Source organism: Trichosurus vulpecula, chromosome 2 (genome assembly GCF_011100635.1).
Source record: "Trichosurus vulpecula isolate mTriVul1 chromosome 2, mTriVul1.pri, whole genome shotgun sequence".
NCBI lineage: Eukaryota > Metazoa > Chordata > Mammalia > Diprotodontia > Phalangeridae > Trichosurus > Trichosurus vulpecula.
This window is the reverse complement of record NC_050574.1, coordinates 300518458-300590546: the sequence shown is the minus strand read 5'-3', so window position 1 is coordinate 300590546 and position 72089 is coordinate 300518458. Positions and strand designations below refer to the sequence as shown.

General features: G+C 39.1%; 1 protein-coding gene across 1 annotated transcript; it reads right to left on the bottom strand.

The window, feature by feature from the left end:
• Positions 1–13453: 13453 nt before the first annotated feature.
• Positions 13454–71353, bottom strand: MARCO (macrophage receptor with collagenous structure). Its single transcript, XM_036746851.1, has 16 exons — positions 71186–71353; positions 62610–62711; positions 60582–60842; positions 57966–58001; positions 52476–52565; positions 52335–52379; positions 51216–51260; positions 50604–50711; positions 38126–38224; positions 38001–38036; positions 37258–37356; positions 36986–37048; positions 19220–19264; positions 17594–17674; positions 15375–15548; positions 13454–13799 (listed from the first exon to the last, which is right to left on the bottom strand). The coding sequence occupies exons 1-16, from the start codon at positions 71292–71294 to the stop codon at positions 13669–13671; spliced, it is 1524 nt and encodes a 507-aa protein (XP_036602746.1). The 5' UTR covers positions 71295–71353; the 3' UTR covers positions 13454–13668.
• Positions 71354–72089: the final 736 nt, after the last annotated feature.

The window sequence follows — 72089 nt, the reverse complement described above, 5'->3', positions numbered from 1 at the left end:
TATTTTTTTAGACTTCAAATTTATAGCCCATTAGAGCTAGGAGATAGCAAAGGTCATTTACCTCATTTCGTAAATGAAGGAATTGAAGCCTAGAGAGATGAGGTAGATCTCCAAAGTCTTTTCCATCTCTATATCCTATGATGTCCCAAAGATCATACCACTTATTACTGACATAGTGGGATTCTCCATCAGTCCAGAGGACCCACCATACCAAGGGAAAATTCATTCATACTGAAGTGTTGGTGACTTAAGGAATGGTGTCATTCCTTTCAGGTGGATTTACATTTTTGAAGACAAAATTGGAAAGGCCAATGCTTAAACCAAAGGAATGAGTCTCTAAGGCTATTGGGCCTGCGTGGAGGTGTTTAGAAGAGGGAGAAGGCTTCCAATTATATTATGAAATATACCATCTATGGATGGCCTTAAACCAAACTAACTGGCTTGTGTAGGGATTGTCATCTTAACTTCTTTTTTTAATCACCCCTAATTTCCAATCAGATGCCAAGTTCTGTTGATTATATCTCCATAACAGCTCTGTAATCTATCCCTTCCCCTTCAGTACAACTGTCAATAAAGCAATCTCAGCCTTTATTTTTGTTTTTCAGTCATTTTTAGCCACATTCAACTCTTCACCATCCCATTTAGTGTTTTCTTGGTGAAGATACTGGAGTGGTTTGCCATTTCCTTCTCCAGCTCATTTGACAGATGAGGAAACTGAGGCAAACAGGGTTCAGCAACTTGCCGAAGGTCACATAGCTAGTAAGTGTCTGAAGCCAGATTTGAACTCATGAGTCTTCCTGACTCTAGGCCTGATCCTCTATCCACTCCTAGCTGCCCAAGCCTTCACTACATTTTACATAGAACACATTTTTCTCCCATCTGTAGCCTTTTAATTTTTTTATTATTAGATTGTAAATTTTGTTTCTTTTTAAAAGTCTTATTGCTACCTTTTGCTTTTTTCTTTTCCCAATATACTCCCACAGTCACCTAGACTGATAAAGCAGTTTCTTAATCAGCTTCTCTGTCTCAAACCTATTTTTTATACACAATGGGGCACTAAGCCCAGTCCTTAGGAGAATTTGTAGGGAGCCATTAATATGGAAGAGTCGTGATGAATGATGTGTAATGGAAGTGTCCTGGAGAGTCTTTGGCACATGTACAGACATTCTTTCAACTGGTTCCAGTCTGCTTGCCACATGATGAAGAGGAACCTCTTTGATTGGCTATGGCTATGGCCAGAACTAAAGGTATATCCAAAAGGCACTATTCAACTTAGTCCTTGTCCTTTACTTTGTCCCTTCTTTTCATTTGACTTCTTCTGATTTGAGAGTATTCTCATGAGAGAAAATGCCATGAGAAGAATGGCCTTGGGCCCTCCCTATCTAAGAGCAACATGTGGCTCTGTGAATATGGGCTTTGATTCTTTGCTTTGATGGAGGTCTGTGAGCGGATTCCAGAATAGATTTTTTCAGCCAGCCAGTTTAGCATCAAAGCATAAGGAAAACCTGTCAGAACTTGTCTGTAGCTGAAATGGGGACTCACCAAATAATGATGTCACATTTGAACAGGTACTTTGTGGGACCAATACTAAGCAGAAATCACATAACTATTTTTCCCCAGGACCACAGTGGTAGAGGGAAGAATGTATCCTCAAGGTGCTGAGTGGAAATGTTTGTACTTTTGATCTTGCTATATCCTTGAGGTAAATATTCTTTATAAAAGCTAATTGATGTTAATTGGTTAAATGGAACTGGGGTGTTAGTTACTAGTAGTTAACAGTGAGGAGAATACACCCCAAATGTGGGTTTGAGTTAATGGCATTAGAAAAGAGAATACTCCAAGTCTTCAGGAGTGACCTATCCATAGAACCCTGTAATATCCATTGAGTTGGGACTTTCTTACTGTTTTAAAATGATTAATGAAATGTCTTTGAGTCTTACTAGGTGCTAAGCCCCAGGCCCAAACCCCAATTAGGTGCTAAACCTATGTGGGTGTGAATTGGTAACCAAGGTGGGGCTAACTAAAGGACGGCCTAGTTTACACATGAGTTTGAGGGACATGTTTGGGACATCAGAGGCTTTTAGACCACATGGGTTTAAGTTGCCTCTTTGTGATGATTTTAGGTCATGTGGGTGAGTTGCATGTGTGACTCACCCTTGACCTTGAAAAAGATGTAAAACCAGGGGTTGGCTTTCTGCTTTTCGGAGCTCTTACCCATAGCTGTGTTGGCATGCGTGACTCTGGCGTTGGCATGCGTGACTCATGCGTAACCCTTGTTATGAGAACCCGGGCTGAACTTAGATGTTGGTAACTATGAATTGTATTTGGTCCGTCTGTTGATGTTTGTAATTTGTTTGTATTTTGCTCTGAAGTTCAGGGTGCTGGCTTTTTCCCCTGAACCAAGTGAATGATGTCTGTATGCGGGATTACAGTAAACTTGTCAACACCTTAACGTTGCTTTCCTCAGTAAAGCAGATCAAAAGAACCTAGGCTTTTGCAGCATGCTGGTAGCGTGCTTCTTGTTGGGCATGTGTTGGCCTTTCAACCCCATAACAGCTGCTAGCTGGATTGTTGAAACAAACCCCAAGGAAAAATTACAAACATCCTTGCTCTGGGAGAGTGAAACCTGAGTTCTCACTATATACACCATGGTTAGAGAATCCTATAGAGTCACTAGTATCATACTTTAACACACAACCAGCCCCCAAAAAACTGCTTTTAGGAAACTTTCTCCAATTAGCAAGTCCTCTTAGTCCAAGGGTATTTTACTATTTCCTATCCTCTCAGGGCTGACCACAACTTTATGCTGTATTCATTTGTAATTGCATATGTCACTATTACAGAGAAAAGCTGAATACTATCTAATACTATCAAAGAAGAAAAACAATTAGCAAATGTATTCATTAAGATTTTGTTTACAATTCTTTGTCAAAGCTAATCATTGTTTTGCTTTTAATGAAAATAGTGTGTCTTGATTAAAACCCTGTGCTAATGAAAATGAATTTGAGGTTTAACAGATGTATAAATTTTCTACATCTCAATATCCTCTGCAGCAAGAATTCTTAGCTTGGGATCCATGAATTTGTTGCTTTTATTTAATACATTGATAATTATATTTCAATATTTTTTCCTTTATAATTTTATTAATTTTATTTTATAAATTTTAAGACATTCTGAAAAGAGTTTTCAATATACTGCCAGAGGGTTCCATGATACATAAACAGTTATGAACTTCTGCCTTATAGGGTCCCAGTTCAGCTTAAATAAAAAAAATTATTAAAAATCTATTATGTGCATAAAACTATGCTAGGCCTTGGGCCTGCCATTCACCTAGATTGTGGGATTATAAGTAGACATCTGGAACATGGCACTGATACGCCTAGAATTATTTTGTGAATTAATACTGCCCTTAATCTTCCACCATCCTCCTCCATAGCTTTGTAGAAATGATTTTCTATTCTAAATTGGTGTCATTCTTGGATGCTGTCTGTCTTTGGTGTGGCATGTTAAGAAACCTGAAAAAAGCCTCTGGTACATTGGAAAGCTCCTCTATGGAAGACATGGGAGTGTATGGACAAATATGAGGATACAAAAAGAGGCAAAAGACACTTCCTGCCCTCAAGGAACTTACAATCTAATGGAGGAGCAAACATGAAAACAAATATATACAAAGCTAGCAGGAAAAATAGGAAATAATTAACAAACAAATGACACCAGAATTAAGAGGAATTGCAAAACACTTCTGTAGAAGGTGGGATCTTATTTGAGATTTAAAGTAAGCCAGGAAAGTCAGTAGTCAGAACTGAGCAGGGAGAGTGTTCCAGGTAAGGGGCACAGCCAGAAAGGACGCTGTAAGCCAAGAGATGGAATATTTTATTTGTGCAATAGCCAGGAGGCCTGTGTCACTGAATTGAAGAGTACATGTTGGGAAATAAGGTGTAAGGAGACTGCAAAGGTAGGATGGGGCTACATTATGAAGGGCTCTGAAGGTCAAAGAGAGCATTTTGTATTTACTCCTGGAAGCGACAGGAAGCCACTGGACTTTATTGAATATGGGCAAAGGGTGACATGATAAGACCTGCTTTTTACGATGAGAACATGAATGAATTGCAATCTGTGTCATTGAAAGAATTCCCTTTGATGAAATTGCTGATTCATTCAAATTTTGAAATATAGAAAGATGGGTATAATCCCTGCTCTCAGGTAGCTCACAGACTAATGAAGGAAAACACATGCAAACAACTGTATAAATAAGATATATAGATGGTTTTTTATTTTACATACATATATGTGTGTATAAAATTGGAGATAATTTCAGAAGAAAAGATGACATTAACTACTGTTTGCAAGGAGGTATTTTTCAAAATGTTTTATATCCTTATTGTGGGTATTCCAAGTATCGTTGTTCAGTCATTTTTCAGTTGTGTCTGACTCTTTGTGAACCCATTTGGAGTTTTCTTGACAAAGATACTAGAGTGATTTTCCGTTTCTTTCTCCAGATCGTTTTTCAGATGAGGAAACTGAGGCACACCAGATTAAGTGACTTACTATGGTCACAGCTAGTAAAGTGTCTGAGGCCAGATTTGAACTCAGAAAGATGAGTCTTCCTGACTCAAGGCTTGGCACTCTATCCACTATACCACCTAGCTGTCCCCACCCATGACTACATGGGTTAAGTAAGTGGCTGAGCTTGAGCCTAAGTCTGTCTAACTGGAAATCCAATGTCCTTTTCACCATCCTAAGCACACTCATCTGCTTTCTTCACTCTTTGAGCTCAGTGTATCCTCCTAATGTCCTTCTATGGGAAGGGTGGGACAAGATAAAGAAATGAAGCTCTAGGGAAATAACTTACCCCAAAGTGAGAGAATAATAAAAATGAGATATGATCCTGACTCTCCATTGGGTGTTCTTTCCCATGGATTGAAGTGTTTAGCTAACAATAGTCTGTGTGGGCTACTATTATTTTTGAGGTTTTGTGACACCATCCTTAAGAAAATCAGTGTCAGAAATAAACCTAGATATCAGGATACATCAAGTTTTAAAATTAATTCTATCATATGACTTGGACCAGAATTGCAGAGGATGGGATGCAATCAATATCGTAGAAATGAATATTCTTCCATATCAATAACTTACTGGAGCATTGGAGTATCACATTAAATTGATATTTAATTAAGATGCATCTTTTGATAAAGGTTATTTAAATATTTTACTTCAGTATTCTTAAAATTTTTAACCTTTCAGGGATAAAAAATTTTATTATGTTCTGGCATTCCTCATAAAAGTGGGAAATAAGTATTTTGTATAAATTTAAATCTGATATTTTAGTATTTAGGATAGAAGACATTGGAGGTACTTTTCAATTGGCCTCTCTTTTAAAAAGTATTTTATTTTTCCTCAATTACACATAAAAGCAATTTTAGACTTTTTTTAAGTTTTGAGTTCCAAATTCTATCCCTCCCTCCTATCACCTCCTCCACCAGGCAGTAAGCAATCTGATATAGATTATATATGTACAATAATGTAAAACATCTTCATGTACCCATTTTGACCTTGTCTTGCTATACAGTGTGACATGTTGTCTATACCTAGTTTCTGCCATATTGTTTCCAGTGTTCCCATCAGTTTTTGTCAAATAATGAGGTTTTTGATTCTCGAGTTTATCAAAAGCTTAGATTTTGGGGTTTATCAAACACTAGATTACTATGGTCATTTACTACAATGCATTGTATACCTAATCAATTCCATTAATCCACACTCTATTTCCTAGCCAGTACCAGACTGTTTTGATAATTACTGCTTTATAAAACAGTTTGAGATCTGGCAGGGCTAGACTGTCTTCTTTTATATTTTTTTTCATTGATCCCCTTGATATTCTTGACCTTCTGTCCTTCCAGATGAATTTTGCTATTATTTTTCTAGCTCTGCAAAATATTTTTTAGTAGTTTGATTGGTGTGGAACTCAATAAATAAATTAATTTAGGTAGATTTGTTATTTTTATTATTTTGGTTTGGTGTACCTTTCAGCAATGAATATTTTTCCAATTATTTAAATCTAGCTTTATTTGTATAAAAAGTGTTTTGTAATTGTGTTCATATGATTCCTGGGTTTGTCTTGGCAGGTAGATTCCCAAGTATTTTATATTGTCTACTTTAAATGGAATTTCTCTTTCTGTTTCTTGTTGGTAGACTTTGTTGGTAATATATAGAAATGCTGATGATTTTTGTGAGTTTATTGGTATCTTGCAACTTTGCTAAAGTTGTTAATTATTTCAAGTAGTTTCGTTACTTGATTCTCTATCATCATATCATCTGCAAAGAGTGATAGTTTTGTTTCTTCATTGCCTGTTCTAATTCCTTCAATTTCTTTTTCGTCTCTTATTGCTATAGCTAGCATTTCAGTACAATGTTGCATGATAATGGTGATCTAGTGGGTATCCTTGCTTCACCCCTGATTGTATTAGGAAGGTTACTAGTTTATCTTTTACAGACAATGCTTGCTGATGGTTTTAGATGAATATTATTTATCATTTTAAGGTAAGAGAACATTTTTACATATAAGAAGCAAACAATTTGACCTGATGGAGTCCCTTATAGTTGGTCTTTAATGCTTACCTTATATTTCTCCTAGATCTTATACATGAAATTTTCCATTAAGTTCTGCTACTTTTGTCACAAACACCTAAAAGTCTTTCAGCTCATTAAGTGTCCTTTTTTTTTTAAAAAAAAAATTCAGGAGTATACTTTGCTGGGTAAGTTTCCCTTGGTCGTATTGCCAGCTCTTTTGCTCTATGAAATATAGAGTCCCATAGTCCTTCAGTATAGTAGCTACTAGGTCTTGTGTAATCCTTATTGTAGCTCCATGATATTTAAATGTTTTTCTAGTTGCTTCCAATATTTTCTCCTTAACCTGGGAGCTTTGAAACTTGGCTATGATATACATTCCTGTAAGTTTTCCTCCTAGGATCTCTTTCAGGTGGTGATCAGTGGATTTTTTCCATTTCTGCTAGAATTTCAGGGCATTTTTCCTTGATAATTTCTTGAAATATTTTATCAGTTCTTTTTTTTAAATCATAATTTTCAGGTAGTCCAACTATTCTTATATTATTTTTCCTCTGTTCTCCAGATCAGTCATTTTTTCTGATGAGATGTTTCACATTGTCTTCTATTTTTTCATTGTTTTGATTTTGTTTTATAATTTCTGGCCCCCACACTATCCCTGAGGTGAAAGTTCCTGAGGCAGAGGCTGCCTCCTAATTTAGCTGCCCCCTGGGCTTGTTGTTTATTGATTCTGGAGGTGTTTGCACTACATTCAGGACAAACCTCCACCCTCTGGTGTCAGGTCTTCTCTGCTGGCTTCTCAAATTGTCTTAGGAGGACTACTGCTTTACTCTCAACTTTTGTTTATTCTTGCTGCTCTACATTCCCTCTGAGGCAATATTCTATCTTTTTCTGTGGAGGAAATTTGGAGAGCAGAATATTTTCCATCATATTCTGCCACTTCCCAGAATCCTTCCTTGCTAGTATTTCATTTAAAATATTTGCATCAATATTCATTAGGGAAATTGGCCTATTGGTTTTCTTTTTCTGTTTTCACTCTTTTATGGGGTAAGCCTCATATTTGTAAAAGGAATTTGGAAGGACTCCTTCTTCACCTATTTTTCTGAATAGTTTATGTAGTATTGGAATGAACTGTTTTGTAAATGTTTGGTAGAATTCATTTGTGAATCCATTTGGCCCTGAGATTTTTTTCTTAGGGAGCTCATTGATTGTTTATTCAATTTCTTTTTCTAAGAGGGGGTTATTTAAGTTTTCTATTTCGTCTTCTGTAAATATTGGCAATTGATATTTTTGTAAATATTCATCCATTTAATTTAGGTTGTCAGATGTATTGGCACATAATTGGGCAAAATAGCTCCTGATAATTGTTTTAATTTCCTCTTTGTTGGTGAATTCACCTTTTCAATTTTGATACTGGCAATTTGGTTTTCTTCTTTCCTTTTTAAAATAAAATAAATGAATGGTTTATATATTTTATTGTTTTTCTCAAAAAATCAGCTTCTAGTTTTATTTATCAGTTTAATGGTTTTCTTACTTTTTGAATTTTATTTTTATTAACCTCTTCATTGATTTTCAGGATTTCTAATTTAGTGTTTAATTGGGGATTTTTAATTTGTTCTTTTCAATTTTTTTTTAAGTTATATGCCCAATTCATTGATCCACTCGTTCTCTACTTTACTGACGCAAATGTTTAGAGATATAAAATTTTCCCTAAGTACTGCTTTGGTTATATCCCATACATGTTGGTATGTTGTCTCATTGTTATCATTCTCTTTAATGAAATTATTGATTGTTTCTATGATTTATTCTTTAACCCACTCATTCTTTAGGATAGAATTATTTAGTTTCCAACTAATTTTTAATCTATCCACTACCCTTATTGAATGTAATTTTTGTTGCATTATGATCTGAAAAGCATGCATTTAATATTTCTGCTTTTCTGCATTTGGTTGTGAGGATTTTATGCCCTAATACATGGTCAGATTTTGTGTAGATGTCATGCACTGCTGAGAAAAAGATATATCCCTTTCCATTCTCATTCAATTTTCTCCAGAGATCTGTCATATCTAACCTTTCTAGAATTCTATTTGCCTCTTTAACTTCTTTCTTGTCTACTTTGTGGTTAGATTTGTCTAGTTCTGAGAGGGGAAAGTTGAGTTCCCCCACCAGTATTTATTGTCTATTACCTCCTATAACTCATTTAACTTCTCCTTTAAAAATGTAGATGCTATACCATTTCGTGCATATATGTTTAGTACTGATATTACTTCATTGTCTATGGTACTTTTTAAGCAAGATATAATTTCCTTCCTTATCTCTTTTAATTAGATCCATTTTTTTTGCATTTGCTTTGTCTGAGATCATGATTGCTACCCCTGTTTTTTTTTTAACTTCAGCTGAAGCATAATAGATTCTGCTCTAGACCCTTACCTTTTCTCTTTGTGTGTCTCTCTCCTTCAAATGTGCTTCTTGTAAACAGCATATTGTAGGCTTCTGGTTTTTAATCCATTCTGCTATCTACTTCCATTTTACGGATGAGATCACCATACTCACTTATGGTTATAAGTGTGTTTCCCTCCATCATATTTTCCCTTGTTTATCCAACTCTCTCTCTCTCTTACCTTTTACCCTATCCTTCCTCACAAATGTTTTACATCTGATCATCACCTCCCCCAACCCACTTTCTTGTCTATCAGTACCCCCCAATCCTTGTCCCTTTTTACTTCTGTGTAGGGTAAGATAGATTTCTATATTCAACTGAGTTTGCATGTTATTCCCTCTTTAAGTCAGTTCTGATGAGAGTAAGGGTCAAGCTTTGCCCACCATCTCCCATTGTCCCCTCCACTGTAATAGTTCTTTTACACCTCTGTTATGTGAGATAATTTACCCCATTCTATCTTCCCCTTCCCTCTTCTCCCAGTGCAATTTTCCTTCCCATTGCTTAATTTTGGTTTGTTTGGATATCATCCCATCATAGTCATCTCACATCTATACCCTCTGTATATGTATCCTCCTTCTAAATGCCCTTATAGTGATAAAGTTCTTAAGTTGCAAATATTATCTTACCCCATAGGAATATAAACAGTTTGACCTTATTGAATCTCTTGTGTTTTCTCTTTCTTGTTTCTTTTTTTTTTACCTTTTTCTGTTTCTCTTGAGTCTTGTCTTTGAAGATCAAATTTTTAGTTCAGTTCTGGTCTTTTAATTAGGAATACTTAAAAATCCTCTATTTCATAAAACATCCATCCCCTCCCTCCCACTCCCACCCGAAGGATTATACTCAGTTTTGCTGGGTAGAGGATTCTTGGTTGTAATTCTGAACTCCTTTGCCTTCCAGAATATCATGTTTCTAGTCCTCTGGTTCTTTTATGTAGAAGCTATTAAATCCTGTGTAATCCTGACTGTGACTCCATGATATTTGAATTGCTTCTTTCTGGCTACTTTCTCCTTGATGTGGGAGCTCTGGAATTTGGCTGTGATATACCTGGGAGTTTTCATTTTGGGAACTCTTTCAAATGGCTGTCAGTGGACTCTCTCAATTTCTATTTTGCCCTCTGGTTATAGGATATCAGGACAGTTTTCCTTGATAATTTCTTGAAAATGATGATCATGCTCTTTTTTTGATTGTGGTTTTCAGGAAGTCTAATAATTCTTTTTTTTCTTAGTCTAATAAGTTTGTTTTAAAAAATGGACACAAGGGGTGGCTAGGTGGTGCAGTGAGTAGAGCACCAGCCCTGGAGTCAGGAGGACCTGAGTTCAAATCTGGATTTAGACACTTGACACACTTACTAGCTGTGTGACCTTGGGCAAGTCACTTAACCCAAATTACTCTGCCTTCCCCCCTCCAAAAAAATGGGCACAAAAATCTCTCCTGGATCTATATTTTCTTCTATTTTTTCCCCATCCTTTTGACTTTGTTTTATTGTATCTTGATATCTCATGGAGTCATTAGATTCCACTTGCAAAATTCTAATTTTTAAGGAATTATATTCTCCAGTGAGCTTTTATACTTCCTTTTCCATTTGGCCAATTCTTTTTTTTAGAGTTAATTCTTTTGGTGAATTTTTGTATATGTTTTTCCATTTTTTGTGTTTCACCAAGCTTTTGACTTCCCCTACTCCCAATTCTTTTGCATTACCCTAATTTCTTTTCCCAATTTTTGTTTTACTTCTTTAATTTGCTTTTTAAAATTCTTTTAACACTCTTCTGGGAGTTCTTTTTGGGCCTGAACCAATTTACATTTTTTTTCAGGGGGTGAGGCTTTACATGTAGCCATTTTGACACTGTTGTCCTTTTCTAAGTTTGTGCCTTGATCCTTCCTATTACCACAGTAACTTTCCGTAGTCAAGGTCTTTCTTTGGCTTTTGCTTATTTTTCTGCCTGCTTTGTGACTGTACTTTTATATGAGAGTTGGGCTCTTCTCCTGCACTGATCCAAGCTTCTTGTTCCAGGACTCAGAGCCTTGCTGTTGGCTTTCACTGGGCCTCAAGCCCCAGCTGCTGGCTTGCACTGGAGGTGGGGGGCTCCCTGCTGGCTTGTACTGGAGGCAGGACCTCCCTGGTGGCTTGCCCCAGGGGTGGAACTTCACTTCAGGTTTGCTATGGAGCAGGGCCTCAGTGGTGGCCTGCACAGGGGATAAGGCCTTGCTATGCAGCTCATCTGGGACTGCTGGCTTGCCTCTGGGGCTGCTGGCTTATACAGGGTGTCCCTCCCCGCTCCACTTGGATTGCCCCAGGGCTTAGAGCCTTACTACTGTGTGATCTGTTGCTGCTGCTTGTTTATCAGGTTTACATGCCACCCCAGGCAGACTGAGTTGGTAATATGCTTCCACACTCCTAAATTGGTTCTGAGGTGGTTTTCATGGTTGTTTGGAGGAGAATTTGGACAGGCTCCAGGGAATTTTTGTTTCACTCCACCATCTTAGTACTAGAAGTCAACTAGCCTGTCTTATAAAAAAAGGGAGTCACCTCTATCTTATACCAGGCTAGCTCTCAGGACAGGTCCTACACCTCCTTTTAGCAAGGTTATATAGTCTTCCAGCTGCCCATTTTAGAAATGATCTTTTCCAGTTCTGTCTATCCTGTATCCTATTTTCATCAGATAATTCTAGATCATGTATTTATTGTAGAGTTTAAAGGAACTTTGGACAACTAGTTCAATCCCTAAACTTTGCAGATGAGGAAATGAGAACAGAGAGGAAACACTGAAGCAAAGTGATGATTATAGCCAGCTTTACTATACATCAAACCCATTTCTTCTTGCTCAGTCCTCAGTTGATAAAGAAGATGAAAAAAAGCTGGAGCAGCTGCCATCTATAAATACTATGATCCTGTGACTTCCCTTGGCTTTTGTTTCCTCATCTATAAAATGTGGTTTGTTTTAGATCTAGACCTACAATCCTATGTTCATTTTACAACAGAAAGTTCTATTGGAAACTGGATAGAAATGAGCTTTTATTGGTTGAGTACTCTACTTAAAATACCTATTTGCTATTTTATTAAGTCACCTCTCCCCATTCCAGCTGAAGTAGATGGAATGCTAGATTTGGAGTCATGAAGGTCTTTGTTCAAATCCTACTTTTGATATAAAGTAACTGTGAGACTCTGGAAAAATCATTTCACCTTTTTTGAGCCTCAGTTTCCTCATCTGTAGAATGGGGATAAAGTAGCATTTACCTGGTTTTGTGGCTCAGATGGGATAATACATGAAACTTTCTATAGAACTTTGAAATTCTCTGTAAATATGAATTATTATTATTAATTATATTCAATCCAATGAATATTTACTGTACTTAACATTACCCTGGTACAATTCTTGCCCTGCATAAAGATACTTTTTTTTCAATAAAATGTGAGCTTCTTAAGGGCAGGGACTCTATTGTTTTTTCCTTGAATCCTTGTGGGCTGGTATAGTGTCTTGTAGCTGGCACTTAACAGTAGGCACTTTATAAATGCTTGTTGAATTGAGTAGACTAAAATTACCTCAGCCAGGTGATCTCACTGTTTGGTATGACCCAAAGCCCCTTCTGTTTTCTCTTTTGCTACAGATTCTTTATCTTGGCCACTATTTACAATACTATGGTCATTCCAGGGATCCATAGTATTCCTTCTTGAACCAGCCCTTGGGGCAGTGCAGCAGCACTCTGGGAATGTGTCAGTCCCCTGACTAAGCAAGCATTCTAAGGACAGAGCAACTCTGGGGAGTGGATGTGTTCTCATTTCTTTTTGGGGGTGGAGGAGGAAAAGTCCTGACATGCTTTATAACCCATTTTTTTCCTGCCTATTTATCCTCTAAAGCAAGTGTTCTTAACCTAGTGTCCATAGACCCATTTGTCTGTGGATAAATTTCAGGGGGTCCAAGAACTTGCATGGGAAAGAAAACTGCATCTTTATTTTCACTAACTTTTGATTTCATTTGAAAATGTTATTCTGACTGGAGGTCTATGGACTCCATGACACATATATGTAAAGATCCCTGTCCTAAAGGAAAGTAAGGTCTCAAGGCTGATATCCAAGTCTCCTGTTTCTTCAAGAAAGCACAGATAGACCTTTCAGATTTTGTCCATATATGTCTCCAATTTACCTCAAAGATTCCCATCAATTTCACTTTGACTACCATACCACTTTGATGGAATTTCTGGGCATACAGAACATTGGTGAGATGATTTTGAGACAGAGAGCTTCATAGTGCCCTTCATATCATGACACACAACCTGCCACCTAATCTCCTATGCATGGGCTTTGCCCTGCTTTGCAAATAACCATGCAAAAGGAAAGGAAGCAACTGGCAGCTGGGACACGTCAAGGGGCTTCAAGGGGCTTGCATCAGAACATTTTCTGGGATTCACTTCTGGTCCAGGAGTGAAGAATTAGCTTGATTTTTCAGTAGTGGCTCCAGTCAAAGAAAATACAACCAATTTTCTTAAGGATTTTTCCATAGGCAGCATAGGAATGATACAGAGTGAAATCACCCACACATAGACAAGCATGTATATTTAACATAGGACACCTTGTGAGTGAAGCTAGTCACCAGACTAAGGATTGGTGATCAGTTTACAGTGTGGGCTTCAAGGAAGTTGGGGAAAATATGGGATGTTCTCTGTGGGAATCAGCTGCATGTTACCCCAGCATCTTCACCATGGTGACAGTCGTGAGAGCCCCAGGAATTTTTCTCGCAATCCCAGATGCTACTTTCAGTCCCTTTGCACGTAACCTCATCCAACCAAATTTGTCCAGCACCTTTCAAATGACAACAATGAAAAGGATAATGAAGTCCAAGGCTTCCAACTCAGGACAAAACAACCTATCCACAATGGCAGCACTATTCAAGAAAGCTAAAATTTGGGGGCCTCTTAAAAGGTTTGGTAGAGGTCTTGGAGTTTGCATCATATTCAGTAAACTGCTAAGTCCTATGGACTTTCATTTCAGATTGTCTCCCAGTTTCCTTTCTCTCCCTTACCTCTGCCACAGCCTTTTCTCAGGACCTCGACATTACACACTGACGACTACAGTAGGTTTTCATCTGGTCTTCTTGCCTCTAGTTTTTCCCACTGCCACCACCTCTGGCTTGTTCCATATCCCCAAATTTCATACGCTTTACTAGGACTATGTTGCTATACTCTGCTCTCTCCCCAGTACCTCCTTGCCACTTCTGGAAATGACACCTGTACTTTGAGGCTCAGCTTGAGTTCTTTGTTGTTCAGTCATTTTTCAGTCATGTCTTTGTGACCCCATTTGGAGCTTTCTTGGAAAACATACCAGAGTGGTTTGCCATTTCCTTCTCCAGGTGAGGAAACTGAGGCAAACAAGATTAAGTGACTTGCCCAGGCTCACACAGCTAGTAAGTGTCTGAGGCCAGATTTGAACTCAGGAAGATGAGTCTTCCTGACTCCAGGCCCAGAGCTCTGTGCACTATAGCGTCACCTAGATGCTATTTAGGCTCTACCTCCTCCATAAAATCTTCCCAGAGCGCGCTAGGCCATAGTGATATCTCCCTTCAGGAGCCCTTCCTGGCTCTTATCCAAGTGTCCAGAACCTGGCTGTATTCTGGCTGTTCAAAGATACCTCCTACATCAGCTCACCCAACTCTGGTTTCCTTTCAAGGCCCCCACCACACACGCACACATACTACAAATCTGGACACACAGGCAAAAATGCATATTTTTGAAATATTTGGAATATTAACAAACCTCAGCCCACTTGACTTCTTTTTCTGGGGTATGCTAAAGGAGAAGGTGTACTCCATGAAAATCACAGATGCAACATACTTGATTCAATGCATAAAGAGTGAATGTGCTAAAACTGACGTCCATGTGGAGTTATTGCATTGAGTTCACGTGAATCTTGCGAAGCATATCAACCTTTGCATAATAAATTATGGAAATCATATTGAAGATGTTATTTATTAATATTCCAATTAAATAAAATGTTGAAATTTTCATTCATTCATTTCATTTCTTGAAAATATACATTTTTGCCTATGTGTCCAGACTTTAGGAACACTCTGTACAATTCCAGTTCACTACAAGTGGCTAGGGGTTCAGAAAAAAGTCATCTGGTTAGCTGATTAAAGTAATTCAAACTGGAGTATGAATAGCTATTGGTCTTATCTCTGGGGATATTGGGTTTGAGAAGAACTTATAACCCAAATGAAAATTTTACCTAATGGGATACTGGGGGAGATCCTTTTGAGTCAAAGATTTCTAAGTCTTCGGTTTCTAATATATGAAAGCTGTATTGGAATTGGTAATGAATCCCTCAAATAAGGATCTGAGGAATACTGGTTTATTTGTTTGCTCCCAGTTTGTGACTTACCTCCTCCTTCATTGGAGACTGCTGTTCCTGTCCTGTACCCCAGCATGCGACAAAAGACAGTGGCATCCCGATAATCCCAGGAATCATCACATATAGTGCCCCATTCACCATTGTAGAAAATTTCAGCACGGCCTTTGGACCTTCCCCCAGCAATTCTAACCTTGACTAGTTGTTCTACAGGGAAGGTAGAAAAGATTTGCAAGGAAGATGTGAGGAAACCACTGTTTTATCCCACAGCAACAATAATGGGGCCCAGGGACAGAAATCCAGTTGCTTTGTACCATGATATTGCTACAATTTCACTGACACCCATTGTTCCTTACACATTGGTTCTGAGATGTTGTGTTGATTCCTCAATTTTGCAACTCTTGCTAGTAAGATCCTCTTCACCACTTTCCTGCCTTTTGGATTTGGCATCCTTGTGACTTCTGGCTTGACCCAGAGTACTTTCTGCTTTACTTTGTCTGATCATGGCTAGGACCTCTTTCCCTTGGAGAGTCCTCACCTTCTGGCTCTATGTATTGCTCTTAATTACCAACATATTTTTTACTCTGTCCACTTGAATTTCACAATCACATTATATAACCTGCCAAAGGATAGTACTTCTTTAAAATAAAGAGTATTTTTAAGTAAATAACTATTTTAATGGAAATTAGCTAGATCATGTACTCTTCATGCTTCTTTCATGCCTAGAATCAGGTAGCCTTCCTCCTGTCCTCTCTCCTTCTCTCCTTTCCCTCCCTCCTTCCCTCCCTTCCTCCATCCCTCTCTTCTTCCTTCCTTCCTTCCTTCTTTCCTCATTTGTTTATTTATCTGTCCAAATCTGTGACTGCATTGGTTTAGAGATATAGTTCCTCATGAGGAAGCTTCCTTTGTCAGTGCAGATCAGGAACCTGTCCTACAACTTACCGACTTACCGACTAGTTGATTGGAGAATCAAGAGGTTAACTGACTTGCCCAGGGACACTTAGCTAGTATGTTTCAGAGGTAGGACTTACACATCAGTCTTCCTGACCCTACTACCTGGCACTCCCTCTGCAAATATACCTGAAGTACTACCATTCACTGGATGGTAGTTCTTACAATTTCAGGGAGCAAGTATTCCAAAGGGCAGCTACCAGACTGAATAGTTGTTGGTCTTACAAATCCAGTCTGATTAGTTTTGACAAATGTCATAGAAGAAAAAGAAAAAAAAAAGAAATTTGAGAATTGGAACTAGAGACCATAGACCAGTTCTCTAGTATGTGCTGAGTGTTTGCCTGGTATGCACTTGATTCCTCAAAGCAAAGAATAAGACTGTCCTGTGAGGGAAAAAATCAAAATCATCTTTTGGTATCTAGTTCCCTTTTACCCTTGCCTTTTCTAGCAGTGTCAACACTGAAAGAGGCAATGTTTCAATATTTCGAGGAGTCTGTGGTTTTATCAGTATGAGCACTTCCTCCACCAACATGAACCTCCAGGCCTCTATGCCTTGTTTCTTTAATCCAACCCACAAGATGATGAACAAATTTCTTCGGGTGAACCACTGAGGCACACTGAGCTAGAATCAGTTGATGGTTCATGGCTGGGTCTACCAGTTGACATGGCTTTTGGGACCCCAGGACCATCTCTAGGCCATGTTAAAACATCAGAAGATTTTAGTGTTCTCCTCCCCTGAAGGATAAATTAAAAGTGGGCAATACCTATTTGTCTTTCAATCCCTGGCAGTCCTTTAATGAAAGAAAATGAGTCATTATGAAGGCAGGCAAGCCTGAATCTTCTTTCTTTCCTTTGGGGGCAATTGGTAGGGGTAAGGGGAAGCTGAGGGAGGAAGAGGAGATCAAGTTCTCCCTTGTTTGTGCAGTGACCCATCAGTAGAACTGAATTAAATTGAAATGAGTCACAAGAATTTATTCAATTTGCTTTGGAGAGGCTTTCCAGTTTATACTATTGTCCACCTCTACTCATGAGCAAAAAGAAATGGGTACAGGCAAAAAAGTTTAAGTTTGATCTGAGAAAGAATTTTCAGGTAGTGGGCCATTATAGGAAGGGACTGTAGAATCTTCACTAGAGGGCATTGATTGATATTAAGATGGGATCCATCTGGTAAGGACAGATTTACTGACATCCTCCCTACAGGGAGGGGGAGGGATGTGACAACTGCTAGTCCTATGTGAAAATCCATTGCCCCAAAAACTTAAAATCAGGCTCCACAAAAACCAAACCAAACCCAGCCTTACCCTGCTCTCCTTTTTGTCCTTTGGCGCCAGGTTCACCTTTGTTCCCCACATTTCCTTGTGCTCCTTTCTGACCTTGAGGACCTACAGCAGAGAAAAGAGGTAGTATGTGCTTCCTATCCCAGTATTTTTAAAAGGGGAAACTAATGGAGCGGGATATTGAAAGGGACAACGAGAAGGGGGGGGGGGTGCTGAGAACTAGCAGGGACTGGATGTTCAATTGCAAGAGATTTCTAGCTCTTTCTGTGAGGGTGCCAACTGTCCTCAGACTCCACTGGGGTCAAAAGATAGTAGGAAAAATACAGATTTGAAATCAGAAGACCTAGTTTGAACCTCAGCTGTGTCACTTACTAATTGTGTGACCATGGACAAGTTATTTAACTCCTTTGGCTTTACCTCATATGCAAAATAAGGAGGTTAAACTGGAGGATATTTGTCAGAAGTTGTCCCCACTCAGTAATTTATGTATAATTCAGCCACTAAAATTGGTACTGCCTTCCTGCCCAAATCTATGATTAATAGAAATCAGGAAGCAGACCTACAAAAAATCAGCCAGTCCAAAAGAAATTATATACTCTCTTCTCCTTCTTTTTAAAATATTTTTAGTTCAATATTCATAAAACCCTGAAGGCTATAACAATCTGTCAATTAAATTAGTTTAGCTGAAGAGCGTCAGTTAAACTGGTTATTTGGCCTGATACAGCTCAAGCTGGTCTGTTTGACTTGACTGATTGAAGTACTCCATCATCCAGTTTGTTGATTTTCCAGTTGGTGAGGCTATACAAACCCAAACACCAGGACAAATTCTGGAAATCATCTGGTTGCTTTGTCTCCTGGTCTATATCTAGCTGTTTTTGGCATCTAGATGTTTGACTTTGGATGAAAGCCCCGGTCTGAGTATGTTGTCTTGAGGCAGATGGGGGACAGAGTGCTAGGCCTGAAGTCAAGAAGACTCAGGCTCAAATCTTGTCTGAGATATGAGTTGTGTGCCCCTGACAATATCATTTTAACCTCTCTGGACCTCAGTTTCCTCATCTTTAAAATTAAGCAGATAAACTGGAGGACCCTTCTGGTTCTAAATGTATGATTCTATGACCTTAGCCTGATGAGAGCAGGATGAGATGGTGCAAATTGTTTGGAGTGTAAAGAGATATGTGGGCTTCAACAGCAAAGATTGGGTGATTTGAACCAAACCTTTCAGATCCGTGATTTTACAAAGTCTCTTGCACAATTGGTGAACAGAGTTACTTTATTTTATCCAAATGTAATGTATTTGTACGTATGCTAAACATTCTGACTGTTCCCCCTGACAGCACCCCCCACCTCTATTCCCACCCGAATTTGAAATTTGTGAGTTTGCATTATTCTCCTCTGTTTTTTACAAGAGGAATCTGGGACCCCGAAAGATCTGTTGACTTCGCTCAGGTCACACCACACCCAGGCTGGTGTAAGAACCAGAAGCCCTGGATTTCCTTATAGTCCCTTCAAGCCCATTACAACTTCGGGGACCAGAGGAGAAAGGAGAGAAGGAAGTTGCTGGTGTACATTTCAAAGTCACAGAGACCTGCCATTTGAATGCACAGACTCTAGTCATCTCTTTGAGAAATTAAAATCAAGCAAGTACTCTACCTGGAACTCCTGTTTCTCCTTTTGTCCCTTTCTGTCCTTGATGCCCTAAGAGAAAAACAAAAATAAAGAAGAAAAGAAAAAAGGGAGAAGATAATAAAATTTAGATATTAGACACTTTTAATCTTAAGACACTTTCTACTTATTGTCTGATTAATGCAGGAGGGAAGATACATTGGTTCTCTAGGATTTTTCAAAGGTCCCTTCACTTAGCATAAATGGAGACAGAATTGCAGATGAATACTAGCCTGTGTCTTCATGTCCAACAGAACCAAATGGGACTATAAACTTTGGCTCTCCAGGCCTCAGACTGTCTGCCTGAGCCTATCTGTTATGCAGTAATTCAACAAAACTATTCACTGATTCCTGTGTATAGAACATTCCTGTTGCTAGACACATGAGGAGGCACAAAGCTTAGAAATATATGCATGGTTCCTGCCCTCAGAGAGTTTACAGTGTAGTAAATGCATGTAACTATAAGAATATAAGCTCTTTGATAACAGGAACTGTTTCATTTTTGGCTTTATATTGTCAACACCCAGCAGAGTCTTCCACATAGGGGGAGCTGAACAAGTACTTATTAAGTGTGCAATAGCCATAAACACAATAATACATGAATGCGAGAAAAGAGAGTGATACAAGAAAACCATGAAAAACAAGTCAACAATTTGCTAAAGGAGATCCAAAAAATACTGAAGAAAATAACACCTTAAAGAATAGACTAACCCAAATGGCAAAAGAGCTCCTAAAAGCCAGTGAGGAGAAGAATGCCTTGAAAGGCAGAATTAGTCAAATGGAAAAGGAGGTCCAAAGACCACTGAAGAAAATACCACCTTAAAAATCAGATTGGAGCAAGTGGAAGCTAGTGACTTTATGAGAAATCAAGATATTATAAAACAGAACCAAAGGAATGAAAAAATTAGAAGACAGTGTGAAATATCTCATTGGAAAAACCACTGACCTAGAGAATAGATCCAGGAGAGAGAATTTAAAAATTATTGGACTACCTGAAAGCCATGATCAAAAAAAGAGCCTAGACATCATCCTTCAAAAAATTAGCAAGGAAAACTGCCCTGATATTCTAGAGCCAGAGGGTAAAATAGAAATTGAAAGAATCTACCAATTGCCTCCTGAAAAGATCCACAAAAGAAAACTCCTAGGAATATTGTTGCCAAATTACAGAGTTTCCACATCAAGGAGAAAATACTGCAAGCAGCCAGAAAGAAACAATTTGAATATTGTGGAAACACAATCAGAATAACACAAGATCTAGCGGCTTCTACATTAAGGGATTGAAGGATGGGCTTGGAATATGATATTCCGGAGGTCAAAGGAGTTAGGATTACAACCAAGAATCACCTACCCAGCGAAACTGAGTATAATGCTCCAAGGCAAAATATGGATTTTCAATAAAATAGAGGACTTTCAAGCTTTCTCAATGAAAAGACCAGAGCTGAATAGAAAACTTGACTTTCAAACACAAGAATCAAGAGAAGCATGAAAAAGTAAACAAGAAAGAGAATTTATAAGTCCCTTATGAAGGTTGAACTGAAGTTGAACTGTTTTGTTTACATTCCTACACAGAAAGATGATGTGTGTAATTCATGAGACCTTTCTCAGTATTAGGGTAGTTGAAGAGAATATACATATATATATATATATATATATATATATATATATATATATATATATATATATATATATAGACAGAGGACACAGGGTGAGTTGAATATGAAGGGATGATATCTAAAAAAATAAAATAAATTTAAGGGGTGAGAGAGGAGTACATTGAGAGAAGGAGAAAAGGAGAGATAGAATGGGGTAAATTATCTCACATAAAAGTGGCAAGAAAAAGCAGTTCTGTTGGAAGGGAAGAGGGGACAGTGAGGGGGAATGAGTGAATCTTGCTCTCATCAGATTCAACTTGATGAGGGAATAATATGCACACTTGATTGGGTATCTTACTCCACAGAAAAGTAAGGGGAAGGGGATAAAAAAGGGGGTACAATAGAAGGGAGGGTAGATAGGGGGAGGAGATAATCAAAAGCAAACACTTTTGAAAAGGGACAGGGTCAAAGGAGAAAATTGAATAAAGGAGGACAGGATAGGATGGAAGGAAATATAGTTAGCCTTTCACAACATGAGTGTTGTGGAAGTGTTTTACATAATGATACACGTGTGACCTATGTTGAATTGCTTGCCTTCCTAGGGAGGGTGGGTGGGAAGGGAAGAGGGGAGAGAATTTGGAACTCAAAGTTATAAAAGAAGATGCTCAAAAAAAAGTTGGTTTTGCATGCATCTGGGAAACAAGATATATAGGGAATGGGGCATAGAAATCCATCATGCCCTACAAGAAAGTAAGGGGAAAGGGGATGGGGCAGGGAGGAATGAGGTGACAGAAGGGAGGGCTGACTGGGGAATGAGGCAATCAGAATATATGGCATCTTGGAATGGTGGGGAGAGTAAAAATGGGGAGAAAATTTGTAACTCAAAATCTTGTGGAAATCAATGTTGAAAACTAAAATATTAAATGAAAATGATAAAATTCAAAAAAAATAATACATGAATGCATTTGAGAAGTCTGAAGGGGAAGCTTATTATGGAGAGGGTTGGGGGGAATCAGGAAAGGCTTCAAGGAGGAGGTGGCAGCATTTGAATTGGTCTTTAAAGGGTTGGGAGGCATTCAACAGACAAAAATGAGGAGGGAAGACTGGTCAGACATAGAGAAGGGCTGAACAAAGGCTTGGAGGAAGGAAAACAGGGTATGTTCTGGGGACAGAAAGGAGAAATTATGGGTAAACTGAATTGAGATACTGTACAATTTGCTATCTCATTCATAGAGAATGAAAGCATTGAGTCCCAAGATAGACTTTTTAATAGGAGTTGACACAGGGGACTCAATCATGACATGGCAGCCATTAGGAAATTTGGGTGCATTGCACATGGTAAGAGCCCAACAAGTTCGATTACTTTGAGGAATCTGTGTGTCATATCAGGACTAAAATCAGGAAGAGGGAAGAATACTTTGATAGAGTACATACAGCAACTGTTTATAATTCTGTGAAGAAAAATAATTTCACATTTGGAATTATAATTGTGTCAATATGTAAAAATATTGACAGAGCTTGGTTTTTGTGTAATTTATTAGCACTCAAACTGGTAATAAAGTTTGGGACCCTTAGTTGAAACAAATGATTAGGGCCGACCATAGAAACACAGAATATCTAGTTATAGAATGAGACAGTTGCCAATCAGGTTAGTGAAACTTTTCTTTCATTAAATGTCTGTTTTAAGGGATCACAGTACAGATAACTAGACTTTATGTGAATTTAGACCTCCCAGGTAGAGTTTGTCATTCTTCCTTTCCAATCACAATCATTTTATAATATATTCAGATAATTTTTTTTGATTTTAATGAAGTTCCTGGGAATATTTCTGCAAACACAGTTTTTTGAGCATCATTTTATTTGGTACTTAGTATTGAGATGGCATAGTACATTGGAGAGCGCACTGAATTTGGACAGAGCACTTAGGTTCAAATGCCAACTTAGTATCATAAAATCCTAGGTCTAGAATTGGAAGGGACACAAGAGGCCATCTAGCTCATTAGCTTCACTGTTCAAATGAGGAGTTTTTATTATAGGGAAATTAAATGATTTGCTAAGGTCACACAGGTAGTATCAGAGGTCTGTTTTGAAACCAGTGTTCTTGATATCGCATCATTTACAAACCATGTGACCTTAGGTAAGTCACTTATCCTCCACTGGTCTCAGTTTTCTGATCTCTAAAATGAGGGGGTTGGACTAGATGGCTTTTAAGATTCCTTCTAGCTCTAGGTCTTTGACCCTATGACTCCCCGAGGCAGAATTTTATGTGTGTGTATATATACATATCCATACACATATACGACACTGAGAGGGACTACTACTAGGACAATTAAGTGAACTGGAATGCCTTTGTTTTCTTCTGGAACACCTGTAAATTATGTTCTACTGAGAGATTAATGCCTTTTTACATAATGAGTTCCCATCTGGAAACTTGGCCCAAGTTAATCAAAACTGGACGAATATCATAGTCCTTTTGATTTGGGGAATACCAACATCCTGACCCTGAAAAACATGTCTATAAATATCACTAAGAAAAGATCCCTAGATTGCAACATCTGGCCTCCAGTACTAACTTGACAAGGTCCGGCCAGGCCACTGGACAATGGGAAGACCCCTCAGAAACATATCTCCGAGTCACCATAGGAGGCTACAGTTTAAAGACATTTGAATTGTTTCGGGCATATTACAGAAGTGTTATACAGAGATTTATTCACATTTTAATTACTGTGTACCTGAAATTGGAAAATGTAATATTATGCTTATTCTGGTTGCCAGAATTAAGGACAATATCAGAGAAGTTAGTATTGAATCAATCTTTCTGTGGTAGCCTGGTTAAATGCAAGCGGGACTCATGATATATGAACCAAAGCTATGAAAGTATCAAATGTCTACCTGTGACAAAATGTTCCTCTTCTCTAAAAGTGGAGAAGGTGGTCTTCTGGTTGGGTTTCAAAGAATGAAGAGAAATTCAACAGGTTAAAAGGGGAAAGGAGGATATTCCAAGAATAGTGTAAGCAAAAACATGGAAGTATGATAACACCGTGTGTGTGTGTGTGTGTGTGTGTGTGTGTGTGTTTGGTGGGGGGGGGCATGGGAGATAAGGTAGAAAAGATTTATTCAACTGAGCTAATAGCACAAAGTTGCAGGGGAAGAACTATGAAATAAAGCTGAAAAGGTAGAATGGTACCAGGCTATGGAAGGCTTTAAATGCCAGGCAGAGAAGTTTGAATTTTACTTGATAAAATTCATGACATGAATAGATAGCCACATTGAAGATTTCTGAATAGAGAGGAGTGACCATTTCCTTATTTTTGTGGTAGAAAGATGATTTGCCAGAAGAATTCGAGGAGGAAAGAAATGAGGAGAGGGAACCTTCAAGGAGGCTATTGTGATAGTCCTGGTGGGTAGTAATGAGAAGTGTATGAAGGTGTTGGCAACCAGAATAGGGAAGAGATGTAAGAAATGTTAATGAAGGCAAAATCAAGACAATTTATTAAATGAGAAGTAAAGTAGGTCACTCAATGTTTAGAGTACTGGACCTGGAGATAGGAAAGCTTATCTTCTTGAGCTAATCTCAGACCCTTGGTCAAGTCACTTAACCCTGCTTGCCTCAGTTTCCTCATGAGGAAAATGAGCTGGAAAAGGAAATGGTAAAGCATTCCAGTATCTTTTCCAAGAAAATTCCAAAGGGGGACACTAAGAATTGGACATGCCTGAAATGACTGAACTGAAGGTAGATGGAGGAGTCAAAGTTAGTTTCAAGGTTAATAACATGAGAAACTGGGTGAATGGTGGATCCTCAGATAGAAATAATGAAGGCAAAAGGTAGAACATGTTTATGAGGAAAAATTAATGAGCTCAGTTTGGGGCATGTGAAGTTCAAGGGACTATGGAACATCCAAGTGGTGATGTCCTTCAGGCAGTTGAAGATGAAGGTCTAGAACTCATTAGGTCTGGTTGGAGATGGAGATTTGGAAGTCATCTACAGAGAGCTGAATCTGTGGAAATCAATGAGATTTCCAAGAAAAACAGTAAAGGGCTAGCAGAGACTTTGAGGGAGCATTCACATAAGAGGTCAGGAATGCGGTGGATCCAGCAAATGAAATAGAGTCAGGGAAGCAAGAGAGTTTTGTGTCTCTGAAACACAGAGAAGAGAATATTCAATGGAAGTGTGGTCCAAGTATCATAGATTATAGCTTCAAGGCACATTAGCGGTCATCTTGTCCAATCATTTTTACATATGAGGAAACTGAGGCCCAGATAAATTAAGAAACTTGCCCAGTCTCATTTTCAACAGTGTCAAAGTTATCAAAAGGATGCTGAAGATTGGGGGAAAAATCTGAAGGATTTGGGTAGACGAAGTTATTGGTAACATTTGAGAGACAGTAGTATGTTTGGGGCAAAAGTCAGACTGCAAGGAGTAGAAGAAGAGTAAGTACAAAAGAAATAGGTATTGAAATTTTTTTTTTCAAGAAGCAGGGAGAGAGATGGGACAGTAGCTGGATACAGCAGAAGGGTGAGGGGGAGGTTTGTCATTCAAGAAACTTGAACATTTTTGTAGTCAAGTGGGAAGGACACAATGTAAAGATAGAGAGACTGAAGATACAAAGAGGAAGTAGATGACCACTGGAGGAAAGTCCTAGAGGAGGCAAGAGGAATTGGCATCAAGTGTGAGGAGTATACAGAACTGTTCTTTGACCAGTAGAAGGCAGAGAATGGATGGTGATTCTGAGAAGTATGAAAAAATGAGAACTGAGGAAGACCCTTACCATAAGGCTGCCATCTTTGTAGGGAAGGACAAGACTGAATCACTACTTAATTGTCAAAACCAAAGACTTTTCTCAATCCTTTTCACATAGCTAGTAAAGTGATTGGTTTTTCACTTAGATGACTGACATTGACATCCCTAATCTGCCTTACTATCCACAATAGGAGCTTAATTGATGTTCGTTAAATAAGTCAATTGTGACTTACTATACAAATGTGGACTGTGACTCCCTGAGTGGAGGATATGCCAAGGGAATAAACTGAACTAAACTGAAGTGCTCTGATGATGCCAGGAGAGCTCAACTGAAAAACTAGGGATTTTGTTTGCATGTATTTTTTTATTTTTAAGAAAATTCTTTTTAAACAGGAGAAGAGACAGAGAGACAAAGATAGAGAGAATCTAGGTTATGATGACCTGGTGTGCTAATGATACAGCCTGCCAGAAGTGCTTGTGACCTGGCCCGTGTGTTGATTTGTTTTGCTTAACTGTACCTTTTTGTTAAAATGGAAGTCTCTATTAAGTGTGTGTGTGTGTGTGTGTGTGTGTGTGTGTGTGTGTGTGTGTCTCAGGATGGGGATTGATTCATTAAGAAATGACAGTGATATAAAAAAGTATTAGTAAAGCATTTTAATATATGATATAATACATATGACATTTCAAATATGTGGGGTTGAATATATATTATATTATACATATACATACACATACACATATACATATATATGTATATATATGTATACATATATATATGTGTGTATGAGGTAGTATAGTTAATAGAGAACCTGCTTTGAAGCCATGAAGACTGGAGTTCAAGTTTTGCCTCAGATACATATTGGTTCTGCCCTGGGCTATGACCCTATGAAAGTCATGCCATATGTTTGTTTGCCTGCATGTGCATGTATATGCGTGTATACATGTTATCGCTGTTGTTTGTCCTTTGTTCTCAAGGAGGACCGTGAATTGGATTTAAGTGAGGGAGGGCTGTGCAAGGTCACCAGTCTCGCTTTCTCCTCCGGAGCCATTTGGGTCCAGTGGTCAGATATCATTCAGGGTGACTGGAGATGACCCAGGATGCAGTGGGAGACCATGGCCTTTTTAAGCTGAAGTCTTTAACAAGTCTCAGTTTGATTGAGGCAACACCCATTCAGTGATTAAGGCTTAATAAGAAATGAGACAGAGGATAGCCTCTTTACCTGGTCACATGCATATTACATAGCACATACTTACATGATATGGGATATATACACATGTGACCACATAAATATACATGTACATAAAACCACACCTTATGTTTATATATGCATATATACATATACGCATGTATTAATTTGTACATACATTTACATAACACATGTATATATGTGCATGTATGTGTGCATGTGTATATACATACACATATAACCTTAAATTGCCTAAACTTTCCGTATAGATTTGTATATTGTATACATTTAGATATGTATACATGCATATACACGCACATGCAGGTATATACTGTTTGTAAATATAATATAGGTCTATATAATATATGTGTATATTACAGAGCTGGAAAGGATGTCACAAACCCTATAGTCCAACACCTTCATTTTCCATATGAAGAAAGAGAGGCCTAGGGAAGTAAGGGGACTTGTCCAAGGTCACACGAGAGATGGTCCTCTGGCTCCACTATACCACACTGCAACTCTCTCCCTCTACCCATTGGTTCTCATATTATCATCTCCTGGGCCCTGGGGTAAAAATAATTATTCAGTTATTCAGAACAGATAACAGAAGATATGGAATCGGCACCAGTTATATCAAATCCCATCTCTGATCCTAGGTGACTCTGGACAAGCTGCTTAACTTCCCTGGGCCTCCATTTCTTCATCTTTAAAATGAGGGCATTGGATCAGATGGCCTCTAAGGTCCCTCCCACTTTCCATCTGTGATCCTATTGTAAGGCAGCTAGGTGCGGGACTGAATAGAGTGCGGGACTTGGAGTCAGGAAGACCTGAATTCAAAACCAGCCTTAGGCACTTACTAGTTGTGTGACCCTGCGCAAGTTATTTTATCTTTGTTTGCCTCTGTTTCCTCATCTGTTAAATGGGGATAATAATAGCACCTACCTCCCGGGTTGTGAGGATAAAATGAGCTAATATTTGGAAAGTGTAAATCTTAAAGATCTATAGAAATTCTAGCTATCATCATCACCATCATCACCATCACCACCATCACCATCATCACCATCACCACCATCACCATCACCACCATCACCATCATCATCATCACCATCATCACCATCATCACCATCATCACCATCACCACCATCACCATCATCACCATCATCACCATCATCATCATCACCATCATCACCATCATCACCATCACCACCATCACCATCATCACCATCATCATCATCACCATCATCACCATCATCATCATCACCATCATCATCATCACCATCACCACCATCACCATCATCACCATCATCATCATCACCATCATCACCATCATCATCATTACCATCATCACCATCATCATCACCACCATCATCATCACCATCATCATCATCACCATCACCATCATCATCATCATCCTTGTCATGGTTGTTGTTGTAAGGCAATATTCCCTCAAATTACTGCCCTTTTCACATGGAGCGGGTTAGTCTCAAAAAGGGCAGTAAGAGTACTTTTGTGTAAAGAAAAAGAATTATGCCAATGGGTCAAGAATATAAGATATTGCCTCTGTTATTAATAAATATTTTGATCACTGGAAATGGTAGGAAAAGAATTTTGGTTTAATAAAAATTACTAAAATATGTGTATGAAGAAACAGTTTCCAGGTATAATTTAAGCAGGTTCACACAGAAAGTGATCTGTGGCATAATAATATAAAGACTTAAATCATCCTGCAAAAAGATATAATGATGAGTTCTATCTTGTTTGTTAGTGAGCAGTTTGATGGTTCATAGGGGCAGAGAAAAAATTTTTTCATTAAAAATGGGAATAATGCGAGTATGAATTAATAGTTTCAAGGACACAGAAGACCATGTTGAGAAATTTGTGCTGTGGGGCATTATGGTCCTGAAAGATCCAGGAAATAGGAAGCAGAAGCTGGGTTGTTAACAGTGAAGAGATTGAAGACCCAGGTAATTGTATGAGCAGGTAGTGAAAAATATATTTATTGGGGTTGTGTGAAGAAACCAGCAACAGGGGCAGTCTTCTGAAGGAAAGATTTAACTATGGGATTTCTGATTGACAGCCTCATTGGATCAGAGCTTCAGTTTCAGATATTACTCTTCAGTGCCATCTACAGCTTAAGTGAGGGAAAGCCTCAGAAGTGCCTATTTATTTTGCAATCCTCTTACCCTCTGGTTTGAAAGGGAAAATAGAAAAGTGGAAAGACAGGTTTGTAGTTTATGTATAGGATGAAATCCTGAGATTTCATATGATAACACAGAGTCCTGGTAAATGAAGAATTGGCTAAGCTTGTTCACTTTGCTCACTGAGGTAACTCGAGCTCTTATGTTGTGATCTCTGTTTCAATTTGACTGAACAATACAGGATTATGGTAAGTGAATACTAGCTGGGTTTGGTCTGTATTGCCCAGAGACAGTCAGCCCAACAAACTTTGCAATTCATTAGGCTCAAAGGAAACTACTATAGAAATTACCCAGTGATGTTCCCTCAATACAATAGGTGTATAAGTTGAAAGAGCTTATAAATATTATATCACTTTGTGTATAGAAGTACATTTGCCCAATGGAAGAGTGTAAGTTCTAGCAGACAAGCAGTTAGTAGAGAAGTGGTTTAGCGTGTTGCATGTGTTCTCAAATGGACCAACAACATTAGAGCCTTCAGTCCGGAGTTGTGAATTAACTTGAATATATGGGTTTTCTTCTCCCATGTGCTTCCCTGCTAGGTTCCTGTGTGTGGCCACTTTCCCTCAAATACACCAAAACATTGGTGGTAGACTGTGGCAAAGGTTTATGTGTAAATTTTGATTTGTTTTTATCATTCATACACTTACTTTAATATATGAGTACCGGTGATGTTTTTTTTTTTTACCTTATTGCTAAGTAGTTGGTTATATTTAAGACCTATAAATGTCATCTTGTGAATTTCTGGTTTGTGTAAGTAGAAATACATTGATGGGGGCTTGAATGGCAAGTAGAGGACATATATTCCTACTCAACAGGGTTACCCCTAGGACCTCAAGAAAATTTGAGTGTAATTGAATGGTGATGGTCCTTGTCTAGGAGCTTAAACCTCCTAGTGTGAAAACTGGTTGGAGAGAATGAGTCAGCCCAGAGAATGAGTAGGACCCATGTAAGAAGTATAAAGTACTACAGAAAAGTGGTTGTATATAGCCCATATACTACTGGGCATTACACTATGAAATCTTTCCATATCTATCTATCTATCTATCTATCTATCTATCTATCTGTCTATCTATCTATCTCCAATGTATATTATATATAATATTCCATATATACACATGGAGCACAGAAGTAGATTATTATATGTAGTACATATACCTATGTGTTGTTACACATAATTCATATATATGATAGGTAGAAAGGTAGACAGACAGATAGGTAGGTAGGTAGGTAGATAGATAGACAGACAGACAGACAGACACAGAGAGATAGATCAATATGAAAGAGCTTATGACTCAGAGCAAGGAGACCAGGAGACAAATTTCAAAGATGTCTGGGTCTGAGGGCTTGGGTGCAAGAGCCAAAAAGAAAGGGAATAGAGACAACAGGACTCCTAGGGGGTAAATGGATATCTGCCACAACTGTGAAGAAGATTACTGATGAGACAGAAAATACGACCAGGAAACAAAAGGGAATATAATCAGTTTCCAGGTAGGAAGGGACTTGGTACCATCAGAATCCCAAGAGTGGGCCTTACGTGTGAAAGTAGAAGGTGTGAGAGGTAGCATGACCCAAGAGAAATGACTTGCCAAAGATTGTATAGTAAGTGGCAAAGCCAGAATCAAACCTAAGACCTTTGACTCTAAGCCTAGCATGCTTTTCACAGAATCATTCTGGATTGGGCCTTGCTGAGCACTGGGGAAATGGGGAGCACAACAGCAGTCATCTCCTGGCCCAGAGAGCAGGAACAATGAAGATTTACATATATATGTATATATAGTTATCCTTTCCAGATTGCAAGGTTAGGGGCGTTGTGTCCCTATGATCTGGAAAATCTGTGTAAAATTTTTTGGCTTTTTCTTCATGCCAGAGAAAAACTCTGAATTATTATGGTACTAAAAGATAAAATATGTTGCTATTATAAAATACTATACACATACTTTATGAATTTGTGACTTTCTGCACTTTTTCTGTGTCATCTGCTGGTCTTTCTTTGTATGTCATCAGTCCCTTTTGCATAACTCTCCCAAAATTCCCATTCAATTTCTTATGCTGACCCACAATATATCAAAACTGCATTGGGGAAAGTCATGATGTGGAAGAGATAGCTGTATACATGTACATACACTACACATACACACAAATACATATACAGATACATATACAGATATATTTGTATATGTATATATGCATTGAAATTTGAATTTTATGGTAAACTTCTTGGATTCCAAGTTTGATCAGATATTTATTTTTCTCTGGCATCGTGAGAAAGAAACAAACTTTTTATTATATGAAGATGAATAGTCATTACCAAAGAAACAGTGGCTACAGAACTTGTCCTCATTGGCAGAGTAGCAGAAGGCAGAAAATTATCTATTCATATTCACTGTACATTTGAGAAAATTTTTTGATTGTGAACTTTAGATTCTTGTTAAGCAATCTCCTGAGGCAGCAGATCTCAAGCTATGAATTAATAATTAGGAAGTAGAGAGGTAGGTGTCATTAGAAATTGGGTCAGGCACAAGAGTCCACTGTTCATTGGCTCCAGGGTGAGTCTGTAACCCTAAGTCTGCCAATGAGGAGGGATCAAAGTGAGGTCCACCAAGGAGTATGAAGAGAGAGCAAGAACAAAAGTTCAGTCTGGAAGGAGACCCTGTGCTGGATGCTTGACTTGGGCAAGAATAACACAATCTTAGACTTAGAGTGGGAAGGAACCTTAGCAATCTTCCAGTCCAAACATTCACACACACACACACACACACACACACACACACACAGAGAGAGAGAGAGAGAGAGAGAGAGAGAGAGAGAGAGAGAGAGAGAAACAGACAGACAGACAGATACAGAGAAAGAGAGACAGAGACAGAGAAAGACAGAAAGTTAGAGACAGACAGAGAGAAACTACTTGGAGGATGGACAGCTCTAGGAGAAAACGAGATGGGTGATAATCATGTTTGAAATCAAAGCTTGAAGGCAAGGGAGAAATCTTTAGGATTAGATGGAGAAAGCTCTTTCTTTCAAAGGAACCAGTAGACTACCAGTGGGTCATAGGATCATAGATTTAGATCACAGAAGAGTCTTATTCCAAGCCCCACCTTTTACAGATGAGGAAACAGAGAGACCCAGAGAGGTTAATTAAACAACTTTCCCAAGACACAAAGATGGTAAGTGGCAAAGCAGGCATTTGAATCCAGACACTCTGATTCCAGATTGGTTCATTGGGCCATGCTGCCTCTTTGGCCAATGTGAAGGGTGAGGATAAGGACTATAAGACAATCCTGAAACCCAGGAGAATGACTTGTCCAGAGCAAGGAGAAAGGGTAAGTAAGAAAGGGGCATACTCATGGGGAGCTTGGGGATCCCACAGCCAGAACTATAAGTCGAGGCAGTAGGTTTTGGAAGGACTGAGACATTTGGCAGCCTTGGCAAGCTAAACCCATCAGCTAGAAATTTAAGAGTTTGATCTAACAGGCAGATGAGACAGGATTAGGCCTGCTGGCTAAGGGCAAGAGCTGGAAAAAAAAGGGACCGACTCTCAGCCAGGAGAACACTATGGGAAGACGGATCTTTTGTTCCAATCACATTTGTATATGGGCTCAGGACCTAATGAGAAGATCTTTGTAAACTTATACACTTTTTACCTTCATTTAGTAGCAAAAATAATTAAAACTTCCTAAAAGGAGAATTCTGCATTTTTACAGGAACGGAACAATAGAGAACGAAAAAACAACGCTGTGTTTTCTTTGGATGGAAAGGCTGGGTGGCGTTGGGGGAGGGAATGGAAAACTCAAATGGAGAGACATTAGGAGTGAGAAACCAGAAAGAAGTGTCATCAAGCAAAGCCCTGGTGCTGGCACAAGAAAAGGATGGGTTTTAAAGCATAGGAAACAGAAATGAAGGTGAAGAGGGGACAGAAAAAGAAAGCAAGGAAATGTAGTCCGGGAAGAAAGAACTTCCTTCCCAAAAGGAGTTCAGCTCCTTTCCCTAACTCTTAGTTATTTTCTTAAGTGTTGCCAACAGACTCACAGCCCACACCAAAGACCATGTCCTAAATGCTATAAACACTTTAATCTATGCCCTGCCACCCCTCTGCCCTGATGGGTGACTTCCTCTTCTGGCCCACTCTTTGGGAATGGTCCTACCTATGCCTCACTTCATCCTCTACTTTTCCTCTACTTTAGTTAACCTTAATAATCCCTTGCAGCTGCATAAAATCCTCTTCCTATTTCTTTCCTCACCTTCTGACTCTGGAATCATGATGAAATCATCACTGGTCCTCCAAGGGAAACTATGGCCCCACTCACCTGGTAACTCTCAGGACCAAAATGCCCCTCCATAGCAATCACTACCATATATACAGTCAATTCTCAATGTTTTCAGGAGAATGTTCCCAGAAAAAGGTACAAAAGTAAAAAAAAAAGCAAATGTTGATACATCGAACCTATGGGAAGTAGGGGATCAGGTTCCTATGATTACCAAAAACTGTAGTTGTTTGCTAGAAATTGCTGAAAATAGACTTTTTACATACAATTCTTTATAACAAAACATTAGTTCTGATTATAAGCATGTTTCCTAACACAGTAACCATGAAATAACCCATAAAATACAGTCCACAAAGTTAAATTGGTAACATGTGAAATATTTTTTCTCACTAGTAATTCCCTAGAATTCTGTGATATTTCATGCTAACATCTCAAAAAAAAAAAAACAAACCAAAGTGAAGACATTGATTTCAGACAATACTATACTGCTCTAAACCTCTCTATGTTAGCCATCCTCTGAAAACTAAGGGAGAGGTTGCTGGGACTTTAGTCTCTACTGTTGGAAGACTGGTGAGAAAGCTGTTTATCTATAAGGTAGAGTGAACAAGAGCAATGAAGGGAGTGAACAAGACCAGTGAAGCACCTAGTAGGATTCTAACCACTCCACAAACTTGCATGCATCATGCCTCTCATTTTTTTTCTCTACTCCACATAGCCACAAATGTGCAAAAGTGAAAATTAGGTTACTATTAAAGTCACTGGAATACCTGAAGTTGTGAAAATTAAATGTGTGAATGTTGAGGATTGACTGTATATTGTCTCTTCCTATATGATGTAAACTCCTTGGGAGGAGGGGTCTGTTGTAATTTTGACTACCCTCTCTTCCTCAATACTTTTCCTCACTAAGTTTTCATGGCACTTCTCCCTCTATATTCTCTCTCAATAACTTCATCAGCTCCCATGGATTTAACTATCATTTCTATGCAGATGACTCCTAGATCTACATATCCAGCCCCAGACTCTCCCAAGAGCTTCAGTCCTATATCAACAACTGTCTTTTGGATATCTTTAACTGCATCTCCCAGAAATATCTTAAACTTAACATATCTAAAATTAAACTTATTATTTCCCCCAACCCTTTTCTCTTCTAAACATCCCCATTTCCATCAAAGATAACACCAACACCATCCTTCCAGTGTCACCTAATTTTAGTGCCATCTTTGACTCCTTATTATCCTTTACCACACATATCCAATCAGTTGCCAGATTTTGCTGCATCTACCTTCGTAACATCTCTTATGTCTGATCCCTTCTCTCCAATCTCATAGCCACCACCTTAGCTAAGGTCCTTAGTTCAGGGAAAGGTACTAGGTCCTCTAACCTAGAACATTGCAACTGCTTCCTAATTGCTCTCCTTGTCTCAGGTTTCTTACCAATCCAGTCCATGCTATACATTGCTGCCAAAGAAATTTTCCTTGAATGCAATCTGACCATATGACTCCCCTAATCAACTAATACCAGTGGCTTCCCATTGCCTCTCAGATAAAACACCAACTCTTCTGTTTAGCTTTTAAAGCCCTTCAGAACCTAGCCCCAACTATTTTTATACTCCCTTCTCATATTACACTCTCTCCTTCCCCTTTAGATCCAGCCAAACTGCTCTCCTCTGTCTTCATTCACAACACTATCTCCTGTCTCCTTCTACGTCTTTGCACTGGTCATCCCCTGTGCCTGGAATGCACTCTCTCTTTACTTCTGACTCAAAGGGCCAATCTCTTTCTTAAAATACAGCTCAGATACCATCTTCTGCATGAAGCCTTTCCAAATACACTATCCTTCCCATAGTATCTTTTATTTAACTGCTATATATCTGCATTGACTTTATATTTTTGCTGTGCATACTTTTACATGTATTTATTGTCTCCCCCAATAGAATTTAGGCTAATCCTGAGTAGGGATCGTTTCGGTTTTTGTACTTGTAATCCAAGTAGGTAATATAGTGTTTGGTACGTAGTAAGCTCTTAATAAATGCTTTTCATTAATTCATTCATTCGTGATCTTGAATAAGAAAAGATTAGACCAGAAGGTAAGGAGGATTGCATACAGCTGGTCCTTAAAGGGTCACATAGTCTTGAAGCTGAAGTGCTTTTCCACTTGGTATTACTTGGCTACAAGAGATGCCCCTCCCCCAAACCCCACTTTCCCAAGAAGTTTGCCAGAATTATCAAGGTACTTCCCCAAGTGGGTTCAGGAAGCAGGCTTCTTAAAACACTCTCACAGAAAATTGCAGTTAATTGGGAAACTGCAACATAACAAAAATCAGTTGAGAAGGAGAAAACAGGTAAGGCGGATGGAAGTTTCTAAAGAAGGGAAGTGGGAAGTATTCAAATGTGTGGAGAGAGGAAGTTCTGAGCATTCCTGTCCATTTGGCTGAACCCTTGATGCTGGGGAGGTGAGGGTCACCAGGCTACCCTCAGTATCCCTTTAAAGACTCAGTGTCTCTAATCAGAGCTAGCTAGGTGGTAGAGAGGATAGAGTGTTGAACCTAGAATCAGGAAGATTTGAGTTTAAATCCAGTCTTAGACACTTTTTAGCTGTGTGACCCTGGGCAAGTTACTTAACTTCTGTTTGCCTCAGTTTCCTCAACTGTAAAATGGGGATAATAACAGACCTACAAATGAGATAATTTGTAAAACACTTAACACAATACCTGGCACATAGTAGGTGCTATGTAAATGCTTATCTCCCCTCACCCCCACCCCTGACCCTTTGTCTGTGACAATCTTCTGGAAGAGAGGCGATGGCAGAACTAAGGGTGCAGAATGAGACATATTCTTTTGGACATGGCCAATGAGGGAATCTGTTTTGCTTGATTATGCAATTTGTAACTTTTAAAAGTTTTGTTTGTTTTTTTCTTTTCTCTTGGAGAGATGAAGAAGAGGTGAGAGGGTGGAAAAAAGATTTTGGTTAATTGAAAAAGGTAAATTAAATTTTTAGAAGTTTTAAAAAACAAAAAGGCTCATTGCCTCTCTGCTTTTCCTGAACTCACCAAGTTACTTCTGAAGTAAATCTGGTTTCTCAAATAGGTTTCCTTATTGAAATAGATAGGCAAGCTGACTGAGCCAAAGGCTCCAGTTTTAGTATTTCTGACAGTTGCAGTTTTTGGAGTAAGCTAGGAAATTGACAGTATTATGACACTCTCTTGGAGTTTGGTTGGCATGAATCAACGCCTCCCACCCCCTTATTGCATGTAGACTGACTGAGTTTCTGAGCCTTCAAAGCTTAGAGCTTGCCCAAAGATCAGTAGACACCAAGGCCTGACCTGAATCATTATTGCTATTGGGAAGCTAATAATGATGGCATGTATAGGGAGGGGTCAATTATTCCTGTACTTCAGCAATGAGCTGATGGCCACAGATGTAGTGGAAGTTTGGAAGGCAAATTACTATTCCTTCCATGACCCTGGCACAAATTCTGGTTGTGGAACTAGAGAGAGACAATAGAGTAAAGTGCTTTATGTTCATAAAAGTGCCAAATTATTATCTACTATAGTTAGGTCAGTCACTGAAGACCCTCTGGAAAAGGGGAATATACCTGAGTCTCGTGTGTCCAGAAGCCTGGGTGAGGGGTGGGAAAGGGGCCAGAGGGATAGATAGGAAAGGGATTGAGACAAATATAGTTTTGCTTAGCTCTGGCAAGTGGAGAGAAGATGTTGCAGTGGCCTGAGCCCCTGAATGTTCTGCCCAGGGATCTGATAGCCTGTGTTCTTGTTGTTACCTGAATCTCCTTTGTCTCCTTTTGCACCTGGTGCTCCCTTAAGTCCAGATGAGCCTGGAGGCCCTAGAGATCAAATGAAGCACAGAGATGGTTAGGAGTGGGTAGAGGTAGCTTTCAGGATTCACCATAAAAATCAAGAGATGGAGCAGTAGAAGGTATACTTGTTTAAGACAGGAACTGTCTGGTTCTTGACTTTGTATCCTCATTGCCAAGCTCAGTGCCTGGCACAATGTAAGCTCTCACCAGGTGATCATGGAGTCGAACTGAATTACCTGGTGGTCCAGGAGGGCCATATTTGCCAGATTCTCCCTTGGCACCAGAAACTCCTGGCAAACCTGGTATTCCAGAGATACCCTTAGCTCCAGGCTGACCTGAAAGTAAATAAAACCATCAAGTTGGTGGTCATTTTAGTGAAGTTTTTGGATAAACTTAAGAGATACCCTCTTAGCTTGTCCTCAAAGATCAAAGATTTGCCCTCACCCACCCCTAAACATCTCAGAACACACCTTTAAACATCTCACTTCAGAAAGCTTCAGCTGTGACTCAAATGCTCACTAGTAAAGACATCCATGGAGATTTTTTAATTGATTTTTTAATAATCTACTGGCAGACCCAGGCTGTTAGGACTTATGTGCTTGTTTGAGACCATGCTTTGGATTTTGATGGCACTACCTTACATTGCAGAAGAAAGGGGAAAACATAATAGAGAATATCAATCAGTATGGCCGCCTCTTGCTTCTCAGTTGCTCTAGAGGAAGTAAACTTTTTAGAAACCCAGACATCTATAGAGAGTATCTCTGGGTTAAATGTACATGGAAAACACACACACACACACACACACACACACACACACACACACAGAAATGCTGAAATAGAGAGGGTTTCTCAGGCTGACCCTGAGTTGGGGTTCTGTTCAGCAATCAGGATGCTTTGGGGACTTGACAAATACCAAATTGTTAGCAATGGTGCCAAGAATAAAGCTAATGCAGATATCATTCTTTCTCCCAGCTCTTACCTGGCTCTCCTTTTGGCCCAGGGGACCCATTCATTCCTGAAATTAAAAAAAAAGTTTTTCAGGTAACCTTTCCCATAGGGTCACCTTAATGGAAAATGGGGGTATCTGATCATATGACATCTTACCAGCTTTGCCTGGCTCCCCAGCCACACCCTGTAAACCACGTGATCCTGGAGGTCCCATCATGCCTGTATCTCCTTTCTGGCCCACTTCCCCTTTGCTTCCTAGGAAAACAAGAAAACATAAGTTAGACTTAAATAGAAGCAATGATGATATCTTTATTTATTTATTTTTGCTGTTCCTAATCCATTAATTTATTTATTCATTTTCAACCAGCATTCATGAAGTATTCACTATGTGCCAGGTACTATGCTAGATTCTGGAAATACAAAGAGAAAAATGAAACAATCTCTGTCCTTAAGGTGTTTACATTCTATTGGGGGAGCGAAGAAACAGAAAATACACAGAAAAGTAAATATAAAATATATACAAAGATATACCATTAGAATTTAAGCTCCTTGAGGTCCAGGACTATTTATTTCACTTTCATCTTTGCGTTTTGAGTGCTCAGCACAGTGCTGGGCACATAAGAAGTGCTTAATAAATGATTGTTGATTGATTATAAAGTAATGTGTGTGTGCTTGGGTGGTGGGGAGATAGTGGCCCCTAGCAACTTGGGAAATCAGAAAAAGTCTTGTGTAGGAGGAGACATTTGAACTGAACTGTATAAGGAAGCCAGGGATTCTCAGAGGTAGCAGTGAGAAGGATGTGCCCTCCAGGCCATCCACGGGGATGATCCATTTAAAGGCAGGCAAACACAAAATGGAACGACAAGTTCAGGGAGTATAAGCCATGGGTGTTTAGAAAAGAAAGTATATGAATGGTTTGACAATGACATGATTCAAATCAGGAAAAGGTAGCCTTTGTAATCACAAGAACCAGAATATGAAGGGATTCAGGTACCAAACAGAGGAATTCCCATTTTATCTCAGAGACAATAGGGAGCCCCTGTTGCTTCTTGGTCAGGGGTGACACAGATGTCTGCTTTAAAGAATAGCATTCTGGGAGTTATGTGGATGATGGATTCAGGAAGGGAAAGAATTGAGTCAAGGAGCCTAATTATGATGTTCCTGTAATAGTTCAGAGGTGATGAAGGACTGGACTAAGGTGGTAATGGCTTTGTAAGTCTGAAGGGGATGACGATGCAAGAGAAATTGTGGAATTAGGATCAATAAGACTTCACAACTTGGATATATGGGTGAGGGAGAGTGAAATCAAGGATTACTCTAAGATTGTGAACCTGGGGGGACTGGAACGATTTTGGTGCCCTCTATATAGAGAGAAAAGTGAGGAAGATGGGAGGGTTTCAGGAGAAAGATTTGTTCTGTTTTGGATATGCTGAATTCAATATGTCTTTGGGACATCCAGAGAAGTTGGTGATCAATTAATCAATTAACTACCAAGAGTATATTAAACACCTATAATATGTTAGGTACTGTGCGAGGCATAAGAATTATAAATTGAAAAATGAGATAGCCCTTGTTCTCAAGGCTATTTTTTAGATTCTACTGGAGGAATACAACATGTTCACAGATAAGTAAATATAAGGTATGTACGAAAATACAACAGGAAGTGATTTCAGGATGTGAGGGCAACTAAACTGAGAATGTCAGGACAGACTGCAGGCTCAGAAGAAAGAGCCAGACTGGATATAGAAACCTGAGTGTCAGCTGCAAAGAGATGATAATTGCCCCCATGGATGCTGATGAGACCACAAGAGAGAGTGATAATTAGAATAATAGCTTGCATTTATATAGTGGCTTAAGGTTTTCTAAGTGCTTTACAAATATTTCTCATTATTCTCACCACAAGGTATTTACATCCATTTTACAGATGAGGAAACTGGCAGGCCTAACTATGTGACCTTGGGAAAGTCATATCATCTCTCCGGGCCACAACTGCCACACCTGGAGGGGGCAGGATTAAGTAAAATGAGGGGGATGAATTTAGGTAGTTAAAAATGCTTAGACAATAAATAGTTGTACCATTTAAAGGCAGGCAAACACAAAATGGAATGACAAGTTGAGGGAACATAGGCCATGGGTGTTTGGAAAAGAAAGTATGGTACCAGAGGAGGTAGGCAGAGGTTGAATAACTTGCCCAGGGTCACATAGCTGGTAAGTGCCTGGGGCAGAATTTGAACTCAGGAAGATGAGCCTTCCTGAATCCTGGTCTGGTGCTCTATCCCACATAAGGGCATAAGGAGAGAAAATAAGAGGGTTCAGGATAGAGCCTTGGGGTGATGAGGAGATGAGATGTGGATGATAATCAAGCAAAGGAGAATGAGAAGTCAGGCAAACTGGAAAAGAACTAAGAGAGAGGTGTCAGGAAAAGAACCAGGAGTGCAGTATCCAGAAGAAGAGGGCCAAGATGAAGACCAAGAAAAAGACATGAGATTTGACATTAAAGAGGAGAGGAGGGAGGAGCATGAGGTCAAGAGCACAAGTAGAAGGAGCTGTTTTTATTTGAGAGTGATGGAAAGGATGAGAGAATGCAGGTTCGATGTTACTACTTTTGAGATACGTGACAGAGGAGGAGAGGAGATTCACATGCAGTGATGATCTTTCCATAAGGTATAAGACTATATGACTCATTGAGAGAGATGAGGAGAGATGCTGTGGTGGACTTGAGGAGAGAAAAGAAGGTTCAAACCAGCAGAGATACAGGGAGTGTGATAGTCAATTAGGGAAGAGAAATTGCGGATGAAATTAAGGATGCTGATGAACTGAGAAGACAAGGTATTTGAGAACATTAGCATATGAACTAAAGTCCCCAAATAACTATTTACTGTCTAAGCGTTGTTTACTACCTAAGTTCGTCCTCCTCATTTTACTTAACCCTGCCTCCTCCAGGTTTGGCAACTGTGGCCCAGAGAGATGATGTGACTTTCCCAAGGTCGCATAGTTACCAAGCCGGGACTAGATCACAAATCTCTACTCTGCATAAATAACAATAACTGACCTTTAAAATAGCTCTTTAAAATATGCAAAACATTTCATACATTATGTTACATTTGAATTGCACACCATAGGTAAGGTAAGTACTGAAGATATTATCCTCATTTTGTTGTTGTTTAATCTTCTTGACCCCACTTGGGGTTTTCTTGGCAGAGATACTGGAATGGTTTGCCATTTCTTTCTCCAACTCATTTTACAGATAAGGAAACTGAGACCCATAGGGTGAAGTGACTTGCCCAGGGTCACACATCTAGTAAGTGTCTGAGCCCGGATCTGAGCTTAAGAAGATGAGACTTCCTGACTCCAGGTGTGGCACTCTATCCACTGTGCCACCTAGCTGCCTCCTCATTTGACAGATGTGAAACTTAAGACTCAGCTAATTAGTAGTGTCGGAGATGGAGTTAGAATTCAGGTCTCCAGGTCTAGTGCTCTATCCACTATGCCATGCTGCAGAAGATAAACTCCTTGTCTTTAATGAGCCTCCAATCTATTTGGGGATATACTACTAAATGCATGTAAAGAAGGCTACCGGCAGAGATCAGTCAACTTGATGGGATTAAAGAATGAAGCCATTATTTGCAACCTTGATTATGTCTTCTTCATAGATTTGAAGAGATTTGACCATGTCTCCTGAATATGTGGGAACTTCTAAATATGTAGGCATTCCTAGTGCAGTGGATAGAGAACTGGACTTGGGAGCAAGGAAGGCCTGGGTCAAAATCCTACTTCTGTGATTTATAAGCTATATGACCCTGGAACAAGTCACTTAAACTCTTTCTAGACATTTCCTATGATCCCCTTTCCTTCATATGGTTTATGGTCCAGACAAACTAGACTCCGTTTCCTTATCTGTAAAATAAGAGGGATTTGATGGCTTCTAAGGTGTCTTCCAGCTCTAATCTATAATCCTATGATCTTATAAATGGTGATACTGATACCTATGGTATCTACCTTACAGGGTAGTTTTGAGGTTCAAATAAAGTATATAAAGAACTTTGTAAAGTGTTATGTAAATCTATATTATTATTTTTTGGTCTGAGTCTATGATTTCAAAGGTCTGAGAAACTTCACTATTAGTGAAGAAATTCATCTATAAATTACAGACTTAGGAAGATTCCCAGAACACTGAGGAGTTAACTGACTTGCCAATGGTCACAGAGGTAGGACATGAACTTTGGTCTTCCTGACTTTGTGTCTGGCCTTCCATCCATATTTGATGCTGCCTTTCACAGGTCCAGACTATTCTAATTATTGTCATCATCATTATCCTCGTTGGTTAAATAGTTCTTGGAATGCTTTAAATGGCTCAGGGCTAACGAGGTCTGAGCCTTGCAGGCCTATAATAAAGGTGCAGAGATTGCTGCTAGGGTAAGAGCTCAATAGCCCTCCTCCACCAAATAATCCTCAAGTGCAAGGTTAAGCAACAGCAAGAGAGTTAATAATAAAGACAACAGTGAGAGGGATGTGATGAGGCAGCGCATGATTCATTGCCGACTTTGAGTAGCACAGACAGGAAGTGCTAGGAGGTCTAAGCAATCAACCGTTCATTCACCTTATGAGAAACCAGACCTTCAGGTACAATCTGTACTCCCAAACTCATCTTAGCCTCTGAGCTTGTGAAATTAATTTTAAAAAATGAAATCTAGGGACTTCATGTCCTCAGATCTGACAGGGTGGGAGTAAATGCAAGACTCAAAACATTCAGAGAATTTTTTAAAAAGTATATGATTGTGTTTCCTTCTGTATTTTGTGTCTATTTTCCTGGAGCACCTTGATTTCAAACTTTCCACTCATCATCATTTGAAGCTCATTTGCGTTAGGTCTGTCCTTTTCTCATCCTTTGCTCTCACTCTTTGCCATTTATCTGTGGTGCATATCAATAGGGGTGGGGAGGTAGTTGGGAAGCTCCCCAGCCCAAAATATTTTTAGACTTCACTTCAGCAACTCACCCCAAATAAGGGCCCTACAGGGAGAGTGGCTACTCTCAGATGGGTTTCCCTATTCCTTCTGAGCCACAGGTTTTGTTTGACACGGTTCAATTTTTATCAATTTATAACCTAGAAAACCCTTACAAACAAACCTCTGTGGAGTACTTGCTACAGATAAAATCCCCATAATTATGAACTCTCTGGGACCTCCACTCTGGTTTGTCATTAAAGAACTGGGTTAAAATATTTTCCATTTATAGAAATCACATTCTTATTTTTGTAGGACCTAGAGATCAAAATATTTATACCCAGCCTCTGTGTAATGATAAAGCAGAAGTTTTCTCTGAACTCTAACATGTCAAAGATCCTCTGACAAGTTCAGGGATCTATTTGTGTCATGCTTTGATAAGCTCCTTTATTTGGGATTTTAGATGTGTTTTGTTCAGGGAGTCCAAACATGATTGGAAGGGAAGTTGAGGGTCATTGGCTCTATGATGGTAGAGCAAGAGAACCTAAAATGTTTCAACTCCAGTTAAGCTTTCCTTTCTCTGCAATGCAACAGATGATCTACCCCATTACTGAGAAGGACTTCTTACATGGACAAGGATTTATGAAGGTAATTACTGTAAAGAATTAGTTGAAACCAGGTCAACAAATCATTGTTACTATGCATGGCCCATTAACCAAGGAGATGGAAAATTTGAAAACAAAGCAAAACAACAACTTTTGTCTATGGCCACTTCTTAACATTGGTACAGAATTTTGCCTGTATTGATATGAATTCTGTCTCTTTCAAAAAGGAAGTGAGAACATTAGATATGAAGAGAGGCCAGAGATAGGGAATCATCACATGGTAGGGCTGGAAGGGAAATGACTTAAGGGGTTATCTAGTGCATCCCTCTTATTTTGGAGATGAAGAAACCAAGGTCTGATAAGTACGTTGCTCTCTTATATGACCCAATTCAATTGATCGACCAATAAACACTTACTATGCACCTACTATGTTCCAGGCACCGTTCTAAGTGCTGGGATTTGATTCAATAATGATATTGTGCGACAAGGCACTGTGACTTTATATTGCAGGAAGACACTATAAAACAGGGTTCTCCCCCACCTACCCAAGAAACTTGCAACTGATTGAGAGCCAGGGAAGGTCAGAGAAGGCTTCACAGAGGCCCAAATTTCACTTTAAAGGTGGATAGAAATTCTGAAAGGAGGCAATGAGGAGAAAGTGTATTTCAGGTTTGGAGGATAGATTGTGTGGATGCACTGAGGCAAGAGACAGAGTCCAGTTTGGAGCATAGAGTGTATGAAGGGCAGAAATGTGGAATGTCTGGAAAGGTTGGTTGGAGTCAGATTATGTGGGGTGCAGAATTTGGTAATAGGGAGCCACCTGAAGAGGGCATGATGTCATTAGATCTCTGCCTTAGAAAGATCATGCTGGTAGCTGTATAAAGGATGGATTACAGAGATGAGGCTGAGGATGGGAACTCAATTAGAAGGCTGTTATAATAGTCAAGGGAAGAGATGATGAAGGCCTAAATTAGAGGGTTGTCTGTATGAGTGGAAGAAGGGGATGGATGTGAAAGATAATAGCCTATTAGCATGGAAAGGCAGCTGATTAAATAGAGGTATGGGGCAGAAGAAAAAATCAAAGATAATACCAAGATATAAATCTGGATTACTGGGAGGATGATAGTACCCTTGATAGAAATAAGAAGCTTGGAAAAGGGGCAGGTTTAGAAAGGAAAGGGATGAGTTCTATTTTGGATGTGGCCAAATCGGGCTGTCTGAGAGACACCCAAGTTGAAATGTCCGTCATCAATTTGGTGATGTAAGACTGGACTTCGAGAGAGAGATTAGGGTTAGATATTAGACTTAAGAATTACTGGTGCAGAGATAATTAAGTCAGTGCTCTATTGAGCCAGGATTAAGCTCAGAGCTCAGCTTGAGGGGGCTGGAAGGGCAATGGAAGGGAATAAACATTTATTAAGTCCCTACTATGTGCCAGGCACCCTGCTAAGGTTTTACAAATATTATCTCATTTGGTCCTCACAGCAACTCTGAGAGAGAGAGATGACATTATTATTCCCATTTACAGATGAGGAAACTGAGGCAAGCAGGGTTAAGTGACTTGTGCAGGGTCACATGGCTAGTAAGTCTCTGATGCTGTATTTGAACTCAGATCTTCCTGATTCCAGGTAACTACTCTATCTAGGCTCTACCTAATTAGATAAGATAACCTCTAAGACCTTTTCTAGTTCTCAAATCTAAGGATCCCATGATTGGGAGGTAGAAGGCAGCTTAGAGATATCTAGGCCATGAGAGGTTCCCACCAACACTAAAATTTTATTGTTTTTTGCACAAGCCTCAGGGAAACCACAGGATTGAAGTTTTTGCCTTAAGAGGTGGGGAACTTGTGGCTTTGAGGCCACATGTGGCCCTCTAGGTCCTTAAATATGGCCTTTTGACTGAATCCAAACTTCACAGAACAAATCCCTTATTAAAAGGATTTATTCTGTAAAACCCAGACTCAGTCAAAAAACCTCACCCAAGCACCTAGAAGGCCACATGTTGCCTTAAGGCTGCAAGTTCTCCACCCCTGCCAGATACTCCATCTTAGACTGGGTTCAATACTATGTGGAGTTACTTTCATCTTTCAAAAAAACATGATTGCTGGGGTGAATTGGGTAAGAGAAATCTCATGATGATCTTTTTGGAAGGCCTTGAGGGGGGCTTCAGGATGGGGTTCCTGATTTCTGAGGAAATGAAACCATTGAACTTTTCATCAGAAAAATAGCAAATTTCATTTTCCAACTTTGGCAAAGGGTAAGGCAGCAAGACTTCTGACAGCAGAACTTGGGACATGGGGCTATAGTGCTGTTCAGTATGGCTCAGTATGCAGGGAAATGCTTTTAGGTTGGCTAGGAGCCAAAAGGCAGAGGGAGGAGACCTGGCCTTCAGGTTCTACCATGACTGGAAGTTCACTAACTAGCTGAATTACAACCAGCAAATCATCTGACTTCTGTGTTTCCTCCTGTTTCCTCAGCTGTTTAGTCGGCCAATCTGTTCTTGATGAAGCCAGCTTTCTGTGGTCACCACTTCCTTTTCTATATGTTCACTAAGCATCTCTTTAATAATCCATTCTAGAATTCTGCTGCCCTGCCCCACCCCCACCTCTGATCCCCCAGGAATTAAATTACTTTTCCCTTCCACTCCAAGTATCTATATTTTCATGATCTCTCAGACCACCTTTTCTTCTTTGAAGTCAAGGTCCTTAACACTTATACTTAATAGTAAATGTTTAACAACCAGCTCTCTGGGGGAACACACACATGCACATACGCACACACCACTTTCAAGCTTAATTGGCATTAACATTTTCTCCATCATTGTCTTAAGTCCAAAAATAAACAAAACAATAAATCAAGCCCTGATTTATAAAGTTTGCCAATTTTCTAAAGTACAAATGTTCTTATTTATGCCTCCCAGGGGTGGGGAACCTGCAACCCTATAGGTTCTCAAGTGCAGCCCTTTGACTGGACCCAAACCTCATAGAATAAATCACCTTAATAAAATGATTTGATCTGTAAAACTTGGACTCAGTCAAAAGGCTGTACCCAAGGACCTAGAACGTCACATGTCACCTCAAGACCACAGGTTCCATACCTCTGAGCTAGACAGTAGGAGCTGGCTCTAGAACATCCCTGCCTGTTCTACTCCTTAAGTAACTAATCCTGGATTGCTTTGTGATAATCCACACATAGTTTTATTGAACAGAGATTATCTAACTTTTAAGGACTTTTGTTGTTGTTATTAAGTCATTTTTTCAGTTGTATCTGAATCTCCCTGATTCTGTTTGGGGTTTTCTTGGCAGAGATACTGGAGTGGTTTTCCATTTCCTTCTCTAGCTTATTTTACAGATGAGAAACTGAGGCAAACAGAGTTAAGTAACTTGCCCAGGGTCACACACCTAGTGAGTGTCTGAGGTTGGATTTGGACTCACAAAGAGGAGTCTTCCTAACTGCAGGCCCAGCCCTCTATCTACTCCCTCACCTGGCTGAGACTTTATAGCCCTCCAATTAGATTATCAGCTTTCTTAGCCTTAACTCTTTTTTTGGTGGTCCCTATAGTAATGAGTTATTAGGCCTTTTACATGATAAATACTCAATAAAGATTTAGAAACAGAGAATCTCAGTTAAACATAAAGTATCAACATGGGTTAAAAAAATAAACTATATAAGATAAAGGAAAGAGAAACCTGGTTTAATAGAAGCTTATGACAACTCTAGAGAAAAAAAAATCAAAGGTTAATATAGTGGACTTCAAGCTCAATCCGAACCAATCATGTGACATGATGAGACAGAGTCAACACATTAATAGAAGGGACTTCAGGGGCTATCTAGTATAATAATGGAAATTTATATAATGCTCTAAAATATGCAAAGCACTATATATGTAGGAATATGTACATATAATTTCACCTGGATCCTACAAAAGCCCCATGAGAGAGATAAGACAGGTCTCATACTCCTTGTATGAGTGAGAAAAATCAAGACTCTGAGAGGTCAAGGTAAGAAATACCCTCATGGTCACATGACCTGTATACACCAAAGGCACTAAGCAGAACCTATGACTTCTTGATCCTAAGTTGAGCACTCTGTTCCCTGCCAAGAACATAGATCTCTTCTGTAGTAGGCTTGAAACTCTTGGAACCTCAGCTTTTTTTTAATCCATAAAGTAGGAATAATAGTGTCTGCCATATTTCCCTTATAAGGCTATTATGAATCTCAAATAAGACATTGTATGTAAGCCGATTTTGAAAATTTTTAAGTACTATATAAATGTCAATTATAATAATAATTTTATTATTATCCCTTATAATGTGCCAAAATTTGCTTCTTAGTTCTGCTCTCCTGAGTCACACAGGGTAAGTTGTGTCGCTTTTCTATTGGCCTGCTATGAAGATAATGTAGATTGCAATCATGTCTCCTAAATCTTCTTCAAGTTAATTTTTTCCAGCTCCTTATGTGACATGTTTTTAAGGCCACTTCACCATTCTGCTCATTCTCCTGTGGATACATGCTGGTTTGTTGTTGGTGGTGGTTTTTTTTGGAAACCATAGTGTCAGGAACTGGACACAATACTCTCAATATAGCTCTACCAGTATGGAGATGTGTAAGTTTGCTTTTTCTGGACCCTCTGCTTCTTCTAAAGAAGCTTAGGATTGCATTAGATTTTCTGGCTGCCACCCACTTTTGGATCATACTGAGTTTGCAGTCATCTTTAGTACTCAAATCTTTCTTATATGAACTGCGATTAAACCAGGTTGTCCCATACCTCTTATTTGTAAAGTTAATTTCTTGACCCTGTGAATGGTACTTTCTTCATAACTGATTGACTGATGCATTCAGGTAATTAGTCTTACAACCTCATTTCTTTCCTCTCCTTCCCTCTCCACATCCCATCAGTTGCCAAGTCTTGGTGTCTCTACCCCAGACAAGGTAAATTCAAAGGGATCTCATTCACCTTTCCCATATTGATGAATATGGAGGAATAAACTGGGTATAAACTGACCTGATTGCAATTTTGACTCTTCCACTTCTTTTGATAAGTCACTTAAGCCCTCTGGTTTTCATTTCTTCATTTGTAAAATGAGGGATTGGGCTAGATAAACTCAAAGATCTACTTCAGCTCTCAATTTATGATCATATGATTCTATGATTACCATGGCCTCCACCCTAGTTCAGATGCTCACCATTGCTTAGCTGGCCTCCCTAACCAGTTTCCTTGCACTGCTTTGCATACCTCTCTACATCTATATCCATATATAGCTGTTTGCCATCTATATCTATCATCTGTACTTATCTATTATCTACCCAACATCTATCAATCTATCATCTTTGAATCTGTGTATGTATCACTCTCCCTCCTTACATTTATCTATCTATCTATCTCTCTGTCTGTCTATCTATCTTTCTGTCTGTCTATCTATCTTTCTGTCTATCTGTCTGTGTCTATCTGTCTGCCTGTCTATCTATCTATTGGTCTATCTAGGGAATTATCCTAGAGGTAACAGGGAACCACTAAAGAGTTTTAAATAGAGGAGTGGACATGGTCTGAGAAGTGCCTTAGGAAGCTATTTCAATAGCTGTGTGGAGGATGGATCAGAGAGAAGGGAAAACTGAAATCGTGTGAGATAATATAGAACATTTAAAATAAATTGTGAAAAGCAAGAGGGAAAAGACTTTATTAGGGGAGAGAAGAGTGAAGAGAAGGACTGGAAGAGAGAGAAAGATGTGAATGAATGGAAAGAGGACATTATGATAATTTAGTTGCTTTGGAAGGAGGTGATAAAGAAGTCCTCATCAGTAAAAAAAGAATTGACTATTCCCATGAACATACAAAAAAGAAAATATTAACTCTGAAATGCTGAACTCATGCAAAAATGAAAAAAAGATTGTAACTTCATTTTCAAATGATGCTGCTGTGGAAAAATTCATGAAAAAATGGAAAATCCATCCAGAAGATGTATTCAAAGTATGCCTTACCCCCATATATCTTTATCATAGGAATATGTAACAAATAGCATACATTTTATATATTCATTGGGCTTTTCAATATTGCCTTACCTTTTTGGTCCTAACATCTAAATAATAAAATAGTTATCACAAACTAAAAAAAAAACAATATCTTCTCTGTCTCTTCTCTCTCTCTCTCTCTCTCTCTCTCTCTCTGTCTGTCTCTGTCTCTCTGTCTCTCTGTGTCTCTGTCTCTCTGTGTCTCTGTCTGTCTCTCTGTCTCTCTCTATCTCCCTCTCTGTCTCTGTCTCTCTGTCTCTGTCTTTGTCTCATTACAACCTGGATCAGTACATTTCATTCTAGTTCATTTCCACCCATTTTCATTCCTTCTCTTCTGTTCCTCCCTTTACTCTTCTGTCCTCTAATAAAATTCCTTGCCCTTTGCTTTTTGCAATCTATTTTAAATGTTTTAAATTATCTTACATGATTTCAATCTTCCCTTTCCTCTGATCCATCCTCCACAGAACTACTAAAATATCTTCCTAAGGCATTTGTTGGACCATGTGTACTCCCCTGTTCAAAAATCTTTACTGGCTCCATATACTTTACTGGCTTGTAGGATAATTCCCCAATACGGCATTTAAGGCCTTCCACAGTCTACCTTTCTAGCTTTTTTCATATTATTCCCTTTCAGACTAGGTTCTAGTCATCTGGTATACTGTTATCAGAATTTGACATTCCATCTCCCATCTCCATGCCTTTTCCATCAGTCATCTGCATTTGCTACCATGTACTCCATCCTCAATTTCATATCATTGAGCCTTAATTTTCCTTCTAGGCTCCAGTCATGTGCAGGATCCCCCTAGATGTCAGGATTCTTTCCCTCCTCAAATTACCTTGTTTTCTTTTTTTGCATATGTGATTTATGCATCCCCTGCTCCCTCTCCCCTGCCTCAGGAAAATACAAACTCCTTGAGATCTGAGACTGTTTCATTTTTGTTTTTCCATCCTCAATACCTGGGCTGGTGTGATGTATGTGGTGTTTACTTAATAAATGTTTGTTGAATTGAATTACTACCCACAGCTCTCATATGCCTTTCAGGTAACAATAAAAAAATCCTTTAAGAATGAACTTACCTGTGAGTCCCTGGTCTCCTCTATCTCCTTTGTCTCCAGTGTCACCTTTAGGGCCTATGAGGCCCCCATCCCCTTTGATGCCTTTCTCACCCTGCGGTCCTGCAACACCTGGGCACAGAATATCAAGTGAGTAACCTTACCATTCCTCTTGGGCTTGGGGACACAGATGAAGTGGCAGCGGGTACTCTGGGAAGCAGGAGGCCATGGAACCAAGAGAATTAGCAGATTCCAAAGTGACGCCTTAGCTCATCTGATTGGTTTGGTTTGTTATATCATTTACACTGGATACTTCTCTGCAGAGCTGTCTTCCCAGTCTGATACATGCCCTTCCCACATGTATGAGGGAGAGGAGGATATCTTTGGCCATGGTAACTCTCATCCATCCTCCACTCTACCCTATCCCCCACACAACAAAGTTCATCCCTATATTCCAGGTCCTAGACATACCAGCATTAAACTGACCAAGTTTGGGAAACGGTCTGGGAAGAAGGAACTTAGCAAGAGAGTCAGCCTTCTTTCAATCCAATTCCTTATCTTTTCCTAGAGCTATGCAGATGGGTCAGTAGGAATCAATAGCTTAGTCTAATTAATAACCAAAAGGGACTTAGTTACCAGCAGGTCCTCGTTCCCCTGGAGTACCCTTTGGTCCTTGGATGCCTAGTGTACATGAAGAAAGAAAAAATTCAGTCACTATTCTCTAATTCAGGTCATCAACAAACTTATAAGCATTGGGTTAGATGTTGTGGGGATAAAACAATGAAAAAGATATATGGAAATATAATTACCAATAAATTACAACATACATGAAATCTGAACAGTCATGTTTGTCCTTGATGTACCTTCCTCCTCTCTTTGTAAAGTTGGGGTATGTTGCATATACTTGTTGTTCACTTGTTTCCGTCATGTCTGACTATTCACTTGGGCTTTTCTTCGTAAAGATACTAGAGTCCATGTTCCATTTCCGGCTCATTTTACAGGTGAGCAAACTGAGGCAAACAGGGTTAAATTACTTGCCCAGGATCACACAGCTATAAGTGTCTGAGATGGCATTTGAACTCAGATATTCCTGACTCCAGACCAAGGGCCCTATCCACTGTGGCACTTACCTGCCCCATTGTATATACTATTAAACACAATTAATTGTTAATTGATTTTGCTCACCAGCTTTTTATCTTTTCTTAATTTTTATTATAAGAGACGGCTCACTGGACAGCAGAGGGGGAAAAATATCTTTGTAATGTAAAAACAACAGTTAACGCAATAAAAGATTAACAACAAAAAGTGGCAAATAGTGGCAATGAGAGTTACAGAAAATAGGTTTATTACGATTATCAGTGCAAGGAGAGAATATTGGGGGCTGCAAATGACGAGAGAAAGTATCATGTAATAAGTGAGATTTGGGCCTATATTCGACCTTGAACAAAGTGCAGGATTTGGCTAGGTTGATAGGAGTAGAGAGCGAATCCTAGGTGAGTGAACAGTGTGAGCAAAAGCAAAGAGGTGGGAAAGCACAGGGCCTACTGAGGAGATGATGATTATATCAGATTGGCTGGAATAACAGCCAGAGCTGGTGCTTACATAGGGCTTTATATTTCTCTGGTGCAAGCTAGAAGCTCAGAAAACAAAATCCTTTGTTTGTTCGTTGTGGAAATTCATTTCAGAAAAAATAAAGCTGGGTCTTCCCTAAGAGTTTATTTATATCTCTGTGCAGCAGTCCCATCTCCCATTTACCTGCTGCTCCTGGGTTCCCTGGTGGTCCCTTGGGTCCAGGTTGTCCTGAAAGGGAAAGTAAATTGATCATGAAGCATGAGTGCCCGAAGAGACAATGGCTTCTTTCAGCATCAGAAAGGCACAAAGCATATGGCTGCATACCTGGGATTCCATCCCTTCCAGAGATTCCCTTTTCTCCCTTCACACCTGGCAAGCCGGGTAATCCATCAGCACCTTTTTCCCCTCGGGGTCCTGAAGAAAAAGGAGACACCAATAAGCAGAACAAAGAGTGATGGAAACAGACCCCTGTCTTGCCACAATTACTTATATCAATTAAAAACACCGGCTCTTTTTTGAGGCCAACGCCAAATTGGTGATTTATTCTTCCTCTGAACTCCAGTCCCATTTGTCACCAACTTCACTCATTTGTCTGCCTTGGACTGTGAGCTGTCTTTTCATCTCTCTTTATTGTTAGAAGCTAGTTAAGAATAAGGTCCTTTGTGTATCCTAAGCACCCAAAGGATGCCTGGCACATAGTAGACCCTTAATCAAGGCTTCTTGATGGGTGTGTGTATCTGGTCTTGTTACAGTTGTAAATTTTAGACAAGCTACCATACAAGGATAAATGAGAGAATATGGGACTCCTTGTACTGGAGAAAAGAATTGTTGTAGTGGGAGAAGCACTGGACTGGAAGTTAGTCACGGCACCTGGATTCAGCTCCCAGCCCTGCCACTTACTAAGTGACCTTCGTCATCTCCCCCCATCTGAGTCTCAGTTTCCTTATCTCTAAAATGACAGAATTGGATTAGATGATCCATGATGGAGGGTAGGTCCCTTCCGACTTTGACAGTATATGATTCTATGCCATGATAGAGGCAGCTAGGTGACATAATAGATACAACACTAGACCTGGAGCTGGGAAGGGATGAATTCAAATGTGGCTTCAGACACTTACTAGCTGCGTTATCCTGGGCAAGTCACTTGACTTCTATTTACCTCAGTTTCCTCAACAAAATGTGGATAATAAGACCATCTGCACCACAGGGTTGTTGTGAGAGTTAAGGGAGATAACATTTGCAAAGTGCTCAGCACAGGGCCTGATGTATAGTAGGTGCTTGATAAATGCTTGTCTCCTTCTTCCCTTCCTCTTTCTTTTTCTTTCTTTCTTTCTTTCTTTCTTTCTTTCTTTCTTTCTTTCTTTCTTTCTTTCTTTCTTTCTTTCTTTCTTTCTTTCTTTCTTTCTTTCTTTCCTTCCTTCTTCCTTCCTTCCTTTCTTTCTCTTTCTTTCTTTCTTTCTTTCTTTCTTTCTTTCTTTCTTTCTTTCTTTCTCTCTCTCTTTCTTCCTTCTTTTCTTTCCCCTTCCTTCCTTCCTTTCTCCTCCCTCCCTCCCTTCCTTCCTTCTTTCCTTCCTTCCTTCCCTCCCTCCCTCCCTTCCTCCCTCCCTATCATAGGGAATAAAATTTGGAGATTAGACTTGATTCATTTAGCTCCAGGGTACAGAACTAGGAGCAATGTTTAAAAACTATAGACAGGAAGATTAATCTAAGGAAGAACAACTATAGTTGTCAGTGTCCCATCACTGAAGGTTATAGCATCAAAGGATCATAGTTTTAGAGCTAGGAGAGACTTCAGAAGCCATCAAGTCCAACTCCCTCATTTTATAGATGAGGAATCCAAGGCCTAGGGAGCTTAAATGGTAGTAAAGCAAAGCAACAAGCATTTATTAAGTGCTTACTATATGCCAGACACTGTGCTAAGCACTGGGGATAAACAAACAAAAAGAAAGATAGTCTTTGATCTGAAGAAACTAACATTCGAATGGGGGAAGACAATGCAGAAAAGGGGACGGAAAAGGAGTGGTGGAGGGAAGTTACCCATGAAGAGACATGGTATCCAAATCTGAAAAGTCAGAAGCAAAGCCAGGAGAGGATTGAAGGTTGGCCTGGGCTTCTCCCTATAGTGGAGACCCCAGGAGGAATTTGTCAATGGGATAAAGGGGTTGGCATAGGGAGGAATGTTCTAGGGTAAGAAGATTTGAGGAAAATGATAGTAAACATCAGAGAACAACCAGTGAAGGCTATATAGTCTCTTTTTAGAGTTTCTTGTTTAGGTAAGAGTTAAACCAGATATGACCTTTGAGAAAGTTTACAGTTGTGATATCCCATGATTCCTTGAGGGAAGAGGTTCATGTCATGCTTCTTTGCATCCCTCCCATGCCAGTCCTGGCATATGGCAAAAACTAATTAAATTCTTGATTTATGAAAACTAGGAGTTAGGAGGCTTGGTTCTAGCCATGATTTTTAGCTGTGCAAAGTTGGACAATTAATTTAACATCCCTGGGCTTGGTGTCCTCACTTGTAAAATAAGGGAAATTAAATCATCTTTTAGGTTCACTTAACTCTAAAATTCTATGAAACATACTATACACTATATATTAACATATTATATGCCACTATTATAGTTCTATTGTATTATAAGTATTCATAGAATATTTTTATTACAAAGCACTTTCACAGCTACTATCTTATTTTTCCCTTGCAGTAATCCATGAGGGCTTTATAAAAGGTAGTAGTAGTTCCATTTTATAGATGATAAGACAGGTATAGAGTAGTCAGTGTTGTAACAATCCGGCTAGCAGCTGCTGTGGGACTGAAAAACCAACAACAACCAGCTCACAGAATACTGCAAGCCCAAGTTCTTTTGATCTGCTTTACTAAGGAAAGCAACATTAAGGGGTTAACAAGCTTACTTTAATCCAGCATACAAATATCATTCACTTAGCTCAGGGGAAAAAGCCAGCACCCTGAACTTCAGAGCAAATACAAATAAATTACAAACATCAATAGACAGACCTTGTCTGATTCAAATCTCAGTGCATAGTTACCAGAGTTTAACAAGGTCCCAAAATCCAGGTTTATAAGCTGGAGGGCTCTTAGCTACAGCTGCCCAGAGTCTCCATATCAGCGCACCGCCAAGAGTGAGAGCCCTAAGCAAATAGCTCTGTCTTCCCTTTTTATGCACTCCTTAGCCATCATCAAACCTCATTTGAGCAACCAGAATTTAAGCTCTTACTATTGGCTCTGGAGTTAGCAACTCCCTTTAGGACCCACGTGACCTAAAATTGTCACCAAAATGCTACTTAAACCCACGTGGTCTAAGAGCCTCTGATGCCACTAATATGTCACTCAAACCCGTGTAAACTAGGCTTTCCCTTGAGGCAAGGAGGTCATCAAAGACTCCTAATTTAATCAAGGAAACAAAGGCCAAACTCTTCAGGGGCACTTGGTTGAATAAGTGCTTAGAGCCCATCTTGATTCCCAATACAGTTAGGTTATCGATTGCAAAGTCGCCATAATTTGTTGAGGATTTGGAGTCTGTTCCTAGACATCTAGCATAGAGATTCTCCCAACAGCTTAAGCTTCTTCATCTTTAGTTACTTAAATAATAAAGTCACACAGATATTGGCACATATTACCACAGGAGGGCTCTTATTTTCTTAACAATCAAGGAAGAACACTGTGCTCAATTCCTCCAGGACAGCAATTCTCAAACATTTTGGTATTAGGACCCCTTTATACTCCTAAGGTTATTAAGAATCCTCCAAAGTTTTTGTTTATGTGGGTTATATAGAAATAAAAACACATTATTATTATGAAAACAGTTTAGACCTCATCCTTTGAAAAGGTCTTGGGGACCCCTGGGGTCTCCAGACCATACTTTGAGGTGTTGATCTAGAATTCATCTCCCTTAAGCATCCTCACCAGAAGTGACTTCAGTGGCTTATTCCTTCTGCCTAGATTATAGTGGAAGTTCTGGATTAGCTTACCTGAATGTCATGGTGGTTCTAGCGAAAGTAAAAAGTTCTGAATAGTTTCAACACCATTGGGGAAATTGCCTGAGTAGTTCTCAGAACTGCGCTCCAATGTAAATAGATCTGAAGCAACTTCCTCTTTCTTTCATGGGTGGCTGTGGTATGTGTGGGCATGGTGGCTTAGATATTCTGGACAAGCTTTTGGGGTAGGAGCCTGAGAAATCATGATTCTGTGATTTTTTGCACCAGACCTCACCTTCTGCCAGTTGGAAAACCCTGGGACTGGCAGCTAGGTGGCATAATGCTGGACTTGGAGTCAGAGAGACCTCTGCCTAACTGTGTGACCCTGGCCAAATCACTTATTCTCTCTTGTGCCTCAGTGTCCTCATCTGTAAAATGGGGATAATAATAACACTTCTTTCACAGGGTGGTTGTGAGGATATAATAAAATGATCTGTAAAGTATTTTGCAAACCTTAAAGCACCATATAAATGCTAGTCATCAGTACTGTATGCTTATTTTATTATAGATATCTGCTTAGAAGAAAGTGTTGAATAAAATTTTTTCTTTTTTTGGGTGAGGCAATTGTGGTTGAGTGACTTGCCCAGGGAGATACAGGTAATGTCAAGTGTGCAAGGCCACATTTGAACTCAGATCCTTCTGACTCCAGGGCAGGTGCTCTATCCACTGTGCCCCTAGATGCCCTGAAGGAGAAAAATCTTGAAGAATAAACCGACAAAAGGGAAGCCTAAGGAATTTAAGGAAAGGGAAAGGAGAAGGCCCAAAGCTTAGTGGGGTCATGGGAGAATTTAAAGGTTAATTGTATGTGTGGGCTTTTTTTTTTTTAGCTATGTTTGGTTATGATCATCATCATTCTTATTATCATTAGCCCCAGCTCATAGAGCTATCTCCTCTCTAACCAACTGTCTCCCTTGAATCACTGGCTTCCAGCAACAGGTGACGGAAAGCAGGGGTTCAGAACCTCTTCACTATTTCCTAGGGAACACACTGCATCCAGGGATGTTTGGGAAAAGCAATTCAGTTTGAATGAATCTGTGGCTTGGAATTCTATACCTGGAAGTAGTTAGGAGAACTTTTAAAGAATTAATAAACCAAGCTGAGAACAGATGTCTGGATTTCTGATGGTTCTTGGAAAAGCACCCACTATATTGGAAGTGCTCAAAATTCCTTCCGGCACAATGGCTTGCTATTGTCTAGACAGAAACAGTACACACTGGAGTCACTTAATAAATAATGGATCCAAAGATTCTTGCCTTGAGAAGGTTTCATCTATTTATTCCTGGAATTGAATGTCAACCAAACCAGGAGTTATTTATTGTTGATTTTATTGAGCAACTACTATATGCAAGGTCCTCTGGAGGACACAAAGATAAATAAGGTACAGTCCCTCCCCTCAAGGATGTTGCAATCTAATAAGGAAGATAAGAAATCCTTGAAAATAGAGGACAAGGTATGCTAAGTCCTAAATGAGTAGCATAGACAGTACATGGGCGGCAGTACAACGGGAGTTCAGAGGAAGGAAAGATGGGCTGTTGAGGGATAGAAGAGGTGAGACTTGGAACTTGGCCTTGGAAGATGGTTAGGAATTATTGAGGTGGAGGGGAGAGGTAGAGTGCCCACTCCCAGGAAGAGGGAAGGTACAGATAAAGGCAAAGAGGGAAGAAAATACAATGCATGTTGCTGAAATGGTAAAGATGTGGAGAAGTCTTGTTGGGAGATAGGACTAGAAAATTAGGTTGGGGCCATATTTTGTGAAACTTCAAAAGAGAGGTTTTAACATAACCTAATGAAGGAGTAGGGGAAGCCAGAGTAGACCTACCTGGAGAGCCTGGATCACCTTTGCTCCCTCGAAACCCTGAAACAAGGAAGTATTGTACCTCACAATCTGTGCTCAATAATTTTGGACACATGCCACAGAGCTCAGCTTTCCCAAGGCTGGAGGAGGTCTCTGCCCTTTGGAAAGACACACAGGGACACCACACTCCCTAAAAGTACATTCTTCTGGTGAGTTTGGATGTTGGACACATACAATCTCCTGTCTTGTACTGAATATACCTTGTGAAGAGTAGCCTTACTGTGGCCAAAACAACCTAAGTGAAGAGAGATCATTATGGTCGCTTATCCAAATATTTTTCCCTATAGACTACTACCACCTGGAATAACCAGATGTTTGGTGTGTAGGCTAAAGAGATGGATGAGGAGTAACTTTTACTTTCTTTTGCAACTCCTTTGCTTTAATTCATATAGACACAAACTCTGTTTAAACATTGTCACGGGAAGGAAGAGTAAGATACTTTTCCTTATATGGCAAAGATCCTTGAGATCTTCAAAGTTGGAGTAAGGATACTTTTAGAGAGAGCTTCTTGGCCTGGAAGGGGAAACACTTTCTCTTTACCCTCTCTATGAAACCTACAGGCACAAATTTCTTAATTTCTATTCAGACATTCTAGAATCATGTAGACTTGATCTCTGTCTTTATGGAAAGATAATGTTTCATTCATTGCCACTACACTCTGAACTACAGAGTCCTAAGAAAGCCAAGAATGGAACCATCTCATCAGTTGAGATGGCTTTGTTGATATCAGTACAAAAAGTGCTGATGGTCAAAGGAGTAGCATCTGTGAGGCTTATGGTATTCAATGACTACATCTGGTTTCCTCAAGTAATAAGTAGTAAGACTAGCAGAATTGCCCCTTAAGCTCAGTCCTGTGGTCTTTATATAGCCCAAGGTTCTGGCTCTGATGAGCGAACCATGGAGAGGTTTGGGTTGTTTTTACAGACATCATTCTCTCTTTTTTTTTTGAAAAAAATTATTTATTTAAATATTTAAAATTTTGAGTTCCAAATTCACTCCCTCTCTCCAGCCCCTCCCCCACTCATCAAGAAGGTGAGTTATACATGTGAAATTGCACAAAACATCTTTTCATATTAGTCATGTCACAAAAAGCAAAACAACAAAGTTAGAAAATTATATTTCAATTGGCACTCAGAGTTCATCAGTTCTCTCTCTGGAGGTGGATAGCATTTTCATCATAAGTTCTTTGGAATTGCAGACATCATCCTCAAAGGTCAAGAATATGTCCTTAATATTCCTAGCCAATCTTAATAACTCGTCTCACTCAGAAATTTTAACCATTTTGTATTTTTCACCGAGACCATTTCTCAAATTGCTGAGTTCCCTAAGATTACAATAGACAAAAGGATTCTTTTTGTTTATTCTAAAACTTTCATTCAAGTATCAAAAATGACCCTCATTCTGGGATCATGGAATCTGGCAAATTCTCCTTTGGAATTTACAAATTCATGTCCCTATTTTTTTTGTTACTGTAGTTGAGGCTTATTTTGTGCAGAACCCTGGAGGAGGGGTGAAATGCAACCTACCTGCCTTTTAGCAGTGGCAGCCATGGTAGACAGTGTTACATAATGTAACATTCAAAAGTAAGCTCCCCTAGGGTAGATTCTGCAACTGTATCTGCGTCCTTTTTTTCCTTCTCAGTACATTGTACATAGTAGGTACTTAGTAAATGATTATTTGATGAATGAATATATGGAGAATATTTAGGCCCAGGAATTATTTCCTCTTTTATACTGTGCATTGAATGTATTTTCAGAGACTAGGACTGGCATCTAACTCACTTGTAATTCCCCTAAATTGAGACTGGAAAACCAAGGGATACATGGAAAATGAGACAACTCCTCTTATTTATCCCAGCTTTCTTTTTGACAGCCTGCTCAACTCTGCCAGGGAAGCAGGTTGGATAACTCTCATATCCCCATCATATTTACCCTTATATAGGAGTGAGTGGAAAACTCTTCTTCCTCCTCTTCTTTTTTCCCTTTCCCCTTTGTAGTTGTATCCCCAGTGCTTAGCACAGTGTTTGGCATATAGGAAGTACTTAATACACTTTCATTCATCTATTCCTTCTTCCTGGGGAGTGTAGTGTGGGAGAGATTGGATAATATAATCGTATTTGGAAAGTAGGTGAGTGAGTGAGAGGAGGGATTGAGCTCTTGAATCTGCACTGAGATTCGTGATATGTATATAGTACTTGGGCTTTGCTGCCCCTATCCCTCTCCAACTATTTCATAATCATTCATCTTGTTTTAGCCTCACTCAATGCTAGAAGAAAGAAAGAAAAGGCAGAAATTATTCTCCTTGTTATAATAATACTGAAACCAAGGTCAGAGGTGGCTAAAATGTGTGCCCCAACGATACGTGATGAATTAAGGATGGAGCCACGAATCCATTCCACTCAGTTCTCCTTCCTCCCAGGAAGATCATTTTCCAGGCAGATTAGTCTGTCTTCCCATGTCCAGTGTTCCTACCAATATGAACATAGGACTTCCTCCTCTCCCTTTCTACTCTGAGGTGGTCCCTTGTGACAAAGGCAGAAAGGACCAGAGAAAGAGCAGAGAAAACAGATATGCCACTTACCTGGGTTCATGGTAATGTTGGCCAGCCTTCCACATAATTCTTTCTGGCTGGCTTGCACCTCAGTGATCACCTTTTCAATTCCCAGAAGCCTCTCTTGCTCACTCTTAATGTTGAGAGGTGACTGGCTGGACATGATATAGGAGAAAGATGGACCTGATTCTTCATCCAGGGAAGATTCCCGTGTTCCATTGGGAAAGAACAGCCTCTCGAGTGTTAGGAGCCGAGATCTTTGGGAAGCCATTTCCTTCTGTAGACTCAAAACTATATACACATACTTCTTACAGAAACTTAATATTCATGCATGACATTAATGTATAACTTTCATAGTTTCACATTTCCCTAGGAAGATAGGAGACCTAGGGCAAATCAACACTGTGGCTCTCCTAATTCCCAAATCATAAAGTCATTGAAGTTAGAACTGTCATGCACCTTATAGCTCCAGTTTCCCTTATTTTAAAGATAAAGACATTGAGACCCACAGAGATTTCTGATTTGCTAAGAGGTAGATATGAAGAGGAAATCAATTATAAAAGGGAGCCACTGGGGAGGGTAAATTTTCTCCCCCTTTACCTTGGCCATAGTGAGGCATTTACAGGCTGATTGTGTTTTCAAATTATCAGTTGGCAAGGCCACTTCATTCTTCTGCATCTGTCACATCTGAATTATTACCCAGCTTAAAGTTTAGGGAGTAGTTCCCTAAGCCAGGGATTACATTGATGTGCCAAGTCCTAGGGATGACTGTTTAAATGGCATTCTTACACGAAGACAGTTTCGTTTCCCTCACTTTATGTAGTCCTTTGGACTTAACATGTAGAACCAATCTTCTTAGAATAGAGACCACAACCTAAGTCCATCATGGATAATTGAGGACTGGTAGAGGCTTCCATTTGATCTCCCCAATCCCTCCTTCATGACTCCCTGGTATGTCAAGCAGCAAACCCTGCAGGAGGGTTGGTTCATGGTTTTCTACTGTACCATCCTTATCATTGCTCATGGGTGGTGCCTGTCTCTTGTATTGACTTCAGCTAGAAAGCTGTCAGCTTCCCACCATAATGGCTTCATTTCCAGGACTGCTTCCCAATTTCCTATTTAATCTTCGTGTTTCAGAAGAACCCATTAATGCCTCAAACTCAGCCCCCAAAAAGATGAAACAAAAGTTGTAAATCCCTGGCTTTAGAAATAGGTAGGTTTTGCAGTATGTTAGATTAATGCATAGACTAACATCTTAATTCAGTTTGGCTGGCCTGTATAAATTATTAAAGAATCTGAATAGCAGAAGAGTTTTTAAAGAAACATAAAATTATTTCTTTCAAGAGCATATAGTAACCCTAACTAAACTAACAAAGGGTTGCCTAATAGAAGCCTTAGAGAGACTGCTTAAATGAATTATTTGTAATTAGCATATAAATATTGCCTATAAAGTATTTTAAAATAGTTTGTCCTAAATTTCCTCCTCACTTCCATTCACACCATTCATTTGCTTAACCCGATTCTCCATAGACAGAGCAAATTAGGATCCTGTGATCTGTCCAGTCCGTGTCTGAACTGGTCACAAATTCCAAAGTAGGTGGCTCCAAATTAATGATTAATTCATTATTTTTTCTATCTCGTCAGAATTAAAAGGTGACTAGGTAATCCCCTGAGATGATTAATTAAAGAAGCCTTTAAATTTGGTTAAATAATTCAATTAGAGTAGCATAGTGTTTTATATATAAATATGTATGTAGGTGTATGTATATATGTACATATATACACATGCACACACATATATATGTACACACACACACACACACGCACGCACGCACGCGCACACACACACATACACACACACACACACACACACACACACACACACACACACACACAGTTATCCTCTCCTGACCCTGTGGCTTTCTTTGCTCCTTCCGTTTGCCCAGCAGCTCAGACAACAAGGAAGAATTCCTCAAGTCTCCTGGATTAACAGAAGTTTATGCCAGGGCAGGCATCATCCTCTAGCATACAGAGCTTGCTCTCAAGAAAAGCAGTTACCTTGTATCACCAGAAATCCCACACCTGCTGTAAACAGGACTAGGTAGATGATTATTGCAGACGTGATACAATTTCCTCCACATTTTTTCTTTTTCCTTGACTCTAAAATACAGAGAGGAGAATGTTCATGGGAGCAGAGCAAAGCAGTCTCTAAAAGAATGTATACCAGCAGGATGTATATCATAAGTTCCAGCGGTCCCACTCCACAAAAGCACCTGGTTTACATTTGGCATTAAGAGAAGGAGTCAGGTATGTAAGAGGCAGGAAAAGTACATGTGCCCCACACAGGGTCATTCAGGTACTTCCTGTTCCTCCTAGGAGAAAAGGACTGGGAGAGCCACTTGGATTGGAATCTCTGGGTAAACCACCTGAACCCTCCAGTGCTCAAACTGCTCCAATTACCTCCTCAGCAAGACCTCTCAAGTCTAGATCCAGGGTCTAAGTCCATATTTCATTCCCCTCATACATGCAGGGATGGGTCTTGTCTATTTCCCATAACAATCAGCCTTACTTTCACAAAGCCTTAAGCTCCTCATTTTTTTTAAATTTTGGCCTACTTTAAGGGAATGGACATATTTCCAACAATTCATAACATATTGGTTTGTTGACTCCCATCTCATTGACATTCTAGGATTCTTCCCAACTATGTCTGATAGGAAAGAATTCTCCACTAATAATAAAAATAGACATTGAATAATAGTTTATCCTAAAACCATTTCTGCCTGAGCTCCATCAAACACAGGTATGGGCAGAAAGAAATGATAACTAATATTTATATAACACATTAAGGTTTGCAAAGCTCTTTGAACACATTATTTCATTTGATCTTCATATCAGTCCTGTGAGATAAGTGTTATTATTATCCACCTTTTGCAGAGGAGGGAGTAAGGAGTGAACAACTATAGATTACATTTCACTAAAGCATAATTTAAATGCGCAAAATACAGGATTTGCCATCCAAAGTGGCAGAACTGCTCCTGAAATCTCAAATTTCACTGGAGTACAATGAAGTGAAATTATTGGCTTTAGAATTCCTAGGGAAAGGGGGAGAGGAATGAAGTAACCAGCCACTTGTAGAGAACTTCAAACTTTTAACTCCCAGCGGCTGCATTTTTGCCTCCTAGCTTTTTCTCAATTTCCACACTCTGTTCTGTGTTTGGTTGTTTTCACTGTGAAGGGACTTCTGTCTCTCATCTGAAGCCCCCAAAAGCTATTGTATTAAGCATACCTAGTCTCAAAGTCACAAATGGGCATGGAGTGGGGTGGAGTCATTGTCTCACCACTATTCCATTCATTCCATCTCACTGAATGGCCATAACCTTAGAAGGTATTGTACAGGACATTCAGCTTTTGCTTCTGCCAACCAGGTTCATTGCTAAGATTCTGAGGTCAGTTGCCATTTCCAATCTCCAAGGCAGTGACTATATTATGTTGTTGAATTTAATTGAATTGGAAGGGAAGTAAGATGGAAAGAAGGCCTAGCAATAGATAGATTTTCCCCAAAAAAGCAAAAGAAAAGTGGGTCATTGAAACATTTTTTTAAATGCACAGAAGATAGCAGAAAGAAAGCCAAAAGGAAACACAGACTAGTAGGACAACTTTGAAAGGTACATGTTGAAATTATTATGTACTTAAAAGTTAGCAAATTATAGAGTAAGAAAAAAAAGAACTATTCAATTTTAATTAGTTTGTATCTTCTTTCTCATGGAGAATATTTTTTAAACTATAAAAGATATAAAAATACCAGGACAATAAAAGAGTCCTTCAGCTCAAGCTTACATTCTTTTTAAAATTAAAATAATTTTTTTTTGTTATTCTGAACTTAAACTTCAGCATTTCTATAAAGAACAATGACATAAGAAAATTTCATGTGGAATGCTAAATCCCTATTATATATAGCTTGAATTTTTAAAATATAAATTCAACATGCTGATTTCAAAGCTGTCTTGTTAGTCTCTGTTTCCTTCTGAGCCTCTTTTTGTTTTTTTTTTCCTGCACATTAAAAAAAAAAAACTACCCTGATTCTCTTTTCTTTCTTCCTTTCTCTTCATTCCTCTTTTTTCTTTTTCCTTCCTTCCTCTTTCTTTCTCTCTCTCTTTCCCTTCTTCCATCCCTCCCTTCCTTCCTTCCTCCCTCCCTCCCTCCCTTCCTTCCTTCCTTTCTCTCTCTCTCTCTCTCTCTCTCTCTCTCTCTCTTTCTCTCTCTCTCCCCCTCTCTTTTGCATTACTATGCTTGTCTCTATCTCTATCCTAAATTCCCCCCTCCATTTAAAAATTCTTTTTTTAAATAGCAAATAGACATAGTTAAACAAAACTAATCCATGCATTGGCAAAAAATGTATATCGCAAATTACTCTGAGTCTCCCACCTCTCTGAAGGAATTTTGTTCTATGGAGAACTTTTTTTTAATACTTCAGAGTGAAAGTGGTGATTATCAGAATAAAATTATGGCCAACTAAACACACTTCTTTCTTTTGAATGAGTTATTGGAACAGTATATTAGAACAACGCCATTTTTAATTCCAACAACACATGTGACAAAGTTCTTCATGAGTTTGACAGGTTTGTTGCATGATGGCAGATTTGAATGGATTTATAGTCACTGGCTGACTATACCTAAAGAGTGTACCTTAGTAATTTGATGTCATTAGGTAATTATTAGCAAAGCTGTAAAAAGTCAGTTTGAAGCTCTATGTAAGAAAAGCTTCTTAATAAGAGATGACCCAAAGTGGGATGGCCTAAATCAGGTACATTTCACAGATATATATGGAGATAAATTCTTAACCAAACATGGGATAGAGGTGCTTATAACAGATAAATAAATAATTTAGGTTGTATAAAATTGAAAAACTTTTGTATGAACAAAATTAATGCATCAAGGATGAGAAGGCAAGTGATCAATGGAGAAAAAACTTCATAACAAATAACTCTGAAAAACATCTTATAGCCAAGGTCCTTATGGAACTACTAGAAATATTTAAGAACAAAAGCAATTACAAAAACAGAAATGGGTCAAATAATATAAATTAAAGAGCATGAAATAGCAGTCTTAAATAACCCAATCTCAGAAAATGACCAAACCATGAAGAAACTACCAGGGGAAGGAGAAATAAACCCTAGTCCAGACGAAGTTATGGGCAAAATCTTTAAAATGTTTAAAGAACAATTATTACGTATGCAACACAAATAATTTTTCTCATTAACTGTGATAGAAAACACTCTACCAAACTCCTTTTATGAAACAATTATAATCTTACTACCTAAACCAAGCAGATATAAAGCAGAGAAAGGAAATCATAGGTGAATAACAGTGACATTGATTTAAAAATTTTAAATAAAATTCTAGCAAAAGACTATAATTCTGTATTTTAAAAATTATTTTATGACCAAGCTAGATTTTACAAGGAATTCAAGGATGGCTTTGAATCAGGGAAACAATATTATTAATCATATTAAAAACAAATCCAACCAGACCAACATGATTGTGTCACTAGCTATAGAAAAATCTTTTCACAAAATAACAGCACTAATTTATACTAAAAATCCTACATAGGCTTTAAGGAATCATTTAAGAACAATGAGTAGTATTATGCATAAAACCAAAAGCTAACATTATCTGTAATGTACAAACACTAAAAGTTTTTCCAATAAATACAAGAATAAAGCAAGCATGCCTTCTCTTTGCATTGCTATTTGACATTGCCTAGAAATGCTAGCAATAGCAATAATGCAAGAGGAAAATAGACAAAGAGGAGACGAATTGTTTTCTATGATGACTGGACCAACTCATAGCTTCACCAATATATTAAAAGGCTTATCTTCCTGCAGTCTATCTAGCATTGACTGTTTCTACCTTTTGTCATCTCCTTTGCTGGGTGTGAGGTTGAATGGGACAGATAATTGTGAAGACTTCACAGGGTATGTCTAATGGAGAGGTTTTGGGATTTGATTTGGCTTTGTGATTTTGGAAGGCGAGGGCCTGGAACTGTGGGCGCCCTTCTCCCCCTCTCTCTCAGATGTTAGAAGATAATGAACTTCCTGTGAGCTATTTGTTCTCTGATCCAGGAAGGATCTCTCCTTCCCCCACCCCATTTCTTCTCCTAGACTTTCGGACGACACCCTGGCAGTTAAGTTCTGATAAGGAAAAACCTAAATGGACCAGATCAATCTTGGTCCTCTGTGCAGTTTTCGCGCCTAGAGTGTAAGCCCACCTCCCAGGCAATGGTGAGAAGGGATAGAGGTGGGTGGGAATCTTTTTCATTAAGACTATAAATTAAGGCAGGTTCCCTTTTACCTCGCCTCCTCCATTATGGAGGTGTGCCCGAATCTTGCAAGGTTTGTAGAATAAATTTACTTTGTTTCTCTCAAAGATGTCTCTCCTATTATTTAAAAATTCTGTCCCATACAAGGTGAAGCTTCAGAGTTGGTTTCTGTTTCAGTATTAAAGTGACCTAGATGACCTTTGAAGCCCCTGCCTAGAGGCAACTAGGTGGTGCAGTGGATAGAGGGGTGGGCCTGGAGTTGGGAAGACCTGAGTTCAAATACGATCTTAGACAGTTCTTAGTTGTAGGACCATCCTCAAGTCACTTAACCTCTGATTTCCTCAAGTATAAACTGGGGATGACAATATCTGTCGCCTACCTCCCAACATTGTTTTCAGGACCAAATGGGATAAAATGTACAGTGTTGCACATATAAACACATAGTAGGTGCTGAATAAATGCTTGTTTCTTTCTAGTTCCTAGATTCTGTTGTTATTTTATAATAGCACACAATCCAGTTAGATCCCACTGTTGTATTCTTTCCTCAGTCCCTTTTCTAACGAAAGGCATGCATTGTCCAGGCAGTTGACTGGGGTTAGGGAATGTTGGCTGGCTAACCAACATTTGCCCTTGGTTATATGAGCTTTCTACTCTAAAAACAGTTATAGCTTAGGATCATAGAATATAGAGCTTAAAAGGACCTTAGAGCTTATCTCCCTAATTTTACAGATAATATCACTGAGGCCAAGAGATGTTAAATGACTTACTCAAGGTTACACAGTAAATAAGCAGCAGAGACAGGATTTAAACTCCCATTGTCTGACTCTAAATCCAATGCCTTTTCTATTATAAGAAATTACCCTTTCTATTACCACAAGCCACATCAGGGTATTGAGAGCTGAATAGTAAGCCACATGCCTTGAGGACCTAAGTAAGCTTTTCTGCCTCTACTTAAAAGTATAGGAAATAGAGTGAGGGAAAGGAGAAGAGGAAGAGAAGTGTGTTCAGAGCTTCTCCCATCTCTAAATTACAGAATTTGAGAGTTGGAAGGAACCACAGCACCTATTTAATCCAATCTATATGCCATAAGAAGAGATGCAGTCAGTCATCCAGCATCTGCTTGAAGATCTTAAAGGAGGGAAAGCCCATCACTTCTCTAGGTATTTCATTCTGGTACCACTCTAATAGCTAAGATGTTTTTTCTGACACCAAACCAAAATTTGCCCCGTTTGCAGCTTTGACCTATTTCTCCTGGTTTTGCCCTCTGGGTTCAAATGAAATAAGTCTAGTCCCTCCTCCAAGTGATAGCTCTTTAAATAATTAGACAGCTATTATGGCCTTATCCTGCACCTTCCATTAATTTCCCTGATCCGCAGAGGCGAAATAACAAAAGAGAGAGAGTCAGAATATGACCATGTCTAAAGACTGAAAAGGTTGGCGGTGAGGGTAAGAAGCTAAGATCTCCCAAGGAGGGTAAAGTGGAGGAAAAGGACCTGGTCCTGCCACGTTCACTGTATTACACAGGTAGGAGACCTAAGTTCTATTGATGGCTCTGCCAAGAACTCACTGCATGACCTTGAGCCAGTCATTTTCCTCTGGGACTCTGGTTTCTAGTTCTATAAAATAAGGGGTAGTGGGGTACAGAAGTAAGAGTGCTGGATTTGGAGCCAGAGGACCCACCTTTAAATCCTTGCTCTGCTACTTACTATCTGTTTCTTCTAAAACAAGTCACTTTATCCTTCTGGGACTCAGTTTCTTTATCTGTAAAATGATGGCTTCTGTGGGCCCTTCCATACTAGATGATCACTGAGACCCTTTCCAACTCTAGTGCTACACGACTCTAAGTCAATCTGCATGTAGATTTCTGTTAGGGTCAGGATAAGTATTCTTTCTTCAAGAAACTGGGCTATTTTCATGTTCTTTGCTTTGCTTTTCCCTTTGTTTTTGATTGTTCAGTTAAAAAATCCTTTTGGAAAAATTCCAAGTTTTTCTCAGAAAACAAACAATATTTGCCAAATTCACCTGCCAAGCCCAGAATATTTTGGATAAGAGACTTTTTTTTTCCCAAGAAAACCTGAATTTGAGTCTTTCTTCAGACACAGGCTAGCTGTGCAACCCTGGGGAAGCCACTTTAATTTCTCTGTGCCTCAGTTTCTTCATCTGTAAAATGAAGATCAAAACAGTACCCATCTCCCAGATTGTGATGATCAAATAAGATAGCGTCTAAGGCACTTTGTAATTTCTAACACACTATAATGACCGTAGCTTATTAGTATTTTAATTATTAATTGGTAAAGAAAATGATGACTCAGTATATGTGTCAGCATGAGGGGCAGAGTTGGTACTAAAGCTTTGAAAAAAAAGAAACATTCTTCATTCCTGCTTCAAGAGAGGACATGCATGGTCATAGAATCTCTGAGGCATTGACTTCAGAAACATGAGGAGAGACAGACAGACAGATAATATCCATTGTAAGGTCCCTATCTTCCTTTATAGAATATCTCTCTTCTCCTATAGGAGAATTCATCAATGTTGGCCCTCTCCTACCACTGAAACATTTCTTTCCCCCCCTTCCTTTTTTCAATCCCACCCTTTGCCTCCTCACTCATCTTCCTATAGGCTGTCTTCTTCCTGAGAGATTACAGGAATTATTTTCCCTTTATTGTTTCGATTGGATTAAGATACATCACATATTTTTTCCTTCCTCCTCTTCCCCCGCTGTGTGTGGAGTTTGTGTCTTATTCATTGTAATCCTCACAGTATAATTATACTTGGTAAGCTTCCTGTATGACCTTGGACAACTCCCTTTATCTCTCCCATCTTAGTTTCCTCATCTGGAAAATGAAGCTGTTAGATGAGATGTTTTTGTTATTTCTAAAATCTGTTATCCTGTGATTCCAGAGACTCAATAAATATTGAAGGAGTGGGTGGGATTCTGAAAAGAAACCAGAGTATAATGCTTCTAGAAAAGTACAAGGGGTGTGAAGGGGAGACTGAGAAAAAAGTTTCACGTGTTGATATTCAAGAATGAGAATTCAGTCCAAGAAAGCAGAAAGCAAGCTTTTCAAAACACATTTATGTGAAATAATGGTGATGTGAAGACAAAAGGCATCAATAAAATCTCCTTTTCTTTAAAAAATCATCTATGCAATATTGTACAGAGTAAATGAATCAGGCAAAATTAAAGTTTTTTAAAAAATTAATTCATTTGAACTTAATTCACATGTATAACTGATATCATATTCCTTGCCTTCTCAATGGATGAAGGAGGGACTCAAGGGAGGGGGAGAATTTGGAACTCAAAATTTTAAAAAATGAATGTTAAAATTGATAAAATATAAAAAGAATTCATTTGAACCCTCCCCTCCCATTATAAACAATCCTCAGTTCCAACAAAGACATACACTTAAGGAAAGCAAATCAATATATTGGTCATATCGGGAAACATATTCCTCCTTCTATACCCATAGTACAATCTTTCTCTGGGGGAGAAGAAAGAGGTACATTTGACCTTCTGTCCTCTGGAGTCTATGTTCAATACATATCTTACAAATCCAACTTTCTTGAGGTTTTTTTAATGAAATTTGAAACTTGAGTATTCACTGCCAGTTCTCTTAAATCATTTCAACATTAGAAGTTCATTTTTATATTTAATCAGGGTGATGTAGTGGATTAAAAGCATGCCTTGAAGTCAGGACAACCTGGGTTCAAGTATAGCCTCTTACCCATACTGGCTAAGTCACTTAACTTTCCACTATTCCAGGCAATACCTTATAAGGCAATTAGTTATAGAGCAGCTACTCATGTGTATTGATAGAGGCAGTTTCCTCAATAAAATCCCACACCGATTAAATCACAGGTGTAGATTACCTGTCCTGCCCTGCCCTCTTTTCCTCTGCCACTTCCCCTAAAATGCAATCAACTGTCCTGTCTTAAGGATGAAACATGGAGGAAAAAAGTTCTAGAAGTTTCTGAAAGTAAAAAAAAATTACCAAGTAAAATATTTAATGAGGAGAAAGACAGTAGAGGCTGGATAATTCACTTGTAAGGGAATACCATTTAAAAATAGAAGCAGTTCTTGAATTAAAAAAAAAAGAAATAGAGGATGCTAAATAGGTAATGCAGCTATTATTAACCTTCCAGAAAATTCCAGAACTAAACATACTAGAAATTCATCTGCAAGAAGTCTACAGAATTTCTAAACATTGAATATGCAGTGCAAATTCAATCTTCCCAATCAAATATTCTATTCTTATATGGACGGTGAAATGAATGCATTGCTCCTAGATTTCATTAACAGTGAAGAGTACTTTACCACTGATTTCAAAGGGCTCCATTGAAGAAAACATCATTTGTTCTGCAGCTGCCAATCTGTTGGTGTGACAGATGACCTCTTCCTCCTTAAAACTCTCTTGAGTTTCCATTGTTGTTGTTTTATAGTAGGCATAAAGTCCTAGAGTTAGCAGAAATGCTCTCCCACTAGAGGAACCACAAGATGAATGACTATTCCTCCTGTTTCATATTGCAGTTATTTGAGACATTGGTGGGGGGTAGGGGTGGGGTGGGGCACTTCCCCTTGGCTGTGATTTCTGAATTTATAAAATATTTCCTAACACAAACCAAATTAACCTTTTCTCGAAAATGATCTGTCCACATGTGTAGGTCCTGGCCAGTGCAGCTGGTTAAAAATGGTGAGTGAGAACACTCTGGGTGTGTCCTGGACCCCTTCCCCCCAAAGCCAAAATCAAGGAGAGAGACTATCTCTCTCTTCCAACCTGCCCCCTCACAAATTAAGTTTTAGGCTGAATGGGCCATGGAACTAACTCCTGCCCCCACTTCTCTGCCTACCCCAATCCTACCCCAGCCTTCAAAGCCCAGTTCATTTCCTGTTTCTTCCTTAAACCCTTCCCTGAATAGTTCAGTTTATTCTCTCTTTGGGTTGACTTCAATTCAACAAACATTTATTGGTGCCTACTTTGGGCAAGGCAATCTTTTCTTTTCTATCATGGACCCCTTTGGTAGTCTGGTAAAGCCCATGGACCCCTTTTCAGAATCATGTTTTTCAAATAATTGAAGGAAATGTTAAATTTCAATTAGATGCTAGTGAAACTAAAGATGCAATTCCTCCCCCCTCCCTCCCTCCAGCCTCTATTGTCTTTTTCCCCAATAAATATTTCTCCTGGCAAATATTTTTCAGTTTCTAGAACTTTTGTCCCCTC

What these genes read in the sequence shown, in the direction of transcription:
- MARCO (XM_036746851.1), bottom strand. Translation starts at nt 71,294, where the DNA reads ATGGAAACTCAAGAGAGTTTTAAGGAGGAAGAGGTCATCTGTCACACC. An exon ending in AGGAGACCAGGGACTCACAG is followed by an intron (nt 38,225 to 50,603) that starts GTAAGTTCATTC and finishes TTGTTTTCCTAG; the next exon opens with GAAGCAAAGGGGAAGTGGGC. An exon ending in AGTCTCCAATGAAGGAGGAG is followed by an intron (nt 13,800 to 15,374) that starts GTAAGTCACAAA and finishes GTCATTTGAAAG; the next exon opens with GTGCTGGACAAATTTGGTTG.